This window comes from Arvicanthis niloticus, chromosome 28, assembly GCF_011762505.2.
Source record: "Arvicanthis niloticus isolate mArvNil1 chromosome 28, mArvNil1.pat.X, whole genome shotgun sequence".
NCBI classification, from domain to species: domain Eukaryota; kingdom Metazoa; phylum Chordata; class Mammalia; order Rodentia; family Muridae; genus Arvicanthis; species Arvicanthis niloticus.
In genome coordinates, this window is record NC_133436.1 from 18,141,627 (window position 1) to 18,206,520 (window position 64,894).

At 42.5% G+C, this 64,894-nt stretch overlaps 1 long non-coding RNA gene across 1 annotated transcript; it reads left to right on the forward strand.

The window, feature by feature from the left end:
* Nucleotides 1-20,308: 20,308 nt before the first annotated feature.
* On the forward strand, nt 20,309-52,142 carry LOC143439968 (uncharacterized). Its single transcript, XR_013107922.1, has 4 exons — nt 20,309-20,464; nt 21,041-21,183; nt 45,773-45,914; nt 50,987-52,142. It is a non-coding gene; the product is annotated as an uncharacterized LOC143439968 (long non-coding RNA).
* The last annotated feature ends 12,752 nt before the right edge of the window (nt 52,143-64,894 follow it).

The following is a 64,894-nucleotide window of genomic DNA, read 5'->3' on the forward strand; positions in this document are numbered from 1 at the left end:
CACGCATGTTTAAAAATACCAAGATCGGGTCATCTGACCCATGTCTGGTTGAACACATTGTACAAAGCAAGTCTCTAGGGAGGCTAAGCCCCGTGGTTGGGATGCTCTGCTCACAGTCCTTGGGTACTGATGTTTTCAAAAACGTGGGGAGCTGATTACTCTGGTGCTATCGAGTGAACCCAGTACGATCGTTCTTTTTGTACAATGAAGCCGAAATGATCGCGAAGGAGCCCGGCAGATGGGATACGAAGCCTCCTTCCTGTGGTAATGTTCATTCTTCAGGTACTGTAAAGACCCCAGATAGAGCACACTCCTGGGCTTGCCCTTAGGTTCTTGCGCAGTGTTTTTCAGACTTTGACCCCATCACAATGCCCTGGGGAGGATTCCAGAGTGACTGATCCGGGCAGGTAAAGTGGTCCAAGTCTGAAGATGACTAGTTCTAGAAAGTTCTTAGGAGACTGCTGCTGGCTTAGGAACTATGCGCACTGGAACAGCTGCTGTTCAGATCTTTTTTTTTTTTTTTCTACTTTTGTTTCTTTAAACGTAACACATCACCGGATTTCAGAATGTAATGATCACTGGATGGCTCCATTGTATAAGGAAACAACTTAAGTGAAGGCAAGAACTTTTGTGGAGGTTGGATTCTTGGCAACCTGGACTAGTTTATACACACTCAGAATTAAGATGAAAAGTTAGGATGCAAGTTAGGATGAAGCTACTAAAAATGTAATATTCATCAGGGCCAGCATCAGAGAGCCCACTTTGGTCTGTCTATAAAGTGATCACATACACAGGGAACAGCTTACAGGCATCGACTACAACACAGTTTCTACTTGGGGCTCCAGCAAAAGTCTGACCACTCAGTCAGTCAGGATGCTACAGAGGGAGCAAGCATGTACCCAGGAAGGTCGGAGTCAATGACCTTGGGTTTACTGCTGCAGACAATAGGAGCCATGAAAATGTACATTAGCATAAAACTACCTCTCGAAACTGATCAGACTAATGACAACCTATCAATTGAGGTCTTCATTGAGGTCTTCATCCTTGATAGTCATGTTACTAAGTCATATGTGACAGCGAGTGTGGTGATGTAGACACAGCGAAGAGCTAATTCGTCTCCACCTCATGCCATTTATTGCCTTTCAGATAGGAGTCACCCTTGGGCTGCACTGGCCTAGACAGATAGGGACTTTCGGTTTTGTTTCCTTCCCAACATCTCTGCAACATTTTCTGTTTCTAAATGTATGCATGGAAATGTGGGGAGAAGAACTGACTATTTTATTTGGCAAATATGTTTGGATCAGAGTTGAGACTTGTGACAAGTTTTCTTGTACCCTCCTAACTTAAATTTTACTTTTCATCCTAAAGTCTTATTTTATTTTTATTTCTTGAAGATAGTCTTTTTTTTCCCACTTCTCCCTCTCTCTCTCCGGTCCTGTTTGCTCTGGCCCCATTCGCTCTGGCCCAAAGTTTTTAAAAATTTATTTATTATATGTAAGTACACTGTATCTGTCTTCAGACACCCCATAAGAGGGCATCAGATCGCATTACAGATAGTTGTGAGTCACCATGTGGTTGCTGGGATTGGACTCTGGAAGAGCAGTCAGTACTCTTAACTGCTCGGCCATCTCACCAGCCCGAAGACAGTCTTATGTAGCCCAGGCTAGCCTCAAACTCAGTCCCTGATGACTTTGAACTTCCGATATCCTGTTTGCATCTCCACAGTGCTGGGATTACAGGCCTGGGACACAATGCCTGGTTGTTAATGCCCTGCAGGGGACAGAACCCAGAGCCTCCTACAAGTTAGGAAAGCAATCTGCAACTGGGTTACATCCTCAGCCCCACCCAAAGACTTCCTACGTTTCTATAATTTTTCCGGGCATAAAACTTCAGAGACCTCTGCAAAGAAATTCAATGATCAGGATATATAATTCTATCAGGACCAGTAAATAAAAATAAATGCCAGCCCTAAAACCATTCTGAATAAAAATCCTTATTATGTGGGATTTCTTCACACAATATCATGACTCTGTTGTTCATGGTTTTGCTTAAAGATCTACTCATCCTCAAGAAACTTGTCTTAGAGTGTGTCTCAGGAAGGGGGAGGCGATCACTTTGTTCTCTCCCGTTTTCCACATTTCATCAACAGTGTTGGGCATCCAGCAAAGGCTCAACAGGAATTTACTTCTTAAAGCTTAAAGGGGTTCAAAAGCACACTATGCTTTCTGTATCCTTTTATTTATGGAGCACTTAATGATACTTCAACTCAAGAGAAAAACCTCACCTAATTGCTTCCTCGACAGCAAACTCACAGATTTGTTTAAAGTGGAAAATTACCACCTGAGATACTGTCTAAAGGCTGTGGATGTTAGCAGCCTGTGTAAGGTCCTCCGTGTGGTCCCCAGAACCTTCCTCAGAAAGAAAGATAAATTATGGCAAGTTTGAAATTACAATTTATTATAATGACCATCTTCCTTAAAACTAGCAATTTATAGTCACATAATTTTTAATCAAAGGTATTTTATTAAAATGGCTGCTTTATGGAGTGAACAGAAAAAAATAAATTTTTGGCATAATTCTATTCTAAATATTGTACTCTTTCTTTTCATACATATACCCATAATTATATATGTGTGTACATATACATAATACACACTTACATAAATCTGTACACACACACATCCCTGAAATTCATGTTTTAATTGAGCATCTCATAGTTTCCTGGACAACACACACACACACACACACACACACACACACACACACACGTATAAATTTTGACAGCTGCAACTCTAAAGAAAGCCTGGAATTTGTCTCTAACACAGTGTCCTCAGTTTAAGCTATTTTATCTTCATAAATAAACAGAGGAGGGAAAACAAAGGCTTTCTCACTCAGGCCCTGGTGTGATGTTCCATGAGGTTTCTCCTTTGTGCTTGCTGAGGTTAGAGGTTCCCTGAAGCACTGCACACTATCACCTAGAGTTTTCCTCTCCATGCTGACTAACCAAATGCCTATGTCTCGCGTTACAGATTTTCACTAGGGTGTTCTTCCAGAACTTTCTCCTACTTCTCAAGGTACTGCTTGCCCTTGTGGAGATACTAAAACTGTAATTAATGAAGCAAAAGACACCTTTCTTGTGCCAGGTTAACTATAAGGGCTAAAGTTATGTTCTAAGCTTTAATTACTGTGCTTAATGGATCTATAAATCAAAAAACCTTCTAACCTGTAAGCTTCACTTGCCGGAGGACAGATAACTTCCTAGAGTGCTGGAGGCTGTTCGTGTAAGATAACAAGCCCCGTGTTTTCACTTCTATAAACAATGTTGGTTGCCTCAGCTGCACAAGATGTGCTTGATCCTATGCAGGCTGGAGATATATAGGCAGGAAGTATGTCAGGATGTATGCTTGCCCTGATTGGACAATGGTGGGAGGTATGTAGCCTTGTGAGGTTTGCCTTTGTAAGCATCTGAATATTGTAAGTCATGACCATTCTCTGGGAATCCCTGGTATGGACTCGGCCAGTATCCATTGTCTTGGCCAGTTTTTAATAAAGTTTCCTTCAGGGCTGTTGAGATGGCTCAGTGGTTAAGAGCACTGATTGCTCTTCCAGAGGTCCTCAGTTCAATTTCCAGCAACTACATGGTGGCTCACAACTATCTGTAATGAGATATGGTGCTCTCTTCTGGTGTGTTTGTTTACTCATATAAATAAAAATTAAGAAATTTTAAAAAAAAGAGAAAAAAGTTAATTACAAAAAAAAAGTTTCTTTTACATTTGGCTCCAAAATTATAGTAGTGGTCTTACTCTTGCCTGGTGGAATCAACATAACCTCATGCAGTTGTTTTTTTGTTTTGGTTTTTGGTTTTGGTTTTTGTTTTTTTTTTTTTTTTTGTTTTTTGTTTTTCGAGACAGGGTTTCTCTGTGTAGCCCTGGCTGTCCTGGAACTCACTCTGTAGACCAGGCTGGCCTCGAACTCAGAAATCCACCTGCCTCTGCCTCCCAAGTGCTGGGATTAAAGGCGTGCAGTTGTTAAGAGTATCCACAAATGTAGCCCTTTGGCTCTTGGCCTTTGCCTTACAGCCATGGGGATTTGCGTATCGTACATGTTGTGGAAGGCTTCGGACCCTTTAAGCAACACTCCAGTGTTGGTGCTGGGTGGTATAGCTCTGTGCCATATCGTGCAAAGCTTTTCTCTATGTACTTTGTGGTGAGAAAACTCTCTTTCTTCCACCCGTTCTTAACTCCTTCCTCATGTTGCTTCAGTTCAACTCAACAGATGCCAGATATGACTCAGGGAGGAGGTGACACTCAGAACAGAAACACTCAGGACGGCCTTCAGATCCGGGTTTGCTGTCTCGAGAGTCTGACAGATAATCATTTAAAGCCGTTTGCTGAGCCTGCTGTTGAGTTTCTATAGAGGCTTAATTTTCTCTTCTCTAAAATGGAGTTCAGAAGTAGAATGTGGCCTGACCACTTACAGGAGGTAGTGATGGAAGGATTCAGATGAAGTTGGGCACATTTGAAATGCTTTGGCTACAACAGGTAGACTGCTATAAAAACAGCAGGACCATCACACATACTAATCAAATGTTACTGATATATATATATATATATATATATATATATATATATATAAAACATATTTGGGTATACAAAGCTATTACATGGAAATTGGTATTCTAGCAAGTATTTTTCTCTTTTAAAATTATAAGAATTTCCAGCAGGTCTTTAAAAACAATGTATTTATTTTAATTTTATGTGTATATTTGTCTGCATGTATGTCTTTGTACCGTGTGCATCACATGGAGACCAGAAGAGAGCATTAGATTCCCTGGAACCAGAATTACAGATAGTTGTGAGCTATGTGGAACTGAACCAAGGTCCTATGCAAGAACAGAAAGCATTGTTAACCACTGAGCCATCTCACCGGCAGCTCCAGCAGCTCTTAATGGCAACCAGCAAAAGGCTTAATACACATTATGTAATATATATAATATATATATATTATATATATATATAAATAATATATATATTATATATATTACATAATGTGTAATTATATATTATATATATTACATAATGTGTATTAAATGAATATATATTATGTTACATATATATATATTACATAATATATATATTCACACACACATACACACATATCGTTTCATTGCATCATAGTGTATACACACATATACGAATATTACAGAATTTCACATTTCCTGTCCTGGGAAAACTCTGAGCAATTAGACTTCAACACTTGCAGAAGGGGTAAAAAAAAAAAAAAAACTCAAATGATAGAACACAGTCCATACTCCTGGAATGCTGGCAGTGGGTGGTTTCACTAAGGGAGGAGGTATGGTCAGTGGAGTAGCTGTTGCCACTCACCAGGTGAAGCGCAGGCTGTCACCCTGTGCAATGCCCTGGTAGAGAGAGACATGCTGGGAACCATTTCTCATTTGGTGGACTAGACTTTTTCATGCGGGGACAGGGCTTTTCTTTAGCACTTTGTCGGCACCAAAGTCGTCTGAACGTGCCATAGGCCACCAAGAAGATGGCACTGTGCTCTATGGCACGGGTACCCAGTTACCAGGGCACAGAGGGGAATAAAGAAAGAATTTCTTTGAGTGTTATTGCATGTTTCTTCTCCTACCCCCACCCCATTTCCTCCGTCAAGGGAAAAGCTAAGCAGAAGTCAGAAGGTAGATTCCGGTCATCTAAAGAACAATGTCTCTATCCTGCTCCTGAAAGGACCTTATTGCTGATTTGTTTATTTCGGTTTCTTCTCTGCAGAAAAGGGCAAATTCAGGGGAACAAGAGAGGGTGGAGAGCAAGCTGGAGAAGGAGAGAGATTGACAGTAGAAAGGACTTAGCATGCATATATGTATTTTTGTGCTGCCTGCATTAGAAGTGGGAACCGGATTTGATGCATTTTAGTAAATGACTGTGCTAAGATTTTTCAACTCCCGCTCTTTGGAAAAGGCAAATGTCAGTGCGTAGCACAGAGAGCTGAGGTTAGCAAACCCTGCCGAGCTGTTGAGGTACTTTAGGGAGAAAATTGGTGCTTTATTCAGGTGCTTCCTCCCACCCCAATTCAGCATGATGCAAACACAATTCAAACGCTGCAGGCAATTATTTCGTTCCACCTTCTTTCCCTAAGACAAATTAGAGCCTTGGACTGAGTCACATGGGCTGAGGTCCACAGATCAGAACTGCTGGTTACAAAGTATTATTTGAAAATGTGGGCCGTTAGCACTGATGCATTAGCAATACGGGCAGTCCTTTGATTGATAGAAGTAATACCAAAAAGAGCGGCAGCAACTATGTATCAAGGACCTTCAGGGTCTAGGCAGGTGCTGGGCAAATGTAAAACTAGTTGTTGATTCTCTGCATCCTGATGAAGAAGAACCTACTACTATCATTCCGGTTTGGACCTCATTGTAGTGAAGAGGACCTTCTCATTGCCCTCTCCATGAAGGTGCAGTCGTTTGGTCAGTGTCTTTGAGTCACTAAGGTAAGGGGGTGGAATTTGTGAACTGACTCCCAAGTCTGTTTCCAGACATTTTTTTTTTTTTAAATCTGCCACTGGTCTTTACTTTAAACTAGTTTTTTGATCTCTAGCCCTGGTTAGGGCCCCCTGACCCTGTGACAGTTTCCTGACTGTGTGGCATTGTTTACTTTCTTGCCTGCTTTCTCTTGTGGCCAACCTTACATCTGCAAACACAATGATGACCACGGAACCGACTGTGTCTTCGAAGTTAAAAGTGCATCGCTCCAGAAACACATGGATGATCAGTGTCACCCATATTCTGACGTGGAACCAGCCTGAGTAGGGCAGATATTGACATACTTTTTCAGAACCTAGAGCCCCACTTGGCTTTTGTGAACCATACCAAGGCTCTATTGTAGTGGCTCTTAACCTATGGGTCACAACTATCAGAAAGCACATTTCTAATGGTCTTAGGAACTGAGACACCGCTCAATAGTACAATTATTGTTATGAAATAACAACAAAAATAAATTTGTGGTTGGGGGTTCCTAAGACCATTGGATATATGTATTTTCTAGTGGTCATGACCCATAAGTTGAGAATCACTGTTCTATTGTAACTCATAGGGTTTTCTGTGAAACAACGTGGCCCACCCATATTAGGCAAGGGGACATTTCTTCAGGTTTCTTTAGCTGCCCAGTGAGAGGCAATGTCCACAAAATGTATAAACATAACCAATATCTCCCAAGTCTAATGAGTGCATAGAACCTTTACTGCTTTTTTTTCTTACAGGGACAGCTGGCATGACTCTCCTACAGCAACCTACAGGGTAGTTGGCAGAAAACCGGGTAGCACGTTTAGTGACATGGGGGATCCTAACTCAGTATACCCCGTGGACAAACTACAGGATGCTAGTATGCAGATTTTAGAAAATATAGATCTGGCACCAGTAATGTGAGTTCAATTTCTAATTCTCCTCCCTTTCTGGGATGAGCTGGGTCTCCAGCTCCAGAAGGAGCAAAAAAACGTGCCTCTTACAATGCAGCCTGTGTTGGGAATCGGCAGAGTAGACATTAATCTGCAGACTCCTGTGAATCCCTGGGGACGGTTCACTTCACTTACACTCTAAAAAGGAGAAGAGCAAGCTGTCAAGACCATCTCAAATCCATTGCTCAGGAAGTGCAAATGGATCGAGGGTGTTTCATTGGCTGTTGATTTGGGGGGGAGGGGAGGAGGGGAATACGTAGGAAAAGAGCCAAGAAAAGTGCAATGTCTGCTAAGCTCTGCTCCAGGAGAGCTTTGGTTCTGAGAACGTCTTTAGGGCCGGTCCCACCACTGCTGGTCTCCTGGAGGGTTTGGATCATCTGCATCAGCAGGTCCCTCCATGGCCAGTTTATTCTGGACGGTCTGGGTGGACTGAGGTGCTTTGTAGATTATGGTGGATCTGATTTAGTTCTCATTGCTTTTAAAGACTTGGTAAAGAACCTATAAGCAATGCAATTGGCATATCATTTGTTCATGTTGCTGGCCTCCAATGCTCATTTGCTGGGACAGCAGAGCTGTCAGGGCTCAGCTTTGTTTTCGTGACTGAGTTCCCTTGGGACTTGGTATTTGAGCAATGTGTCCTTCACACCACTCCCAGGGGGCAGAGCCTCTCCCAGTGGCGATTTTTATAGGTGAAGAGCTCCGCAGGCCAGTACAGAACACCTGCAAGTGCCTCAAGACCCAGTGCTGCTAATACCTGAATTAATATTTCTATCCCCACATTTCTGTGGTAAGGCTCCATTAGCCCATATCCTGGGAAGAAGTGACAAGAGGGAGCCCCCAGGTAGCTCTGTCAGTCTCTGCTTGTTCTGGATACAGATGAGCCCAGAATTTGGAGGAATCAGTGGTTTAAAAATCTTTTTAAAAATTGAACTGGCTAGGAATTCAAAGTGGATGGATTAGTTACATGGTTCCCCGAGGCACGTGATAAGATTCCAGATTCAACTGTCTCTTCCGGCTGTGTGAGTCTGTGAAAAGACGATTCCAGAAGGCAGCTCTGTCCACCTTCTAATCGTGAGTCACCCAGGGAGGCGCTCCATTAAGTACATCCCCACAGCTAGTTCTCTCCTGTCCCAGTCCAGTGTTTTTTTTTTTATGACCCCTGCCTGATTTGTGTGACCCGTGTTTAAAATCCTAGCTGCCCTTTTTTCAGAACGAAGTTAAGAGAACCAAACGCTCTTAGACACCAGTGTCAGTTTTTCTTGGCTCTAAACATCCCTTCTTCAAGTCTGAACTTTTCAATTTTTGTTTTTGTTTTGTTTTTTTGTTTTACCTTAGCCCCCAGAGTCCCCGGGGAAACTAGCAACAACCCTAATCACAATGTCAAAGAGCACCTGGTGGTGCACCAAGCAGCACGAGATAAATTCTATCTCGTTCCTTCTTTCCCAGCTCATCCTTGTTTCCTCTTTATTTAGGATTCTTGGGGACTAGACTGAGAGCTTGGTTCCCAAAATGTGAATACATCAAGGCTGGGAGACTCTAGGCAGCATTTCTGGTACTTAGGTGAATTTGAGCCACCATAGTCCTTGTGGAAACAGTTATTCAGGCCGGCAGGAGAGCAGGGCTGACCGCTCTTCTCCTAAAGACCAACTGCAGGCAGATACTACATGTTTCTATACATGACAATCTTGAATACTTAATTAAACGGTATTTTCATCACTCCATTTAGTCTCTTACCAATCCCATGAGGCAGGAACCAAATCACAGATCTGAATACTGAGGCCAGAGAGGCTGAAAGAAGGCAGTTCTGATGTCTGCTCTCTACCCTTTACCCCTGCCCCACCCTCACCACCACCATTCTGCTTCCTCTTTGCATTAATTTTTCAGCCCTTTAAAAGCTACTTTCAACTGATTTTGCTTGAAGCGAGGACAGGCAAGTTATCAATTCCTGTTTTTCAACCGTGTCCTAATTAGTCAATGATGATACATCCCTATGGAAAAGAGGATGATCATTCTGTTTACCAGTTTTTGGTCCCTCATTTCCTTGTGTATAAATCCACCAACATTGTGGACCTTGAAAAAAAAATCTTCTCTGTAGATGACCAGTTTTATGCAGCAAGAAGTGAAAAGCCAGAGTGTGCATGTGTACGGTGTTTATAAATGTCATCAAATAAAACCCACGAAGTTAAATTAATCTGACAGAGACTTAATGGTGTACAAAATGATTATGTTGCATGGCACTTAAGCATCAGTGAGAAGCATCCTAAGCATCAGTGAGAAGCATCCTACAGAAATGAGTGTCACTGGTGGGAATGTGAATTTAGATACGTCTTATTTGATAATGTTTTCCGACATTATTCATATTGGTTTAAACCAAAGGGAGCTTATTGGCCCTCACAATGGGAAGATCAGGGGTGGATTCAGTTAATGATGCTCCGTTTCTCTCCTACAACAATGAAGGGCCTCAGATAGCCCAGACTGGCCCCAACTCCTTATATAGCCAAGAATGACCTTGAACTCTTTTTTTTTTTTTTTTTGGTTTTTCGAGACAGGGTTTCTCTGTGTAGCCCTGGCTGTCCTGGAACTCACTCTGTAGACCAGGCTGGCCTCGAACTCAGAAATCCGCCTGCCTCTGCCTCCCAAGTGCTGGGATTAAAGGCGTGCGCCACCCTTGAAGTCTTGATCTTCCTGCTTCTACCTGCTGAAACTTGGCTCACTGGTGCGCACCACAGTTCACAGACTGTTCAAAATGTCTTTAATCAAAGCCGCTCACTTTTAGATGCAGAAAGGGGCACTTGGGTGCAAGTGTTATAGGAAAGAGGCGAAGGCAAGATGAAGTGTAGCCATATTTGAATTCTGATTTCGATAAGGAAGGGGAAAGGAGGCAAGGTTAAGTGGGACGACGTTAGATGATCCGGAGCACAGTAGATGGTTACGGTTCACGACAACTGCTGAGTATTTTAGAGAACGTCACAGAGAGGATCTTGCATGTTTTCAATACAAGAAAAGGATATATAGTTGAGGTTATGAGTATTCTAATTACCCTGAGCTGGTTATTATACATTGCAGCCACATATTAAAATGTTACACTCTAATCCACTGATACCTACAACTATGATGTGTCTAATAAAAATACAGATTTTTTTTTTTTTAAAGAAAACATCAGAAAGTAACAGAGAGAAGAATTCTGAAGACAGAAACAAACTCCCCTGGCTTCCCAAATCAGCTCAGTTTCCTGAACACAGAGAATGGCCCCTAGACTCACCTTAGCAGACATTCTCCTGTACTGGCCACAATTACTATTGGTCTCTGTTCTCTCAAGGCTTCTTCGTTTATTGAATGGAAACTCAATCTTATAAACTCAGTGATAGCTCTTCTTTGAGGCTTCTCAGGAGCCTGAACAACCATTGCTGAGTTGTGTCATTATTCGAACTAATGAGAATTACAGGTAAAAGGCCACAGGAGAAACCCGGCTCTCAGCTATACAAGGCCCCTCCTGACATTTCTTAAGAAAATCCGACTTTAATTTCTTTTCTTGTCTGCAATTTTGCTAAGCAGACTTCAGAGTACCTTGAATTTGAATCAAGAAGAGAAAGAGGAAAACAGTTCAAGTAAAAGTGTTTGCTGTGGCCAGTAAGCCACAGCAATAAGGATATTCCCATACTGGAGACCTTGCTCCCCTCAGAGTGACATCATCGGAACTGATTATTAGTGTTTGAAAATGACTTTGAGAGGCTGGTCCTCAGGGCTACCTGCTCTGAGAAGTGACCCCTTAAGGTATTCTAAAGACTTCCCACTGAGTCTGCAATACAAGGACCAAAAAAAAAAAAAAAAAAAAGACAATATAATTTCAAGTATTTTAAATTAATTAATTCACTGACTGATTAATTAATTGCAGTACTAGGAATCAAACCCAGGCCTCTCATATGCTGGTAAGTGTTTACTGAGTCACAGGCTGAATCCTTGTTTTTTTTTTTTTTTCATGATATTCACCCCTTAGTAGGAGAAAGAGTTGAAGACCCACGTCAAACAGTGTTCTAAATATAGCAATAAAGAGAAGCACCAGGAAACTGTCCTAATCACCCTGTTTGCTGTAGAAAAATGACCGTGTTATGGCCATTTCTGCACAGCGTAGCTGAGCAGTTATGAACAGTGATGACAGGAAGTGCTAGGAATGGCATGACCCAGATTAGCCAAAGATAAAGCAGAGCTGGGTGAGCACAAAGAATGAAGTCCCCCTTACATCTTTCATTTTTTTAAACTATAAAAAGTTACATTTATTTGTGTGTGCATGTGTGTACGGGCCCTTCACGTGTCACAGTGTGGATGGAGAAGCCTGTTCTCTCTTAGTATCTCAGGTCTGACGATCATATTCCAGGTTTCAGGCCATGGGTCTTAATGCCTTTGGCAGCTGGACCATCTTCATTACTTTTTGAGACGAGATCTAGGAGAACTTTTTAAACAAACTTTTAAAAAGAACCACCAGTTCTTCCCCCCCCCCCCTTTGAGACAGGGTCCCCTGTAATTCTGAGGATGACCTTAAACTTCTAACCCTCCTGCCTTTGTGTAGGGTAACAGGATTACGGATGTGTCTATCTTGATTAGTGTTTAGGGTCTATGGGTTGGAGCAAGGGCTTCATGTATGTTAGTCAATTACTCTACCAGCTTAACCTTATCCTCACCACTGATTCCTAGTTCTTTTTATTTTTAATGACTTATGCATTTATTTTATGTACGTGTCTCTTAGACACACCAGAAGAGGGCATCGAATCCCATTACAGATGGTCGGGAACCACCATGTGGTTTCTGGGAATTGAACTCAGGACCTCTGGAAGAGCAGTTAGTTGAGCCATCTCTCTAGCCCTTCCAGTTCTTCTTCTTTTTTAACCTTTTAATTTATATTTTGAGAAATTTCCACAATATATTTTGGTTAGATTCATCCTTCTCCCCCAGTTCATCCCAAATCACTCCCCACCTCCCAGCACTCAGCTTCACATTCCCTTTCTTTAAAAACAAAGAAAAATAAACAATGTTCCCCCTTCCCTCAAAAACCAAAACAACTATGGAGTCCAGTTGTTAGTCAACAACTTGTAGGCCTGGAGCCTGCCCTGGAGTGAGGTAGATAAACCAGGTGTAGCTCCATTGAAGAAAACAAACTTTTCTGCTCACTGCAGCAATCTAATGACAATAGCTCCTTTGCTAGGGACGAGACTCCGTGCTCACTTCTTGCCCTGCTATGCTGAGGTTTTGCCTGGCTTTTGCTTGTACAGGTCGGATCGTGGTCTCTGTGCATTTATCTGTCTTATTGTGTCTGGAAAACACTGTTTCCTTGAGGCCATCCCCCACCCCCTCTGGCATTTACAGTCTTCCCACTCCCTCTTCTACACAGCCTTCGGGGCACAGACGTTCCATTTAGGGCTCCAAAGGTTCTCAGTCTCTGCACATTGTCCATTTGTGGGTGGGTGGTAATTATCATCTATACGAAGAAGCTGCTCTAACATGGGCTGAGCGTTGATCTATGGGTATTAGCAATTTATCTCTAGGAGTGATTTTATTTCTATTTACATTTGACAGAGTCATGGTAATGGGTCTTCCCCTAGGGCCCGTGACCTATATGGCTCAGGTTCTTGGCCTTAACAGTGTTAGGGATGGCTTCTGTCTCATGGAGTAAGATTTGCATTCAATAGAACGTGGCTGTTCACTCTCATACCATTCGTGCCATGATAGTACCCCAATTCCTAGTTCTTAACCTCCTGGTAGAAGAGAGCTTCTTTATCGTGTACAATGGAACCAAAGATTAGCATCTAAAAGGTATTAGCTATGCTCTCATAAAAAAAGAGTCATGTTTTCATGGACTCGTACACTCTTCACTGCAGTCATGGCTCTTGCTGCCAGGACAGATCTGAAATCACCGTCTGGCAATGTATTAAACAAGCAGCATCCCAGGATCTGAACCATGATGTCCTCGTATAAATCTCATTGCCCTTGGGCCAGTGAGCTAGCTCAGTAAATGAGGATGCTCATCAAGGCTAAAGATCTAAGGTTGGTGTCCGGGATCCAGATGAGGGGAACAAAGGAACTGACCCCCCAGCAGATGTCTTCTCACCTTGACACGTGTAACCTACACGTGTGTGTACACGTACAATGGAATGTCAAGCTCACTGTTCCTGGCCTTAGTTTCTATTTTTCACATGTTTTCTAAATCCAACAGCCTTACTAGTCTCAGCAATCTAGATCTAGATATCTGAAGCGGACTGGTCTCATCAAGAAACGCATTTACCCATGGCAACGGCCACCACTGGTGACCATGAAGAGCCGAGACTCCCCTTAGGACCTCCTTCAGACAGATGCACTCCAGGCCTGGAGACAGACAAGGGATGAGTCTGCCTTCTTACTGCTCTACTGCCCTTTATTCCAAAGCCACGACTGAAAATGAAGTGAGAGGTGGCTCTGAGGACAGTGACATAATTTAGAATCAGGGAGGTTTGAGTCAATCACATCTTCAGCAAGGAACGGCCAACCCACGTTGTTTGCACAGGTTGAGTCACCCTTGATCCACCTTGAGCCAACAATGGCATCTCGTCTGTCCCTTCCATTTCCCATCATGCACTCACAATGTGCTAGGTGACTTGGGCTAGGAACGCTCCCTAGAACTTGACACTGCATATTGTTTTCTTTCTCCTCATCCTTCTTTGGCATAGTAAAAAGCAAAGGAGGAATAGGATGGGTGTTGGCAGGGATGCCCTTAAATTGTGCCTGCATGAGACTTAGCAGTCTCTCTTGACTACTACCTAGCAGTCTAAAGGTCAGAAGATAAACTTTATGTGCCCTGTCTTGTTTGGTAACCAGACCTGGCTACAGATGATTTTACCATTGCACTGTGTTCACTGTTAATCGAACTGCTACCAAGACCCATTTTTCTGGCCTTAAAGTAGACTGAAAGTTGAGTGGTGTGTGTGTGTGTGTGTGTGTGTGTGTGTGTGTGTGTGTGTGTGTTTGCAGGCACACTTGTTCAGGAATGTGTGTCCTATGCATGTCTGTATATTGGCTTGAAGACTGACATTGCATTTACTAAGAAGTAGAAACCTGCAGAATTAAAACATTCTTGAACTCAGAAAAAGATGACCAAGGAGCACAAATCTAGCAGACAAGTATGAATACAGTGGCTCTGGGGGTAGGAGGTCAGGGAGATGGCTTCGTGGGTCGAATGACTTGCCACATAAGCCTGATGATGTGAGTTCAATCCCTGGACCCTACCTAAAAAACTGAATGCGGTGGCTCACATGCCACTATGCCAAGATGAAAGGGCAAAGCCAGGAGTTTTGGGCAAAAGCTCATGAACCAGCTAGCCTGGAGAAGGATGCATAGCTGTAGAGACTCAGGCTCAAACAAGGTATAAATTGAGAAGTAATTTCAAAATGTTATCCTTTGTCCTCCACGTGTCTGCCCCTGTATGTGCATACCCACAAATTTATGAAGTGAGAAGATGTTTTAAAGCCAAGAGATGGCTTCCTGTTTTGTATAAAGATGAATATTTGGCCAGAGCTTTTCCTTCTACTTCCTTGTAGATTTTCAATTACATTCAGTTTTAAGTACTTGGTTTTTAAAGCCCCTGTATGCTGCTTCTGGTTAAATCTTCATTTTGGAACAGCCTATATTTCCCGGATGTGCTGGTGGTAAGGGGTTGGGGGGGCTCATCTTATGGGCAAATCCCAGGGCCACTCTTCTGCCTACTCTGCCTTTTCTAAGTGATTGAAAAGCACACTTGACACACATTCCCTTTCTAGAGATCAAGCCATAATTAAATCCAGGAAACTTTGCTGATGGTGGAGCCCGCAGGTGTTAGATTTGCTATTTGTTCTTGCAAAAGCCCACAGTTCTGGATTGTATGTGGTTGCCACTGGCAGGGCCAGTTAAGGTGACTCTGAAATGTTTGTTCTGTCTGCCGTTCGTTTTGTTTGGTGAAAATGAAAACCTGCCAGCAGAGTAGTCCTGCTTGGAATACAGATGTAGGCATTTTCTTACAAAACTCAAGCACCGATTTTTTTTTTTTCCAGAGAAGACTAAAGGTTAGTTCCCTATTGGGCCAACAAATAAGAAACCATCACTAAGCAGTTAAGAATAGGTAAATACAAACAGCTCTTGCAAGGGGGAGATGTCTGGTGGGATGCCTGTGTGGAGCTCAGATTATAACAGCTTCATCAAACAGGATGTGTTAAATGCTCATTAACTAAATGTACAAATGATTCCCAACTGGGAGGTGTTGCAAACAACAGAGGAAACGCACACACACACACACACACACACACACACACACACACACACACACACTAATTACATGCATGTGTGCACACAAAGCAGAAAATGCAGTAAAGTTCTGCTTGGAAGACAAACCCGAGATTAAATCATCATAAATAAAGACATCAAAGACAGCAGCTACGTCTGCTCCCTCCAGAATTAAGGTGAGAGTTCTTGAATGGTAAGATTGACTCAGGCTTGGCAGGATGGCTCAGTGGTACCTGTTGAGGTGTGTTCTTTTGCTGTGTATTGTAATATTAAATACCGCCCCCCACAAGGCATGGTTGCCCCCAGGGACAAGAGAATCTGCACTAGACCCCAGCGATACTATCTTACTTTGGTCTCTGACTGGTGAATAAAGATGCCTGCAGCATATAGTTGGGCAGAAGAGAGATAGGCAGGGTTTGGGTTCCTGGGCTTGGGGTCTGAAGAGGACCACGAGGAAGAAAGAGAGTGGAGAGAGGAAGATGCCATGGGGTAGGTGAGTCATGAAAACATGGCCATGAGGGCTGGCCAATTGGAGCTAAGAACAGCCTAGATGGAACGACAAGTTGTAATGGGGTTATTAGTGGGGAAGTAGATACAATAGTTTAAAGGGTAGATATCTGCCCAGCTCTAATGCTGATGAAGGCTTATTATAAATATAAAGGTTTGTGTCTTTTATCTGGGAACTGAATGATCAAAGGCAGGGTAGAATCCATGACTAATACTAAATATCTACTACAAAAGGTACTTGTTGCTAAGTCTTCAACTTGATATCTGGAACTCACAGGGTGAAAGGTAAGAACAGACTCTGACCTCCACATGAGAGCTGTAGCTCATGATACTTAAGATTGCCTGTACACACATACACCCATACACATGCGTGCGTACACACACACACACACACACACACACACACACACACACACTCACACACACACACAATGCTGTTCTCCACCTCTGGTGAATGTTTTTGGAGTTCTCCAAGGGAGGCTGTGACTGAGGGGACAGAGACTGTAACATCTTCACACTTCGAGGGGAAAGTCTGAGGTCCTCAACATAGTTACAACGGTCATAGGCGAAGGGCTGATGCTGGTGTGCCTCTGGACTCAAGGTTTATAATCAAAATCTATTTTCCAGGGCTTCAAGGAGACACCCGCCCATTCCATCCTCTGAATCTCAGTAGTAGAGGGAAAGAAAGCCTGGACCTGGATTACACTGGCATGCTGCATTGTCTCCCTGGTCCCCAGAAGCCACTCCGAAGACCACTTAAGGTTACTTGGGGTATTACATAGGTATCCTCAGGGAAGTTGAGCATCACCTGGATCCTGTCTCATCCTGATGCTGTCAGAAAGCCGGGCTAAAGGCAGAACTTTCGTTCTTGTCTCACTTCAAATGTGACTCTTTGGACTTTGTCTGCAAGCTCTTGGGACCACACACACACACACACACACACACACACACACACACACACCCAGCACTCAGGCAATAGGCAGAGGTGTGTGGAGGGCTGTGTGACACAATACCTGAGCTGTGTTTCTCTGTCTGCTGTTCAAGTCTCTGGATCTCACTGGGTTACAGATCCCTAAGTAAATCCCTTGGGGATTTGCTATGGACTGAATTGGGTACCCTTCCAGATTTTTTTGTTGATGTGGAGACGGGGTTTTGGAATGGGTACTTGTATCAAATTGAGGTCATCATAGTGGATTTGTGGGAATGGTGACTTTGTAACATGGCATTAGGACATGGACACACATAGACACACAGAGGGAGTAACCCATGAGCATAGAGGAAGAAGATGGCCATCTCCAAGCCAAAAAGAAAGGTTCCAAAAATAACCAATCCTGCTGACCTGTCATCTTAGACTTGCAGACTCTAGAATGGGAAAAATAAATTCCTGTGACATAAGTCATTCAGACCATGGATTTTCCACAGCAGCTGTATGTACTAATATAGGATTCTTAAAGATGGGCGCATGAAGCAGAGACAAGGAAGTCTTTAATCCCAGAATGATGGGAAATATTTTGTGTAGGTATATAGTTTTTAGAGGAACAATATATTTACCACCACCACTTCCACCAACACCACTACCACCAACACCATCACCTCGGCCACCACCATTGCCACTGGTGCCCAAACAGGGTCTCATGTATCCCACCCTGGCTTCAAATTTGCTACATCGAGAGAAGTTCACATTGACCTTCTGATCCTCTTGCCTACACCTCTAGAGTGCTGGCATTGCAGGTATATAATACCATGTGCTACTCAGGACCTTTATTGTTTGCCAAGCAAGTGCACTTACCACCTTGGCACACCCCCAGACCAGGGATCTATCCTTTATGAAGAATTCAGTCGATTTATGATATAAGAAAGTTAACCAGCACTGACTCTACCTAGATTGTGCTAAAGTTCCTCTCTGAGCCAAATTTCAACTTTAACAAACAGGACCCATTCAATCTCTAACACATGTAGGCAACTTGAGGTTCTGGTCATTCAGGGAGCATCTGGGAAACCTGCATGTTATGGGGTCACCAAATCTCAAGTCTAGGTGTCTGGCTACCTTCATTTTTGTGAAGGCTGTGCTGAGAATTGGTGGAGCTGTTTTGATCATGTGGTTGAACACAGTACAAGCCAGGCTGGGACTGCAAGCCAGACACATTTAGAACATTTTATTTTCACCTAAAAGTCAAGTCAGGGGGTTTTACTTTTTTGAGCAGATGGCTCAACTGGTAAAGTGTCTGTCCTGCAAGGGTGAGCACCAAACTTTGGATCCCCAGCATCCACATAAAAGTCTGGTGGTGTGGTGGCCTAGTTGTAGTTCCAGTTTCAGGATGTGGAGAGCAAGCTGGCTACCCAGACTAACCAAATCACTGAGCTCTGGCCTCTATGTTAAGGTAGAGACAAGAGAAGACACCCAGTGGTAACCCCTACTATCTGAACTTGCGTCCCTGCCCATGTGCCCACATACACATGCACATACATGTGAATCTACACAGGCATGTATGCACATGTGAAAATGCACTTTATGAATACTACTTGCACATACATACATGCTTTAAAAATGAAAATAAAGCTAGGGTCAAACTCTTTTATTGGAAGTATCAGTGAAACTCTAAGCATGTATCATTCACATGGAGCCATCATCGATGAAACCCCACATGGACATTGTATATAGATTTCCTTGGAATGCATGGGAATTTATGAAAAGGATAAAAAGATATAACCTTTCATAGCTTTTGGATAAATAACATGGGTGATATAAATGTGTTTCTATGGCTGGAGACATGGCTCAGCAGTTAAGAGCACTGACTGCTCTTCCAGAGGTCCTGAGCTCAATTCTCAGCAACCACATGGTGGCTCACAACCATCTGTAATGGGATCTGATGCCCTCTTCTGGTGTGTCTGAAGACAGCTACAGTGTACGCACATATATAAAAAAATAAATAATTCTTTAAAAAAATAAATAGATGTGTTTCATGCAAAGCTTTATAGAGTGCTCTCGATAAGACTCTGGAGAATGAGTGGCTTGTGTGTGTGTGTGTGTGTGTGTGTGTGTGTGTATGTGTGTGTGTGTGTACGTGTGTGTATGTGTACGTGTGTGTGTGTGTATGTGTGTGTGTATGTATGTGTGTGTGTGTGTGTATGTGTATGTGTGTGTACGTGTGTGTGTGTATGTGTGTGTGTGTATGTATGTATGTGTGTGTGTGTACCTACAATACCCAGAAGTCACACTCAGTGTTGGGTGAGAAGATCTTGCTTTTGCAGGTCTGAGGAAAGAACTCAGGGCTTACAAGTGGTAGGTAAGAACACTCCCGATGGTCTACACCCCAGAACCCTTATCATCTAAGAACAAGGATGTATGTTCAAATTCTCCTCCTTAAAACAACAAGAATAAAACCCCTTTGAGAACAGAAATTTAGATTAATAGCTTCCTTTGGAGCTGAGGGAGGTGGCTGTGATTAGCCCAGAGCAGCGTTCCCTGTGCATGTGATATTTTTTCTAAGTTGTATTCTGGCCATGAACTTCTTCGTTTACTCATCTGATCTAAACAGTCTAGTATTAAATATTAAATAAACTTTACAACAACCCATCTTGGAAAAAATAAGGTTTACTGAGCCTTAAAAAAAATGTTCATGTCAATTGACTGAGTAGCTCCACTTCAGGGGCTGCACGGGAAGAAAATAATCTTAATTGAGGACAGAGACGTTCATACCGGAAGTTCATCATAGCATTATTTCCCATTTGAGGAATTGGAAATAACTTTTAAAGAAGAAAGACTGGGGGAATTATGTTACTTCTATTACACAGACTTCAAAAACGATGCTTACAAAGAGGTTTTTAGTAGTACAAGGAACATTTGATAAAATTTTAAATAGAAAGTCGGAATATTAAATTATGCATAAAACAAGACTTCAAAGCGCTGGAAAAGACTGAAGGAAAAAAAAGGAGAAAGAGAAAATACAGCAAGTAGGAAGTATCCCTGGGTTTGTAATTACAGCTTCTTCTTGTTGTCCAAGTTTGTGTTTGTTTTGCAAGGCTGGGGATCAAAGAGCAAAGCCAGGGCCTTGGTCACGCTGCGTGGGCTCTGGCGAGCTAAGCACCCAGCCTCTGGAAGTTTCCATTTTTATACATGTGAGCATGTATCTCTTTTATAAAATGGAAAGGTGATTAAAGAACAGCCTGACTATTGGTTCTTGTCATTAAAACCCTCCAGGTAGGTTCCTCTTTTATTGCCAGCAGGGTGGCTTCTGCCTCTCAGCCTGAAGCAGCTGGTGTGCTTTGCTGCTAAGCTGTAGTGTTACGGGGTGGGCATCTGGAGGTTTTCGGTCTCTTGTATGTATTTTTTTCTGTAATTTTCTTGATACAGATGACATTGCTCTAACTATTTAGTATGTTTCCTATACTTCCCCACCAATGGGGAAGCACCTCATCGGCTCAGTGTGGAATCTGGATACACACACACATGCTCTAAGTAGGCAGTGCTCTTGTTCATCTGTGGCCATGGTGTAATGTGATGACCACAGGTTTCTCCTGTGACCATGAGTGGGAGCGTTCATGCAGACACATGCACACACATGCAGACACATGCATACCAACACACACATGCACACTTACCACCCTGCTACTCTGCCCACATTCCACCCAACTAGAGATCTATGGAAGGAAAGCATGGGTGTCACAGCTGCTGAGGGGGATGGAGATGGGAGTGTGGGGGGAGGAGTGGAGGGTGAGGGGGATGGGCTTGACCTCCAGTTACCTCTGTTTTATTTATGTTCCCCCTTTTCTCCAGTCCGCTCAGCTATTCAAAAGGAAAGTAACTACTCTAAGGACCCATGATGTCTCAGGACAAGCTAGGTGGCAAGCCAGTGACAATCCCGCTGGAGAGGACTGGGAGGCATTGGGGGAATCTCTTCAGGCATCTTTAGAATACAGGTATTTGAATAGCCCCACCTTTAGTCTTCTTTAGCAGAGAAAGAGGTTTAGAACTTGAAGCCAGTAAAAAGGACAAGCATACCTAGGACAAAGGGCCAGATTCAAGCTGGTGTTTGGAGAAGGGACACCTCATCGGGCTATTTATTTATTTATTTATTTATTTAGACTGGGTCTCACTATTTTGTCCTGGCTGTCCTTGAACTCTTTATGTATGTCCATAGAGCATCATAAGCGTCTTCCCACATCAGGCCAGACAACACTCGTTTCATGCCCCTCCTTTCTCCACACACATCATCCCTTTCTACTCCTCTCCTGACAATCATTCTTAACTTTTTCAGTTGCTTTTGTTTAATTTTCCTGGCATTTCTTTCTCATTTTTAAAGCTTCTTTTTTGCTATTTCTTTGTCTTCCTATTGGGAACACCCAGGTTCTAGTGCCATCATATAGTACCTCACAACAGTCTGTAACTCCAGTTATAGGGGATCTGATGCCCTCTTCTGGACTCTGTGCTTGTTAGGCATGCAAATGTTGCATGGACATGCATGTAGGCAAAACACAAATACATACACGCACACATTAAGATTTAAGAGGGGCTGGAGAGATGGCTCAACGGTTAAGAGCACTGACTGCTCTTCCAGAGGTCCTGAGTTCAATTCCCAGCAACCACATGGTGGCTCACAACCATCTGTAATGGGATTTGATGCCCTCTTCTGGTGTGTCTGAAGACAGTTACAGTGTACTCATATACATAAAATAAATAAATAATTCTTTAAAAAATCGAAAAGAATAATAGAATTATTTTAGAACACGAGAGTGTCAAAAACTAATCTAGGAAACCATTAGTGATCTCTTTTGTTTCTTTAAAAAAAGTCTAAGTAAGAAATGGTTTTTGAATAGTCTTGTACGGAACTTAAGGGCAGAATGCTTGTCTGATATGCAAGAGACTCTGGGCTTGAATTCTAATACTGTTGAAACTAGGTCCTCTGTTTTGTTGGTTTGTTTGTTTTGAGACAGGTATACCAGGCTGGCCTTGAACTCATAAAGTTCCTGAGTGCTGGGACAATAGGCTGGCATTGTCACCCCTGGTACAACTATCTTCATGTTCATATTTGGAAAACAATGGGGTACTAATATAATAGTGTCTCTAAAGCTTCAGAAAGAATGTTGAGACATGTCTAGACACTGTTTGGGATAGAGGCAGTCTTCTTCTGCCTGGATATGATGCATGGAAAATTGATCTCACCTCACCTCTCCCTTGGGTGATTTTTTTCCCCTTATTTTTAAAAACCTCTTGAACTTCCCCCCTCACTCGGTTTTCATTTCACTTTCTTCAGAGTGACAGGACAGGTACTGATGAAAGGCAGAGTCAGACTATTGCCATGTTACATCAGCATGAAGGTGATACAATAGCACAGGAGAAGCATCTAAAGCCAGAGAAAGACGGGTGTTCCTCTTGGCTTCAAAGTCCGTGTCTGCGAGCTTAGATTTAGATACATTGTTTACTTACTCCCATCTTCCAGCCTACAGGCCTCAAAGGGTTGGCCAATTCTTCTTGGCGGATTATCACTTAATCCTTACAACAACACTTTTAAGACAGGTGTCACTTCTGTCTTGCAGAATAAAAAAAAAAAAAAAAAAAAAAAAAAGAAGGAAAGGCAAGTAACCCCCAAGGTCACTCCAATGCAGAGCTGAAGACCAGGACTGGAACCTATTTGTTGCATTTCTGCTGTCCACGGTTCAGTCTTTCCCACATATAGCAGTACAGTGAAGATGGACAAATTCTGTTGATCGCGCACTCAATGAGACTGCCTAAAATGCTTGTTTGGAATTTTGTACAACTGCCTACCTAGCGTTCCATCAGTCTCTAAAGAAGCAACCTTATTAATAGTATCCAATCCGTGCTTCCACCTGCGAGTCTGCTATCCTTCCGATTACGCATACATGGACTCTTGTGTCAAGCATTTTCTTCACATCAGGCATTGTAATACATTCTGGAGAAAGCTCCATCTCTAAGTAGTTTTGAGTACAGGGAAACAACAATAAATATCACAATCATGTGGGAATCTTAGTAGAAATGGGGCTTATGAGATGCTAGGAGAATGCAGATGTAGAAAGAAGATTTTATAACTTTTCTTGGGATACATTTTTTTTTCTAAAATTCTCCCTATGCAGCCCAGTTTGGTCTTGAACTTTTGCTTCAGCTTCCTGAATGCTGGGGTTAAAAGCATGCACTATTAAAACTGGTGGAATGATTTTAAAATAGTCTATTATATGTATATAATATATGTATGTAATTTATGGCATTATTACATTTATGTGTATATATATATTTTATTATCTATAATGTATGGATTTTATTACATTTATGTGTATGTATGCTCATGTTCATGTATGAAGATCAGAGGATAACTTGTGGGAATTTGTTCTCTCCTTTTAACACATGGTCTCAGGGATCTTAAGCTTGGCAGCAGACACCCATATCTGCTGAGCCATCAATCCTTGGCACTGAGGACTGATTTTAATTCAAGCCCTCAGACCTTTAGATCAGTAGAGAAAACACCTGAAACTGTGTACCAAGTTTTCTCAGAGAGATTTGTAGCTCAGAGGGTAACGGCATCTTGGGACATCACATGGGTGTTTTAATGATTTTGATGTGTGAGTGGAGCAAGAGTTGTCAGGACTTAGAAAGGGAAGAACATGGTCCAGGCAAAAAGAAACCACAGGAGGAAAAGTGCACACAAATAATTTGATTGGACTCCAACCCAGGGGACTCTTTGAGGCAGTAGAGGGTGACAAAATGTGTAAGGCCAAGAGTTAGGGTCCAAATCAAGAAAGCAATAGTGTTCAAGACCAAGCAAGAATAGCAAGAATACTAGAAATATTCACACCAGTATTACTAGAAGTTTCTAGAAGATTCTATTTTAGGATAAATTTGCATTCTGGAGTTGAGCTCGGAGCTTGTTTCTGGGTGATAATGTGCTCAGAATTCCAAGTGTGGCTTTCAGAACTTCCAAGGAGCAAGGAGCCTTTGAACCTGCATGGTGGCAGGGCTGGTGGGTGCCCTAATTGTAGATCACTGAACACTTGGTGTTTCAAAAGGGGGCTGTGAGCAAAAAAGAGAGTTGAGGGAAGAGGGCACAGGCCACAGTGAAAACCTGCTCATTCTGTTGGTGAGAAAGAGGCAGGAGGTTGTGGATTACATTTGAGTAAACAGCAGTTGAAGAAGTCATTTTCTATGTATCACTGTGTAAGGCATATTGCCTCAATGTTCTTCCCATGCCTCTGTGGTTGCAGAATTAAACAGGAGGATTAACTAGGTTAGTTAGGTCAAGGCATAGGGCTGGTATTGTAGTTTAGTTGGTAGAATGTGTGTACCTTATATGAAAATTCCTAGGTTCAATTTTCAGCACTGCATAATCTGACTGGGGGGTGATGGGACATGCATACGATCCCATCACTTTGAAAATGGTGATGGGTATCAGAAGTTCAAGCTCATTCACAATTACATAGTTAATTTGAGGCTAGCCTGGGCTACAAGAGACCCTGCTTCAAAACACAAAACAAACCAGATTAAGTTGTGCATATAATCATTTCTCCATAGGGAGCTGATATGCATTCACTGGTCCTCTAGATTTTAAAGTATCTTTGTTAGTAGCCTTAGGTAGGTCAAGGATGGTTGGTCCATGCCTGATAGTCCTCTTTTCAGTCTGCATTGAGCAATACATCTTTTACACCCTTCAGTACCAACCCAAATGTGCTTGCTTCCTTCTCTAAAATAAAGCTTCTGTCTCTGGGGCATTAAGAGGGCATAGTCCCATGACACAGATTCCAGGCAAATTCTGGCATTCAAATAAACCTTCTCTTTTTCAAGAGCCAAGGCAACTAGTCAAGAGCAAGCAGCCTTTGGGCACTGAGATGAGAACGGTACCTGCCAACTGGACTGCTCTGAGCCTATTATTTCTGAGACCAGGGGAAGCATAAGGAACAGAGGGGGTTTGTGTCGTTGGGATGCCTTTGATGAACACATCTGCACCAAGTTGAAAAGGAAATGGGCCAGGCCGCTTTCCCCCCTCAGCTTTCCTTGGGGTTCCTGAATATTCTCCCAGGGCAGGACTCATACAACAGAATTGTTATTTGGTCCAAATCATAACCATGGTACCACGTACCTCCCCTACCATTTCTCTGACTGGTCCCTTTTAATTATCCATCACCCCCTATTCCTGACTTCCAGGGTTCCCGCTGTACCAAGGAAGGTGGAAACCCTTTCAAGCAGAGGCTTGTTAACTTCATGTATCTCCAGTGACTTGTCTTCCAGAGTCCCAGTCCACCACTCTATTTTCAATCAAAAAGTTTTCATTGAGTAGCTACCATACCAAACACTGCCTGCTCCTCCACAGAGGCAGCAAATGGAGAATAGTTTTAGAGTCAGAAGGACACATAAGGAGTCTCAACAACTGTGCATCCTGTAACCTGACTTCCACAGCTGCTTTGTGCCTTTCTATTTTTTTAAAATTTTATTCTATGTCCCTCCCCACATAGAACATACGTAATATACCATGATCATATATATGGAACATTTACACACACACACACACACACACACACACACACACACACACACACACTTCACACTCTTCAAAATATTGTTCTCGCAGAGAATACACAGTTAACCAGAAAGCCGAGAAAGACACTATTTCAGTGAACTATCAGACTGTAAATGGTTACTCTGCAGGCCCCACGTCCCCAGAGGCTTGTAATATGAAGTTCAGAGGCCCAGCCTTCATTCTTAGCATGTGTGGAAATCTTTTAAAATGATTTTGTAGATAAACTGAGGGTGGAAAAAGCTTTGGAGTTTTACAGTAAAAACTTTTCTTGGCTTACAAAACCCTTTTCTTAGAGCCCTAGAGAAAACGAAATATCTGCATAATTAGATCAATGTATCTTATATAATGAACATCACGTCGCAAAAGAACTTAAAGACCTGGCGACACAGTTCTGAGTCGGAGGCTGCCTGGCTCCGTGGAAGTTTGCTCCGTTCCTTACTCACAAAAAAGGTCCCCTCCCCATTGTCATCTCATGCCTAACAGTGAGAAGGGCACCAAACAAAACACTAGAAAACAAAAATCTTAGAACTTGAAAATTCGCAGCCTACATACCCCAAAATCTTGGTCCTCCATGAAGGGAGTCGCTCGCGGGTCTAGCGAGCCATACGTTCAAATGATCCTGGACTTCCTCTCTGACTCACGAATCCACAGCTCTGATGTAAGGCTCTTAGTGGGAAGCTGTTTTCAATTCAGGGCAGATGTGGGACACTCAAGTAGCCCTTGAGATTATGAACTTTAAAACAAATCGCCCGGAGGATGATAAGTCCAGAGGCGGCATCTGCTTCCTGAGGCCTCGCCGGGGTTCCTTCCAAACACTTAACGTATGACATTGTGGCAGGAAAACAAGCCTGGCTTATTAGGTTCTCAGCCTGTAAAGCGACGGCTGCAAACACGCCTTAGAAACTAGCTTGCACATACATTTCAGAGTGCTTAACCAGACCTTCAGATGCATCGGGAGCGAACATCAGGGATTGAAATGCTCCTCCCTCCTGGGCCCCCAGCACTCTTTATACCGTTCGCCTCATTTCTGTTTAGTTTTCCCAAAAACTGAAATTGAATTGTTCTGGTTGTCTTTTCTTGGCTCATGAAAGGGAAGGGGAGGGCTAGTCCAAGACTTCCACAGAGAAACATCTAGAAATCCATTTAACGTGGCAATTTTAATGTTCTAGAATTAACACTCACAGGGCACAAACTGTCTCTATCTAAGCACACCCCTTACACCCCACAACCTCATCCAGAGACTGCCTTTTAGGGTTGACCCATCCTCCAGGTTTAACTTCACCCACACAAACTCTATCTGGGGTTTAATATAACTTCATTCAGTTTAATATTCCTGAAAAGAGAGGTTATAAAAACACTAATTTTTGAAGGCATCCCAAGGGGGTAATTTCTAATACTTTAAAACAAAACAAAACAAAATACAAGTTTCATAGAGTGCTTAAAAGTTGGTCTGTATTGTGTTTCTTTCACCTCAGTGAAGAAAGAGAAGACTGTCATATTAAAATGTGTATTAGGACTATCCTGTACCTCACTGGTACAAATTGGCATAATTATGCTCTAATTGTATTTTGAGAGAAAAGTTTCATTTTAACAGGAAGGGTGATGTGTAGGAGGAGATAAGGTAGGAGGAGTACTGAGAGGAAGAAAAGGAGTAAGAAGAGGAGAAGAAGAAGGAGAGGAGAAGCTAGGTGATGAAAGAGAGAAAGAGGGGGGAGACAGGGAGGCAGATATTCATGTATCTCCACCAGTCAAAGATAGTTGTTATATCTAAGTCGGTCAGTGGGTTACACCTCTGATTGAACAATTCCAAACTTATAAAACCTATGATTAACATTCTTTAAAAAAAATGTATAAATGCCAAAAGGAAAAGGGGGCATGGGATATGGGTTTCCTAAGGGGGTGATGGGGGGGAATGGGGATAGGGGATGCCATCTGAAGTGTAAATAAAATATCTAATAATAAAATAAAAAAAAAGGATAAACAAAACAAAAAAAAATGTGTATATTTTAAAAAAATGTACTTTAGAGTGTACTCGGCGTAACAGATATCCTGAGTTTAATTCCCAGGACACAGGGTAGAGTGTCAGCATCCCCCTCTGAAAGCTGCCGTTTAACTGCTACATGAACACTGGCATGTACACATATATGTACAGCATGCACTAGTGCTAATATATAAACAGAAAATAATGTTGTTCCTTTGTATGGCAAATGTGACATGACATGATGGAACTAGGGACCACAAGTCACCAAAGACCCTTGGAGCTGTGAGTTCTGTCTTCAAGGGGAAAGACCTGAACTCTCAATTAAACTTTCTCTTAGGAGTCATCCCCAGGCAGTATTACTTGCTTCTTATTTCATTCTTGTTTATTTGTTCAATTATTATTATTACTTACTTTTTTTTATATTAAAGGCAGGTTTATTGGGAAGGTGCTCTTGGGTGTGTTCAGTGACCCCAAGGATTGAGGCCAGGGGAGTCACCATGGGAAGAGGTGGGGGGAGGGGGAAGAAAAACAGAGAAAGGCTGCATCAGTAGAGAGAAGAGAAGAGAGAAGAAAGATAGCTTATTTATTCTTTTGACAAGGTCTCATATAGCCCAAGCTAGCCTTGAACTTGCTATGTAGCTGAAGATGGTTTTGAACTCCTGATATTCCTGTCTCTACCTCCCTAGTGCTGGGCATGTGCCTCTATTTCTAGGTTATAAAGTACCACCAGTATCAGGGGTATCAAGACTTCTGAATAGGACAGAAAGGGATGTCTCCCTACATCTCTCTTTAAAGGAATGGACCTAGATAAACCATCACCAGAGTCGGTTTGCCTATTTGTCTAGAGAGTGAATTCAATAAATGATTTCTAAAGCAAAGTTCACATACAGCGACGGCATATTAGCTAAGCCCTGGCAGGCCGGAGAGTGGGGCCTTCTCTCCTGTTTTTTGAAAGCGTAACTAACTACCACGCCCCTAACATTTCAAGGGCTGCTCCCACCTTGGAGCTTGAAGTTATAACAAAAGCCGAGAGGCAACACTTAGCTAAAAAGTGGGACCTGATGTAGAAAGAAACTTAGGACTTCCCAAGCTCTAGGAACCTAGATCTTTGTTGGTTGAATAGGATATTAGAGAAACTATTCCCAAAGGTGTAATTTCTAAATTCTGTCCTTGTTCACAGGCATCAACAATGTGTTTACTAAGCGATTAGGACTGGTTTAACAAAAAAAAAATTTTTTTTTTTTTTGCATGAAAGTGGCTGGGAGATTGTGGTAATCAAAGTGGGTGTTGTTAATAAATGCAGGCAACATAGAAGGCAGAGTGTTTGGGGATGACCCCTGGCTTATGAATTAGAAACTCTAACTGCTTGTTAGTTTTAGGGTAGATCTAGATGACCTTATAACCCTGTTCCTGGCACCTCTCTGTTGTTCTGGGTTGTTTGCTCCTGATGTGGTAAAAAACACTGACCAAAAGGGACTTGGGTATGTGTATATGCTATTTCAACTTAAAGGTTACAGTCCATTATTGAGGGCAGCCAGGGCAGGTGCTCAAAGAGGAACCTGGAGGGGGAAACTGAGGCAGGAACCATGGAGGAACATAAAGAAGGGCTGCTTGCCGGTTCACTTTCTCTGCTGCCTGCTCAGCTACATGTCTTAGGCAGCTCAGGCCTCCTTGCCTAGATCTCACAGCCCACAGAGGGCTAGGCACTCCTATATCATTTATCAATTGAGAAAATGCCTCGTAGGCATGCCCACAAGCCAATCTCAAGGAGTCCATTCCTCACTTGAGGTCCCCTCTTCCCAGACGATTCTAGTGAGTGCCAAGTGGGTAGAAATTACCCAGCACAACTGTTTTCCTCTTTCCTGACCTATACAATGGAAATGTCAGTCTGTTAGATCCTTCCCTTACAGCCAGAAGAGGAACTATGCAGCTTGAGATGTCGTGTTTGGTTTTGCATTTGGGGCTTAGGAGCATAGTTAGTTTTGCTCATACAAGTAGTGTCTACCAGTGTACAGTGCTTAGTGGTCCTGAATCTTCACCATGCAAAGATCCACAGCCCTTCCTTGAGATACTCTTGTTTTCACAGTCAAAAGAGACATTTGCTCACCCTTATGAAGGAGCTTACATACATCAGGAGCATCCTTTTAAGATTAGTGTTACAATTAAGATGCTTTCCCATGCATTTTTCATTTCTTGGTTTGATACTTCAAGTATCCGTAGAGTATGAATACTTGAAGTATTCTTCTTCAAAATCACCACGTATAATACCAATGTTGGTGAAGATTGTGTCCCACCCCCATGCCCAAATTCTTATACCAAGTCCTAGTCCCTATAGTTCAGAATGTGACCTCATTTTGGAAAGGATTTTTTACAGAGTGCATAAAATCAGAAGGAGGCAATCAGGTTACGGCTGAAGCCAATTCTGAGGGTGTCCTTATAGAAAAGGAAAAACTTGGCCACAGAGACACATGTGCAGTGAGAACACTATGTAGAAAGAGACATGGCAAGCCAATGCCTAGAACTGATTCTTCTCTCTCAGTCCTCAGAGGGAACCATCCCTACCAATACCTTGGTCATAGACATCCAGACGCTACAACACTAAGGCAATAAACAGTGTAAACCACCACACCAGTGGTTTGTACTGTCAGCCTTAGTTAGCAAGTGCAACTAGCATCTTCCAAAACCCAATTTTCCCATTGCATCTTGTATCCCACGCTGTCCCAGATTCTCACTACACACAAATCAAGGCATTTTTGCGCCCGAGGATGGTGGGATGGAAGAAGTGAACTCCATGAACAGGCTGACCAAGGGGGAATTCTTCAGTAGTCATCGATTTATTTATTTAGTTAGCCTTTCTTTTAAGTTAAAAATTGCATTTACATATGTGTATGTGTGTACATGTGCATGTACTTACATACATGTCTTTGAAGATCAGTGGGCAACTTTGGGGAATTGAGAATTTTTTTCCATTACCATGTAACTTCCAAGGATGGACAATAAGTTATCAGAGTCAGGTACACGCCTTTATTTTCAGCATCCAGGAAGCAGAGGCAGGTAGATCTCTGCGAGTTTGAGGCTAGTCTAGTCTATATATCTAGTTCCAGGCCAGTCAGGACTACACAGTGAGACTTCATCACAGAAAAAACACAGACACACGCAAATAAAGTTACCAGGCGCCTTTAGCCACAGAGTTATCTCACTTGCTCTAGTTACTCAATTTTATGTGATCAAAGCACACGTGCATGTATGAAACTTTCATAATGAAGTCTACGATTTTACATAAATAATGTTAATTAAAAAGTTACTGACATTTCTCTTGTCTTCCACCTCTCATGCAAAGTTAAGACAGCAATAAAGCACAACAACAACAACAACAAAAAATCTCCACAAAGCAAGAGACTAGCCAAGGAGAGGACACACAGCCTGATTCTGTCCATGTTCAAGGTGTGATTTGCTTTGCTTCACAAGAGACAGGGCTTCTCAGCTCTATAATCTATGAAGCATGCAGTACATGGCTCCAGGAATCTATGATAACACGCTCCTTAATACTTTTATCCAAATATAAATGAAGGCAGCAGCATGTACTTTCATATCATAGAGGTAGGCCGTATTGATTTTCCCTTTACAGTATCTTTTCTGAATAAAGGGCCGTTGTAGACACAGCTCAGTGATAGAGCATCTACCTCAAATGGATGCAGCCTTGTATTTGATTCCTAGCACAGAAACAATAAAAAGAAAAGTAACAGATACTAAGGCAAGAGGATGGAAGACCTATAGCACAAGTTGTTGTAGTTTCCAAAGATAAAATGCAAACTGAATCTAACATGGGCATTCCCAAATGCAGAATCTGGCAAAGCTCCAAAGAGAATAACCTGCACAAAGCCATCAGGAAGCACACACACATTCCCCAACTTTTAGATTTATTAGAGCCCATCTCCAGCGTCTTTCTTCTTAAAGAGCACAGAGGAAACCGGTCTGTAAATACTGACAATGTTTATAACTCAGAGCTTGGACCAAGTAAGACAGGCTTCTAACAAGGCAGGAAATGGGAGGGAGGGAAAACTGAAGGTTTAACTACCCAGGCCAGGCAGGTGGATTTGGGCCCATAGGGGACAGGATTCCTGGAAGCAACTTTTCAAAGGCTGCGTCCAAATGTTCAGGACCTCACAGATCAATGGTTCTCATGGAATTTGATTCTCTGGTAATAAGGACATTTGGAGTTGCCTGGTGTAGGGCAGGGTTGCGTCTAGCTCTTGACTTGGAACTCAATAGCTGTTTAACTTTATTTTCTCCATATATTTACCATTTGTCTGTGACCTGGCAGCTTGTCTGTACATAACTCACAACAAACCTCATCCGCCTAAGCTTTTCACTAGCACTAAAAGTAATGTTGAAAGCTTTATAGAGCCCTGCCATGGACCCTTTTTGGAGGAAGAAGAGTAAAATTTAGTTATGTCTACTACGTGTGCAGGTCAGTGTCCCCTGCACACACTCCGAAAAGCCCAGTGTGCTATTTTATTTCAGACACAATTCTTCTCAAATGAAAGAATTCTCCTGGCGAATTTCATGCTGTTCCAACGTGGTTTTCGAAAGAAAGGATTTCACAACGTAGAAAATCCTTGGCATCAATCAAGATGTCCCGACCTTGAAAGCGGCTGGCGACTATCCTTCCACAAAGAGAAACAGCTAACTGTTGTATCACTTGCTGTTCATGCAGTTGCTCAACACACAGGGGCTGCTGTTCTTGGGCTTCATAAGGTTTCATGTGGGACTGGTGTGATTCAGGTGTGAAGACTGCAGGCAGTATTCCCTCCAACTCTCCAGGGATGTTTTAATGCCTTGCTTCCTGCCATTGGCTGCTGATACCCAAATAAGATGCCTTAGAAATCACTGGCTTCTGGCCCTGCTTCCTTGGAATGCTGACTAGAAGGTACAGTGGGACTCAAAGGTTCCTCATCATTGGGCAAGTGTAGGACATCTTATTTCATGGCCTTTAAATTATTTATTTCTTATATATTTATTATACTGTTACTAAAATTTGAAATTATAATCATAAAATAATTCCTTCTTCCAAACACTCCATATACCCCTCCTTGCTCTTTTTCAGTTTCATGACTTCCTTTTTCATTGCAATTGTATGCATATCTGTATTTGTGTGTACACATATATTCCTAAATATAGCCTGCTCAATTATCATGTTAATTGCACATACTTTTTAGGTCTGGCTGTTTGCTAGTGGATAACCAGTTCCCAGTCCCAATGGCCACGCCTATAAGACACTCCCATGCCTAAGGCTCAAGGAACATTGTGCAAGATGGGGTGGAAAGACTGTAAAAGCCAGAAGGTCAGGGAGAAGCTTAACATCACAAGCTACACCCATAAGGTCTTGCCAACATGACTGTTCAAACACAAGTTAAGCAAGAATGACAATAATGGCTGTGCCAAAATGGATGCTGAAAGGCCCACAAGGCCTCAACCCTACTACACAGAGAACTGAAAAAATGCTGAAAGTGGGAGAAATGGACTTACTTTTTATTTTTTATTTTTTGAAGCAATGTCTCACTCTCACTGTCTTATGATATAAACTGGTCTAGAGTTCACAATGTGGTCTCAAATTCCTCCTGTCTCGGCCTCCTGGGATCATAGGTATTGAACTAGCATTCCTGACTAATTCACTAACTCTTACTATTGGCTAGACATGGGGACTTAAAAGATCGTACTGAGGGTTCTGTAGGGTTGGGTCAATGGTTAAGAGCCCTTCTTCTCAAGCATGAGGACCCGAGTTAGAGCCCTAGCACCCGACTGGGTGTATACTCACAAGAAATACTCATACACATGCATAAAATAGATCTTTAATAACAAGTACTGCAAAGACATTAGCTTAGTCTAGGGGATGGTCTTGGACATTTGGAGTTTTTTTTTTTTACTTTCTCAAGTGATTTTTATGTACAATTAGGCTAAGAGCCACTGATTTATTTGAAGCAAAGTCCAATTAACCAGGCACATGGAAGGCCAGTTTATGATAGAACCATAAAGGAGAGATAAAGACTTTTATCTCTTTTGAGTCTTGACAACCTGCCTGATGGTGGTCGTGTAAAGTTTATTTGTTTATTGGAGACAGGGTCTCACTGTGTAGCCCTGGTCTTTGCTTAGAACTAGCTATGTAGACAAGGCTAGTTTGGAACTCACAGAGAGCCACCTGTCTCTGTATTGTTCTTTTATAGATTAGCAAATAAAACTTAGACCAGTGAAGTTACTTGCTTGGATGTCCTGTGCTAAGCAGAACCATACAAGTCAGTCCTCACGCTTCTCTCTGCACTTTTCTCTGCTCATTTGCTCCGTTCTGGCTTTTAACCTGTCCAATCTTCCTTTAAAAGAAAAATAAATAAATAAATAAATAAATAAATAAATAAATAATAAACAAACAAATGCCTTGTGTGGCACATCTTTTAAACACCAAAATCACTATTAGAAACAATACTAGTAGCAGCTAGCAATAGGTGCACTAGGTGTTTAAGTTTAATGATCTTGAGCTGGTGAGATGGCAAGTCAACACAGTACTTGCCTTGGAGACACTAAGGACCTGGGTTCTGTCCTCCTAACCTGATTGAAAAAAAAAATAGCAGCACCCAGGCATGGTTGTGTGAGCCTTTGGCATATCCCCAAGCATCTGATTTTCTAGTAGCTCCTGAACAGTGAATTTACTTTTTGTTATATCACCATTGAGGGCTCAATGTTAATCAAGCAACAATTTTGGAGGTTCTGGAATTTCCAAAAATAGGAAGGCTATGGAATTGGGTATGGCCTTGTAACACCCAAAGAGGGGAAAGGATGTAAAAAAAAAAAACAAAAAACAAAAAACAAAAAACAAAAACAAAAACCCAGAGTCTCTTTCTCCCTCCAATTCCTCACTGTGTATGGGAATCTGTCTTTTTTCTGCAAAATGGAGGCTGTGTTAAGACTGAGGAGGAGGAGTATCGTACTGTTTTAAATATTCAAAGGAAAATAAAATAATGACCGCCAATGGTTAGGATTACATGCCCTTGTATGTGCAAAGCTCAATTCACCCCACAGATATCACTGAGCATTTCACTTGTGCTAGACACTAGGTATACAATGGTGTCATGGGTCCTTGAATCCTCTTGCAGCCTAAGTTTTCAACGTGCATGCAGACCAAGGTCACAAACGAAAGCAGAGCAGTAAACCAGCAATCGCTAAATGCTAAATGGCGTTTTGTTTGTGTTTTGTAGGTAGAGTCACATGGGTCAGGATGACACCAAACTTACTTTGTAGCTGGAGATGGCCTTGAACTTCCAACCCTCTGAACTTTATCCCTTGAGCGCTGGGATTATAGATGTGCACTAGCATTCCTGGTTTCCTGAGGTTCTAGAGATCAAATCCAGGACTTCCTGTATGTTAGACATGCCTTTTACCAACTGAATTATACCCCCAGGCCCAGTTGGTGTTAAATTTGATCCAAAAAGTCCTCACAGGGAGTGGAGAGGGTGGGAGACAACAGTTACTTTGTGCAGGTCAGGTAGGCGGTGGCAACATTTGAACTACAAGTTCTTCCGGCTGTGGATGGAAAGCATTGGGGGCAAACAGATTTTAAAATGCATGGGGAGAGGGGGAGGTTGTTATAGTAAGATGCTGAGGAAAGTTAAGAATCATGGCATACAGAGGGAGGAGGAGGAGACGGTAGGACAGGAGGCCATAGGCTCTTGAGCAGCCAGCTTGGGCAGCCACCACAGGCAATAGCAACCAGGGTGGATTTTACCTGAAACCGAGTAAGAAACCACCGGGGAATTTTAAACAGAGAAGCAGCATGAACTGCGCCTTAATGCACTTCCTGTGGTGTGTGGAGAAAGTACCAGAGAATACTGAAGACAATAATGAGCTTTCTCTACCCAGATGACACTTCCTAGAAAATGCTGAAATTATAAAATCTGCGTGCGTTTTTTTTAAAGCAATCTTCTGTGAACCCACGCCTCTTTCTCCTTCCTATTTTTCAAAGAAGGCACAATGGTTATTCTACGTTTAAAACTGGGACTCAATTTATAGACCGAATATTGCTAACCTGCCAAGCTGAGGTCAGGAATACATTTGCCAACTCTGGTGTGTTTGTGGGTTCAAACAAAAGATAACAACATCCTTTTAGACTTCTGTCAGTGAATACACGCTGCCAGGTTCCCCTTTTATCAGAGACAGGTGCTGTGTTGAAAGCCAGAAACCTCCACTCACATTTTAACTTCACCAGATCCCAGGTGAAACTCTAGAGTGACTGGCTGTAGACAGGTTGATATAAGCAAGCATGAAGATAAGGCAGGATGCAGGATTGACCCTCAGATGAGCATTGTCACCCATCATGGGAGAAGGTTTGGCATTCCCATACGCATAAAGTTAGTTAAGACAGTCCATTTTTCCCTGGGCCGGCCAGAGACAAATCTACCCGCAGATAGTCTGTTGCTGTTACCCAGGCAGAGAAGGAAATAATAAGGCTTCCAACAATCCTGAGAGTGTCATACACGGATGGAACGTAGCATTTTTATAACCCCGAAAGGCAAACTCTCTTTATCCCATGAGAATTTCCTTTTCAGATTTTCATTCAAGATGAAATATATTTCCATGATCAAGTTAGGAACTCCCAACTGGGGGGGAGGGGGAGGAGGTCTGTGGTGGCAACTCGGGCAAACCCTACTGCAGCCACAGCGCTGGGCAACGCTACAGTCATCGATTTTAATGGAAGCTGTTAATGTCATCTCCATCAGAATGGTCGCCTTGGGCTGACATTCTGAGCCCTGCACAGGTGTTCTTGGCCAACACTGTAATGTAGGCTATTATGCTGTCAATGAGGCATAGATGTGCTTTCTGTCTGAACTCAGGGTGGTGAGCCTGCCAAGTGTATAACTCCGCAGGCCCAGGTCTACGGGCCACAAAATGCTGTTCTAGCTCAGTGGTCCTAAGCACTGCCGTCTGTTTCCCTAGGACTGGAGGTTTCAGGGGCTGGGGACACAGCTCAGTTGCTAGAGTGCTTGTCTAGCATGCATGAAACTTTAAGTTTGATCCCCAGCCCCACATAAAGTGGATATGATGGCGTATGTCTGTTATCCTTGCACTTGGCTAGCCAAAAGGATGTAACCAAGGATGCTGGGTTCTCGAAAGCCAGACTTCTTTAGGAACAGGAGGCACAGCTTGTCATTTTCTGCTTTTTTGCTGGAAACACAGTGGTACTGCCTGCATATACAGGGTTTCTCTTGGGCATTTACTAGGTACCAGGTACCCCAGAGGAGCCAACATCAGTCCTGCTAGGAAGTCTGTCTCCAAATGCCTTGTAATGATTTTTGCTGCTTTTCTTTTTGTCTTCCATCTACTTCTGAAATGTCTCTCAAAGCTCACTTCCGGCACCTCTCCCAAAGGCCTTGTCTCAACAACACAGAACTTCCAGATGTTGAATGTCACCCCAAATTTACTACACTGCCAACTTCTATTCTGCTAAATGCAAAACATCCATTTATTGAACATTTTGTTATTGGACTTGGCCTCTGGGTTCTAGCTGATGGTAAGCTCTGTTTTTCTTCTAGATAGTATAGCTGTAGGCACTGTTGTTGGCCTCCTGGCCTTCCCTGGCACTGCCATCTGGCTGTGGATCCCTGCTGCTGGGAAGGGCCACTAATGATATAGCATTTTCTTTGTCCCATGGCCTTAATGACCCTACAGGGGTGACTCAGGAGGTAGATGGGGCTCTTCTCTGCCGGAGAGAATGATTTAGAGCTGACCTTGATCTTGAGACTGACCTTGTCTGGTTGTCTGGGAAAATCTTGGTCTAACACAGGAAGGAGCTCAGTTGTAAGAAGGTCAGTTCCCAGCCATAGTACTGTTTTCTCATTGACAAGACTGACACTGGAAAGTGAGTCTCTCTCTCTCTCTCTCTCTCTCTCTCTCTCTCTCTCTCTCTCTCTCCCTTCCTACCTCTCTCTCTCTCTCTCTCTCTCTCTCTCTCTCTCTCTCTGTGTGTGTGTGTGTAAGTCTGTGTATGTGTGTGAGAGAGACAGAGAGACAGAGACAGAGAGATAGATACAGACATAGGCACAGACACGCACACACTGAGAGACAGAGATATATACATATATAGAAACACACAGAGAGACAGGGATACAGAGACAGAGACACACAGAGAGAAACAGAGACACAGAGACACACACAGAGACAGGGACACACATGGAAGCAGATACAGGGAGACATAGATACACAGAGAAACAGAAAAACACAGAGAGACAGAGACCTACAGAAAGACAGAGACATACATACATACATACATACATACATACACACACACACACACACACACACACACACACACACACACACACACACGGGAGGGGGGAAGGTTTTGCTGAGGATCTGACCCCTAACAAGTCAGGACACAATGCTTCTCATCTACCCATCACCTGTTAGCCAATGGAGAACGATCTTGAAGACAAACGGATGTTTTCTTCCATTTCCTTCTTCTCCCTGCCCCCACCATGCATGACTTCAGTTTTTTTTTTCCTCCTGCCCCTTGTTTGACTGATGGTTTCAGTGGCAGCGTGAAGGGGTGGCACTAACCTTGCTGTCTGCCTCCAGCCTTCCCCAGAGGGATGTTGTTGTTTCTGGGTAGCACTGGCTGTCATTCCGGAAGCCTGTTTGTGAGCCCTGAAGATTTGGGCGAGCGGCTCTGGGCCCTGGTGGCACAGTGGCTGCTCTACATGACTGGGCTCTCTCTGCAATAAATCTCTTGACAAGCAATTTGCTTCCACCACCTGGACCTAGAAATCCTTTGCTCCATCTGTGAAATGCAACTGGTTCCCTCTGCTGCTGGGATCTTCCCAACCCAAAGCCCAGTTTTCCTTTAAGCTGCCAGTTGCAGGTGCTGCAACTGGCCTCCTAGCCTGTCCTGAAGCCGCCTTCCATTATCATCATGGAAGCCTGTGTTCCGGGGAACTCCATGTGTGTGTCCACTTGGTTGGGTGTGGTGGCTTCTATTTATAATCCCAGCGCTTGGGATTTTGAGACAAAAGAATCATTACTATCAGGCATAGAAGACATAGTAGGTCCCAGACCAGCCCAAACCACACACTAAGACACTTCGTCAAAAGCTAAAAATATCAAGCTGATACTTTGAGATGGTGTAAGAATCACAACAAATGTCACAGTCCAAGGCCAGAATTATTCTTTGCACATTGTTTGTGGGGGCCCAGGGCTGTTCTATGAGGGGAGCCAGGTCCTAGCCTTTCTGGGCACCTTTTCACTTTTAACTATATAATTCATCTATGCAGTGCATTAAATATATTAAGTTAGGTGTGTGTTGGGTTAAGGTGATACAGTGATTTGAAAACCAGCCCTAGCTCCACCATCTTGGAATACACAACAGCAGCAGCACAAATAGCACCGATGGAAAGGGCCAGGGAGGGCCAAAGTCATGTTTTTTGAGATCTTTAATGGGCAGCTAGTGTGTGTGTTTGGCCAGGATGACAAGGGTGGGTGGTATTCTATTCTTGCTTTGAAATAACAAGAAAGAGAAAAGAATGGACTTCCATTGTCTGAACCTCTGAAGCTCATGGGAGTTCAGGGAGGATTTTGGCAGAGTCAGATCTATATACATTTTTCTAGTTGTAGGTGCTGTTTTGAATGTTCTTCTTCAACAGAATTGCCTCAGCATGAACATCCCCTTAATTTCTAACCTCAGGGTTTTATAATGGAGTCTGGGCACTGTCTAGTCATAACGTACACATGACAAAAGTAATGGAGATGAACAGAAAGTGGGCGAAACGTCAGGTGGTTTGCTTGGGGCCATGAGAGCCATGAAACGAGCAAACATTTAATTTGAGGTTGAGGTCAACAGGAAGGGTGCTAATCTCCCGTAATAACTTCCAGGACATGTGATACAAGCTTTCTTGAGGTACCTTGAGCCGAGCTTGTGGTTTAGAAATGCCAGAATGACATCCATTACGGTAGGTGTTTAACTCACATTGACTTATCCCCTGGAGTAGAACACTGTGAGGTACAGCTAAAAGCTTTCTGTGTTTGGTTGATGACCACGTTTGCAGCCAAATGGAAGAAGCTAGCCTGTTCTTTGTGTGCGTCCACTTATGCAGTGCCTTTCCCTTTGGTTAGTAGTTTACGTGACTGGGTAAGATGAGCTCTGGATGCCTCAGCCTGATTTGAAGAGGTTGTCTGAGTCTGAAGTCAAGAAGGGACGGGCTAAACTGTGAAGCCAAGAGAAGACAGACAAGGCCCAAAGGCTCAAGCCATGCGATTACTTCTCTTTCCATTTTCTCCTGACAAGGTCACATGGAGAAATGACTACTCCTATCTCTCTAGCTTTGGGCATATCATTTCATGTCTGTGCATCTCAATTCCACATCTGTGAAATGGGTGTGATGAAAACACCCACTCACGGGCTTATAGTAAAAAACGAAAGGAGACAACTGAATGCAAACTACTTAGGGTGAAGTTTAGTCCTGAGCAGTTCAATATACACTAAGCTACTGTTATTGATACTATGTCAACTCAGGAAAAATCAATGCTTTAGTTAGGGTTCTTTAGTTTGATAATTCTGAAAACGGCTCGCTGCAGTGCAGTGTCATGTGCATTCTAACGAGTTGAAAACAGAGAACCGAGCATTCATTTATTTAACAAGCATTTTCTGTGGACTTGGCAGTGGGTGGGACTGGAAAGGCAGATCCAAAGTAGCTTCTGTCTTGGAGCATCTTGAAGTCTAGTGGGACAGATATATGAATAAACTGTCAAGGATGATGCGACATTTGTGCTCCATGAGACAGCATGGCAGACCTTGGTCTTAAAAACCCAGAACGTCTAAGAGGAAAATGTGACAAGACTTCATGCCTCCTCAAGTCTGATATTAGAGTTCTAAAGGATTGAAAGAGGGACGTCAGGGACCTGAGAGATTGGTTCAGACCCTGCTGACTTCCAGCTTCGAGAACTCTTGCCCCCAGGCTAGGATGTCTCTGCTGGGTGGGGACAGGAGTTTAGGGAATTCTGGGAAAATTTTGTGTAACTCAGGTTCAAGGCAGAGTGGCCAGTTCAGATGCTTTAAGTGACAGCATTTGTGGAGGATACTTAGGATATGAGCTGGGTTCTTTCTTCCTCACAGGTCCATACAACTCTGGTCCTGGCTTTGAACTCTGTTCTTAGGAGAGGACTAGTGCTGCATCTTAAAAGTCTTAGTGATCATGTTCCTTCTCTAAGATTTTTTTTTTTATTTTTTTAAATTTAACAGCTTTATTGAGATGTACTTCACGGAATGTATAATTTCCTCATCGAAAATTCAGTGGCTGGGCTGGGGAGATGGCTAGATAAAATGGAGAGAGTGCCTGACATACAAGCATTTGGACTAACGTTTGGATCCCCAGCACCTACATAAATGTTGGGTGAGAATGGTGGCACACTTGAAGTTCCAGGTTATGCAGGGCAGATACAGGGGTCCCAGGGCAAACTGGCTAGCCAGAAGAATCAGCAAGCCCCACGTTTAGCAAGAGACTTGGCCTCAGTAAATAGAATGGCTTATATGAGGAAGACCTGTGATACCAACCTTAGGCCTTTACATGCCTGTAGGCACATATGTATCCATAAACACTTGAGCATACATGCACATCTCTCTCTCTCTCTCTCTCTCTCTCACACACACACACATAATAAGGCAATTCAGTAGTTCTTAGCATGTTCAGATTTGTGACCCATAATCATAGACAGTTTCAGAGTACACGCATCACAACAAGCCACAAGCCCCTTAGTTTCCAAACATGGCGACTAAAAATCTGCTTTTAGTATCTATGGGTTTGCTTACTCCAAAAGTATCATATAGGTAGATGTTGCATTCTGAGTCATTCGGCTTCCCAGGCATAGTTTATAATCCTGAACTCTAATACAGCTGTGTTTGAAAATTGATGTTTAAAAGAGTAATTAAAATTATGTGAGGCTCTGCGGTTGGGGACGTAGCTCAGTGTTTGCCTAGCATGCAAGAGTATCTTGCTTTGATCCTGATTGCCATGAAAGCTGGACATCTGGTACATCTTTGGAACTTCAGCACTTGGGGGGGGGGTTAGGAATGAAGACCCAGAATTCAAAATCATTGGCTATATAGCAAGTCTGGAGTGAACCTGGTATATATAAAAAACCCTATCTCAAAAAAAAAAAAAAAAAAAAAAAACCCAAACCAAACCGACAACAGCAGCAACAACAAACAACAACAGCAAAACGAGATCCTAAGAATCTAGGAATGGGACACTAGTCTTATTGTCCTTATCAAAAGAGGGTTAGATACCAGGGGTTGGTGTAATCAGAATAAAGGTTACATGAGGACACCGGCAAGAATAGCCATGTACAAGCCAAGGAGAAAAGCATTAGAAGAGATCAAACATGCCAGAGCAACGCCTTCATCTTGGTCTTGTAGACTCCAGACTGAATAGGTTGATGCTACCAAAGCTGCCATGTGATGTTGTATGAGAGGCCGTTATAGATCAAATGTCTGTGTCCTCACCCAAATTCACATGTTGACGCCCTAACCACTGTGGGCGGTATGTTTGAAGGTGGGGTCTTTAGTAAAGCAATGAAGTTTGAAGGGGCGTGGGCTGATAGGGTTGGCATCCTTCCATGGAGAATGATCAGAGGGTGTATAGATTTCTCATAAGATTGCAGAAGAAAGGACAGTAAGAATATAGCTATCTACAAGAAGATTCCACTGTCTTCTAGTTTCCAGAACTGGGAGAAAATGTTCATGGGTTAAGTCGTGCAGATTGTCATTTTTGGTGTGGTTCTAGCAGACCCAGTGTGGACTGACACATTATGGAGTCTGGTTTCTTTCATTGAGCATGTCTTTTACAAGGTTTAACCCATAATGTGATACTGATCAGTTTTTAGTCCCCTTTTATAACTGACAATCGATAAATTGTGACATAGATATATGCTGTCTTGTTTATCTGTGTATCAGGAAAACATTTCAGTCATTGCTACTTTTGGTTCTTCAATTAGTCAGGCTACAAATAAATATTCATGTGCAAGGTTTTGTGTAGACACACGCTTCCTTTTGTCCTGGGTATGTGTTTAGGAATGGGATGTTCTTCAAAATGACACTGCTATTCATTTAATGTTGGGGACTCTATGGGAACATGTAGCTACTACCTTTGAGAAAGTTCCAGACTCTGAAATGGCTGCCTTATTGTAATTTCTCTACACCCTTTTCAACAGAGCCTGTCTGTTGCATTGGTCCTATTTAGGAGTGTGAAGTGTAATTCCCTGCGGTTCAGATTTGCATTTTCTAAGCAGCATTTAATGACCATTTGTCTGTCTTCACTGGACAGACATCTATCCAGACCTTTGTCTATTTTTGATACTCTCTGATCACTGAAGTTATCTATCATTCTTTACAAACTTTTGATGTAGGCTCCTTATGAAACATATGCTTTACAAGCAATTTATTCCATTGCATGGGCTACCTCCTGATAGTGTTCTTTGAAATGCCAAAGTTTTAATTATTATGTGATTTAACAAATGAAATGTTGTTACTGAGCACGGTGGTGCATGCCTGTAATCCCAGCACTTGGGAGGCTGATATAGGAGGTTCCCAAACACGAGAACAGTCTCAGTTACACAGTAAGAAATTGTCTCTAGGGGCTGGATAGATGGCTCCGCAGTTAGGAGCACAGACTGCTCTTCCAGAGGTCCTGAGTTCAATTCCCAGCAACCACATGGTGGCTCACAACCATCTGTAATGAGATCCGATACCCTCTTCTGGTGTGTCTGAAGACAGCTACGGTGTGCTCACATACATAAAATAAATATATAAATCTTCATTTAAAAGCCTTAAAAAAAAAAAGAAATTGTCTCTGGAAAATAAGTGAAAGTGGTATTTTTGTTGTTATTGCTTAATTTGTGATTTCATTTTTAAAAAAATCGTTTCAAATCTAGGGAAACGTTCACTCATATTCTGCCCCCCCTTTTACATCTAGATCTTTGATTAATTTTATAGATCAAGGAGAGTTGATGTCCATCCTTTAGGACAGATATACAGTTGTCCTGGTTGCTCACTTCCCAAAGGTGTCATCTCAGAACTCTAGTTTTATGATCACAAGAATCAGATCCAGGGTGGAATGCATGCTCGGCAAGCATTCTGTCACTGAGTCACCTGACCAGCCCTGCTGGGGTATGCTTGGTGCAAATCAATTGATCATAAATATAAGAATTTATTTTTGAACGACCTCATTGATCTGCACATTTGTTTTGATAACTAGAGCTGTGCAGCAGTTTTTGAGACGGAGACATGAGTCCTCTCTGGCCTGAGCCCTTTTTTATTTCATTTTTAATAGACATAGTCTTATGTATGCAGTTCTGCCTTGAATTCACTATGTAGGAAAGCGTGACCTTGAACTCTTGATTCTTCGGCATCTACTTTCCTCATGTGCTGGGATTATAGGTGTGTGCCAGTGTCCCTGGTTTATGTGGTACTGAGATCAAATCCAGCTCTCTCTCTCCCTCTCCTCCCTCTCCCTCTCCCTCTCCCTCTCCCTCTCCCTCTCCCTCTCCCTCTCCCCCTCTCTCCCTCCTCCCTCTCCCTCTCTCCCTCTCTCCCTCTCCTCCCTCTCCCTCTCCCTCTCCCTCTCCCTCTCCCTCTCCCTCTCCCTCTCCCTCTCCCTCTCCCTCTCCCTCTCCCTCTCCCTCTCCCTCTCCCTCTCCCTCTCCCTCTCCCTCTCCCTCTCCCTCTCCCTCCCCCTCCCTCTCCCCCTCCCTCTCCCCCTCCCCCTCCCTCTCCCTCCTCCTCCCCCTCCCTCTCCCCTCCCCCTCCTCCTCCCCCTCCCCCTCCCTCTCCTCCTCTCCCTCTTTCCACTATGTGTGTGTGCTCATGTGTTTGTATATGGGGAACAGCCATTGCCCACGTGTAGAGGTCAGAGTAACTTTGTGTCAGTTCTTTTCTTTCTTGCTCCAGAGTCTCTTATTATTTACCACTGTGTGTATTAGGATCACTGGCCCCAGAAATTGTGGTAATTCTTCTGTCTCTGCCGCTCATCTAGTGCCAGGATGATATACACATGCTACTATGCCTGGGTTTACACGACTTCTGTGCATCTAAACCCTAGTTCTCATGGTTGTGAGGCAAACACTTTCCCTACTGAGCCATCTCTCCAGATCCAGCTTTGTTGTTTTTATGGACTGTCTTGGCTATTCTGGTTCCTTGATGCTGTCTAGGATTTTGAATCCCCAGACTTTCTTTGTCTGTAGCTTGGAGCATCAGGTTGGACGCATGTGTTCTAGTACAGCCACACAGGCTGGTGTCCACACAACACTCTTAGTATGCCAGAGCACACATTTTTAGTCCCTAGAGCTGGATCTCATGAACTCAAGTAACTAATGAGTTCCTTATGGAGAAAGAGCTAGAATTCCAAGCCCGAGGCCCCACTGAGATGGTATTCCAAATAGGATAGACACACTTAATCTGATAATTCTCCTTGATTCCTAAAACTTAATCAGCTTTGATGGACAGCTTACCACCAAACCTTGTTGTAGTTATTGTTTAAAATTAATCATACTCTAAAATAAAATTATAAGCAGAAGAAATCACTATAATTGGAATTCACTTGTCATAAGTTATAAAATAATTAGCAGTCATTTAATGCATCATTTGGAGAGACACTTTATTTCTCTGTAGAAAGACATTTTTGGATGTTTTAGGGGGCCTTGAGAATTCAATTATAGATTTTTTTGAGGGGGGACATCTAGTTGCCTTATGGTTAGAGAGGCCAGAGATATTTGTGGGGGGGCACAATTAAACAAAATGATTATTTTTATATAGAAAGGAAAATGCCTTTATGTGAATTTATTTTGAAACCAGCTTAGACCCAACACTCAGTTTTTCTTTGTGAGTTTTTAGGCGCCCCTTCTCATCCTTCTAAGGATGCTTGAGACTTGCTGCAGATGTTTGGCTTTAATCTATTTGTCTTCTTTCCCACAGCGATGGAACGTGCCACTTCGGCTATGGAAACCTGGGTTCTGGTAATCATCTGCCCAGATTTTCTTCAGGTTGACCAGCAAGGGGCACTAAAACAGCGTCTCACTGCCATCCTTTCCAGCAATTGCAGAAGAGGTTTCTGCAGGCAAGTAATTGGGCCAGAACCTGGAAACTGTGAACTCTCAGAGTCAGATCAAAAAACCTGGCTGCAGTCTCTGTGATATTTTTCAAGGGTATTGATATTTTTAAGAGGAGAAAAAAAATTCTGATTGGCAGCAAAACAATTCCAAATTCAGAGCTACTCTTTGCTTGGAAGCTATAATTCTCCTGTCTAGTCAATACTATTAGGAAACCCGGCAGGATCCTGTCATTACTTTTCTGTGAATGACTACATTTTCTTTCCATCCCTGGAACATAATGGGTAAGCCACATAACGAGTCCTTAAAAGGATGAACTACTTGATGTTATGGTGACACGCAATTATTACAGAGCCCTGCTGGTTGGTCTTTTTTATTTTTTCCTCTCTTTTCCCTTTAAAATTTGCCTGCCTATTTATTTCCATCAGCTACTAAAGATGACTCTTTTATTGTTTTAAATAAAGGATTCCATCTATATGCTAGGCACTCGTTATGAATAACTTCTTGTCATAACGAGGCATAGTGTCCTTCAGAAATTGGTGTGAAATTACTGATGCCGTACAGGGATTTTTCTTCCTTTCTTTTTTAATTTTAGTTTTTTTAAAAGTGATTAATCACATCAAAACACTGAAAGATTAAAGTTGATAGAATCTACCCAACATGGTTGATGTAGGTCTGTAGCTTTGTCACTCAGGAGACTTCAAACTCAAGGCCAGCATGGGATACATACAGAGACACTGTCTGAAAAAAGCCAAAAAAGAAAAGAAGGAACACACACAGACACAGACACACACACACAGAGACACATACACACACACAGACATACACATTCAGACACATACAGACACACACACACACACACACACACAGTAAGACACATACAGACACACAGACACATACCCACAGACACACAGACAGACACACAGACACACACACACAACATACACACATACACACACAAAAAGAGGGGGAGGGGATTTAATAGTCCATCAATATAGATAAAAACACCTACTATGCTTGCTTGTTTGTTTTTTTCCAGACAGGGTTTCTCAGTGTAGCCCTGTCTATCCTGAAACTGTAGGCCAGGATAGCATTAAGCTCAGAGATTTGCCACCCTCTGTCTTCCAAAAGGCACCATCATGTCCAGTCCACATTTTAAAAATTCTAAATCAAAGAAATACCTTCTGGAAGTGTGGTCCACATAGCACTATTGACAAAAGCATATAAAGCAAATTAATCGATTTCCATGTTCAAGTATAGGCCAGTGTGCAACACTTGAGACCCATTCCACTGATTTTAAAACATGTGTATGTCATATACATATGTGCATATGTATGTGTGCATGTGGGGTTATGCATGTGTTTTTCGGTGTTTTACATGTGTACATATCAAAGCCCATGATCAATGTCAGGTGTCTTCTTGGATCACACTCTATCTCGTTCACTGAAATAAGGTCTATTGATTGAAGTCAGAGCTTATTGATGTGCTAGTTTGACTAACCTGAATGCTTTGAGGATCCCTGTTTCCACATTCCAATGGCTGGGAGTATAGGCAGGCTGCCATGCCCACCTAACATTGTGGGTCTGGGCATCCAAACTCTGAATCTTGTGCTTGCATAGCTGGTATTTTTCAGCCAAACCATCTCTCTAGCCCCATTACACTGTTTGTAAAAGATGGTTTAAAAAGTAGATTATTTTGGACCTCGTTTTTTGTAGCCTATGAGAAGGGTCTATTACAGCCAGGAGAATTTTGCAGCCTCCGAGAATAACAGAGTTCTTTATTCTTCTCATTATAGCCCCTCCCCCCAAATGCAATCCCAAGTTGCAAGAGACTGATTACTGAAGAACCCTTGAGGATTTATCAGTCAAATGATGGATAGCTCAAGTAGAATTTCTAATATTTTCCTCCTTGCTAGCCAAAAGTAGGAATTGGCAGAGGGACAATTTTTAGGGGTTCAATCATGAAAAGACAGAATGAGTGCGAGGATGCATGACACCCCAGCTTTTGAAAAACCCTCTAGGTGTTCCACTTCAGCTACTTAAAATGACCTTTGCGCTTGCGTATGCCGAGACCTTGGGGACCCACCTCTGCATCAGCCTGAACATTTTTTTTTTCCTCTCCGACCCAGGAGATGGATTCAGAGACCCCTAGTGACAGGCATGGTTAAAGAGCATCTGTTGCTCTGTGAGTGGGCAAGTTGCTCATACGTTGTGGATATTTTCTCTGAATGGGAAAGATTGAATTATTTCCCCTGGCAAGTGTTTATGAAATGCTGACACCTACGAAGCACTGTTCTAGACACACGTATTTGTCCTCGGGATGAACGACATTTAGACTGCAATAATAATAGTAATGGCTATTATCATTGGTGGAGGGCCTTACGTGTGCAGACACTAGAGCTATATTACTGGGCAATTACTGAGTCTTTGCTTGCCTTAGTTTTACTTATTTGCAAAGAGTTTTACCTCATATAATTCCTGTGAGGTTTAATGATGTCATGCATGGAACAGGTCCGGACACACGTGAGTGTCAGTGCTCGTGACAAATATCTCTGTGATAACCGAGAGCTCAACACTAACATGACTGCTTTGAGGATGAGTTAACTGAGGTTCAGGGAGGCAAGAGAACTCAGTCAAGGTCAAATGGAGGGTAAGCTGTGTATTAGCATCTTATCTGTATGGTTCTAAAGTCTACGCTTTCCTATGGTACCGCGCTGTACCTAGAAGCATTCAATGGCCAGCTTGAAGTGACACAGAAAGTTTGCACATCAGTAATCTGTGGCATGGCAATGCTATTTGCAAGCCTCCTCTCCCCCCCAGTTCTCTCTGTTAAGTCACATACATGCTTAGGCACACAAACACACATACACACATATGTACATGCACATACACACACATGCACACAAGCATACAAACATTCTTTCTCTCTCACTCACCCCTGTCTATAATTTTTTTTATTTACTGTTCATTCTAGTAAGGTTTTGTCTGCTTGCAGAATCTATACCACTAGACATATATTTACCAAAATTCTCTAAACACTGCCCTAGGCCCTATATGCTTTTTGGTAGACAATCAATAAAAAAAATATAAATTCATGTCTTTATATTTGATTCTGCATCAGAAGAAAACCTTTTGCCAACTTGCATATTTAACCATTTATATATTCATCATTCACCCGATATTTATTGAGCAGCAATCCTGTACTAGGTAAATTGCTGAGGTTTAAGAACCAAACCCTATACTTTATTAATATGCAAAGCACTGACTCCTAATACCACAGCTTATATATGTTAGTTTAAAAGGACAAAATACAGCAGAACTGTCACTTGTCTTTTTCGACTATCTCTTGTGGTTGCCACGGACGACCAGGAGACAGGCAATTCTATCACTACTTCACAGCTTCAACGAGACACACACTTTCTCCCAGCATCCTTTGTGCATCTTCCCCTTTGGGAACGCACAGCTACACACTCCATGGGGTTTTCCACTGCCAAATGAATCTCCTTCTGAAACCCACAGGGAAAGCAAGTGCTTTCCAAACCGTTCCTTTTTTATTTGAAATGCAAAATGTTGTAGAGAGTCTGAAAAGTGACACTTTTTTTCTGAGCAATGATGAGGATGATTTTGTTGGAAAAAATAGTCCATAATCAAATGTAATAATTGCTGGGGCTGGAGCGATGGCTCAGCCACTAAGAGCACTGGCGGCTCTCCCAGAGGATCCAAATTCAGTTGCCAGCATCCATACCAGCATTCATACCAATCATAAGGTGGCTCGTACCATTTCTAACTCCGGGTCCAGGGGTTCTAATTCCCTCTTTGGGCCTCTGTGAGCAGCTCATGCCTATGATATGCAAATATAAATGCAGGCAAAACACTCATACCCAGAAAATGAAAATAAATAAAATTTTATAAAGATATAGCAATTCCTTCTTGAAACAAACAAACAAACAAACAAACAAAACTCATGTCATGAGTAGCTTCCTGCTCTGTATGTACCTACACACATGCACGGAGAGTCTGAAGATTTGGACGTTGGTGATATGAACCATACATTTATGCCTCCCAAGGACTGTAATTCTTTTTTTCTTTTCTTTCTTGAGAGAGAGAGAGAGAGAGAGAGAGAGAGAGAGAGAGAGAGAGAGAGAGAGAAAGAGAGTCAGAGTCTTATTTATCACAGGCTTCCCAGGAAGTTGCTATAGAGCTGTGGGGGACTGTGAACTTCTGAACCCCCTGACTCTGACTCTGACTTCCTAGCACTGGGATTATAGGCCTGAGCCATCATGCCTCGTAGCTTTACATGCAACTGTAGATTGAAGTTTGGGCATGCTCCATGAACACTCTGTCAACTGAACTACAGAGGTCTCACAAACCCGTGCAGGCTGTATCATCCCTCAGACTTGAGTTTTTCACCCTTGATGTGGCCAACCCCAGACATAGCAGCTGGTATCCAAGCAGTCGATGTGGCTTGGTGGTAACTGTCATATGTATCTGCATTGGGCTTTGGGGTAGAGCAACCTTGACCGTGCCCATGTTCACTGGAGAGGGTGTTCTTACATAACGCTTTGGCTGGTCCTGTCATGGTATCAGGTGTGACCGCTGCAGGAGAAGGATGTGTGTACCTGAGCCCGATATAATTAAATCCCCGAGGTCTTTCATTAAACAGCATTTATTTTTTCTATTTTGTGCTCATCAAGTAGTCTCGTGATGACAGCAGTGCCTTGCTGAGGCTTGGTACTTAAGAGTCATATCTCTGGATGAATCTATTTCTGATGATGAATTAATAATTTAGCTTTGTGTGAGTTACTGTGATTGCTTGGCCACTGGGAGACCGCTTGCTTCCGAGAGACCATTCATGCCGCGCCTCCAACTCTGTGAGACTACACCAAAGTCCACAGCAAGCTGACCAAAGTAAACCTTATATCTTCAGGGACAAATACTCCTTGGCTATCTTCTTCATATTCTGCAGGACTTTTCACCATAAATATGATTTATTTTTATCATTAAAATATTTATTTTGATATAGAAAGTTTTGCTATGTAGCTCAGGCTGGCTTCCTCTTTTTTTTTTTTTTTCCTCCCTAGATCTGGAATTACTGGCCTGCCTCACTATACCCAGAAGATTAAAGACCGTAAGCTCCCCTCCAACAGGAGCCACGTGCATTGTACATGATACTTAGCATAAACACACCTCAAAGGAAGTGTTTATGGAATAAACACTATCAGTAAATGCTCACGGAATATATAACTGGAACAATAAAAACTGTGTGTCTCCTTTGGGGACTAGCAAGCATGTAGCAAGGCAAGCTTAAATTTACAAATAGATTTTAAAAAGATTTTCATTTCTTTTATGTATACGAATGCTTGCCTGCATGTATATATATGCAAGGCATGCATGCCTGGTGTCCCTGAAGGCCAGAAGAGGGTGCAGGAGGCTTTGAAATTAGAAGGAAGGGCAGTTGTAAGTCTGCTCTTAATTGGTCAAGGTTGGTCTACTCCAAGTTGTAAGCACATGGGTGCTGGGAACTACACCGAGGTCTTCTGCAAGAGCATCACGTCCTCTTAACCATGGAGCCACTCCCTAGCTCAACTCATTTATTTATTTATTTATTTATTTATTTATTTATTTATTTATTTATCGGCATGGAGGTGTGTGTAGTATTGGGAGGCCAAAGATCTTTCCTCTGTTTGCTGTCATCAGATACATTTCACACCTGACTGTGGTTGAAGCAAAGCATTTCCCTCCCTACACTTCTGCCCTTCACTCTAGCATTGCTTGCTTTTCGTCAGGCAGATGGTTGGTAGCATGGGAAATCCTTTTGTATCCGCCAGCAGTGATGAGAAACTCCAAGTCGAGGAAAAGCTATTCCTAGGTGAAGACCTTTATTGAGGAATGTGAGAAACAACAGACGGGACCAGATTGGATGTCACCGAAGATCACTTTCAGCAGCAACAGGCATCTCCTTTGTGTCTTAGAGAAGTCTCTCTAGAGGAGAAGTCACACACTGAATGACAATGACAGCAATCACAATGAAGAAGCTTCTCTTTAGGGAGCTGGGGACCCCCACGCTGTTGGCAGAATGTCTGCTTAGCATGGGTACCCTGCATTTCATCTCCTGCATCACACAAAACTGGGTGTGTGGGGGGGTGCATGTCTGTAATCCCAGCACTCAAAGCAGAGGCAGGAGGATCAAAACTGTAAGGTTATCCTAGGCTGCATAGTGAGCTTGAGGCCTGTCTGGGCTGCATGAGATCCTATTTCAAAAATAAAACTAAAAGGACATTTGTTTGGGTAAATCAATCAGTCTGTCTGTCTGTCTGTCTGTCTGTCTATCTTGTTAGTATTATTTTGATTTAACTCCACTATTCCATGGTGTGTGTGTGTGTGTATGTGTGTGTGAGAGAGAGAGAGACAGAGACAGAGACAGAGACAGACAGACAGAAATGAGAACACACACACACACACACACACACACACACACACACACACACACAGATGCTCCAAAGCTCAATTCTTATTTTTTTTTTCAAACTCAAAACCAAATCAACACTCCATCCCATTGTCTTTGATAGTTTACTATTTTCTGAAAGAAAATTACCTCTAGTACTAAACTGTGCTGGCAGTTCTGTACCTTGCCATACTACAAACGACACAGTAGAGACTGCCAAGGATATTAGCTCTGGGATAACTGATTGTGGTAAATTAGTAACACATCGAAATCAGCCCTGGCTTCTGTCAGAGCAACACTGGGCCAAGGTAAGAGCTCAGGGGCCCTAAGCAGAGATCATCTGCGCCCCATCTTCTAACCATGTTTTGACTTGATGATAAGCGGTGTGTGTACACTCTAATGTCAAGACCTGATTTTATTAGAGGCATCTGTAGTTTAGTTGTTATCTTCTCTACCTCCGCATAAAGCCAAGTTTGGGAGAGGATGAGCCAGGATCTGTGCTGGGAAAGAGAAGATTTACCGTTGTTTGCTTTCTTAAGCGGACAGGAAGTTATCAGGCCAGCAGATTCTAAAAGTCTAACCCTCCAGAGCCGTGCATATTTTCTCTTTACAAGCAGCTGTTTCTCTTGGGAGGGCTTCTGGCAACCAACTGAGCTGAACATGGGGTACTGGAATCTGGGTTTAAAAGAGGAATGCTGAGAGACACAGCTTGTAACACACACACACACACACACACACACACACACACACACACACACACACACACACGCTGTGAGGAGCTAACTGATAGTCTTTTGCCTTCTGGTCAGGCAAAACCAGAATCCATCCTGTCAAATGGTGTGACCTCTCTCTTAGTTTGTTTCCCACCTCCCCACAGACATATGCTTAGACGAACCTTGTGGATAGGAATTCAGCTGTGATCCAGCTGTCTTGGGACAGCAGCCACCAGACACAGAACTCCAGAAGCATCATCAGCACCCACAACAACCCCAGCTTCATCTGCAATGTTCCTTTGAGCATCGACATGCTCTCTTAAAGCCATTTCAGGTTGACAGTGGGTCTTGAACATCATCTTGCTCATTCCATACCATAGTAAAGACCTCAAATGGTCCCTTCACACCTAAGCACACCTGCCCACCCAATATTATTATCCTAATAACCAGTGAAATAATTTTCTGACACCGTGTTTACCCATCCAGATATAAACAGTATTCTGATAGGGTTATTGTTCCCTACATGGTAGAAAGTTATTCTCTAGTGTCAAACAGGCAGGGAATATGTGCTTTTAGAGCATGAGAACCAGAGAGAAGTGGGTGGGTAGGTACAGGCTTGCAGGCAGTTGGAGATGCTGGAACAGAAGGGAGGAAGAGACCAGCTCTGAGCAGAGGGTGGAGTCCTAGTCATATGCCACCCTCTGTCCTTTACCTGGACTATCTGAAAGTGTTCCAGCCTTGTCTCGGAGGACTTTCAGGAATTCTGAGAATAGTTTTGGGTTAGCAAATGAGGAGTTGGCTAGAGGGAGGCTGGGTCCTCTGAGACTTGTGGTTGTCACAGGAGAGGCTTCACATCTTAGGTAAGTAGTGAGTCCACTGGTGTCTCATGTGACCTTGAGGCAAGTCTCCCTGCACAGCCCACTTTGGAAAACTGCATTTGATCTAACTCCGACAATCTGGCTTTCTTCTCTCATTTTCTTTTTTTAAACTAAGACTGTTAGTCACCTCCACATGCTCTGAAGAGACTAGTGGGTGACAAAGCTCAACCATCGCCATCATGATTGCAGAGCTGAAGTTCAGAGCCAGCTCTCAAGCAGGATTCCAACTTTCTCAATCACATCCAATTCCAAATCTCCTATACGATCTGCCAACTGCAATATCCTGTTTCAACAGGGTGGCCAACATATGGGGGGTCATACCATTAGTAAGGCTAAAAATAACACTTACCATTGCACACTGGGTGCCAACAGACTAGAGCACTTAGATTTTTTACAGTGTATAGCCCCAGCCCATTGCCATTATTTTTCCATTTTTGGTTTGAGCTAGTCAGTGGGGGGGGGGGGGGAGCAATAAAAAAAAAACCAGTGTAAAGCTGTAGATGAATTAATAGCATATTACGGTATCCATTAAAATTTCTACCAAAAGATAGGATAGACAGAAAAATCGATAATACATAAATAGATAAAGAGATGATAGATTGACAGATATGTATAGATAGATAAATGATACATAGATTAGATAGACAGACAGACAGATAGATAGATCTAGATCAGAGTAAAATGCAGTATATGTTTTTCAGTGGTAAGCTGATAAACCAGAGGGAATATTAATCAACTCTTGAGGCTATCCTTGAACTTGTAAATCACTTTGCCAATAATAAGAACAGTCTCTGTGAAAATCATAACAAACAATGGGGCAGGAGGGAAGAGTGACAGTGACTTGGGGCAGATGGACCCTCACATTTTATTTGACCCCGAGAAAGACTGAGAACTAGAAATCAGAGTTCTTGTTGTTAGCAGATTGCTTTTAAAATGGCTTGGGCATGAACGTGTTCCCAGGCCAATTCCGTGCTCCCAAAACAGGGGGTCCAAAGACAGTCAGACTCTCCGAGACTGTGCTGCCAAGAAAAATAAAAGGAAACTCTGCCTTTTTGGCTTCTCCAAAGAGCGCCCCCCTCTAGCTTCCCACCGCACTGGAGAAGTCATTCACATACTTTCCCACCCTTTCTGGCCCCTCTGAATCACAAGGACTTGATTTTTAGCTAGTTATTTGCAAAAGAAAAATGGCCTCTTAAAAATGGGCCAAAGACTAGATTTTAGGTAAAACAAAGAAGACTAACAAAAACATCAGGATGTAAGATCATATGAGTACAAACATGAAACACAACTGAAAAGACTGACAGTTAATAAACCCCAAATGCTGGGAGTGAAATAAGATAAGCATGTTTTCTATAATGAGGATGCTTTGGAACATAAACCAAACTTGGTCCTGAGGAAATAGCTCAGTTGATCAAGTGCTCGCCTCTCAGACTTGAAGACTTGAGCTTCACCCCCAGAATCCATGCAAAAAAAGCAGCATCGGCAAGCTCCAGTCTGAGTTACAGACTCTGTCTCGAAGATTGAGGTGGGCAGTATAACAAGGAACACTGCTTGAGATTGACTTCTGGACCACAGACACACACACGTGCACACACACTCAAACACACACACATGCACATGTGCACACACACACCTGTGCATGCACACACATGTACACACCTGCACATAAATTATATAAATAAAACAGTTCCTAATTCATAAAAAAGAAAATGAAAGAAAATTATTAGAAGGTATAATGAAGTAGTCAGTCCATACAGAGGGAACTAATGTTCTTTATCCTTAACCAAATTCTCAGCTCATAAAAATCATAGCTAAATGCATATTTGAATACTTAGGTGCTGATAATGGAGAGAGAGCTGCTACCAATGTATTATTATCTAGTGCACTGGTTCTCAACCTTTCCACTACTGTGACCATCTGATACAGTTCCTCATTTGGTGGTGATCACCCTCAACCACAAAATTATTTTTGTTGCTATGTCATAACTGTAACTTTGTTACTGTTATGAATCAAAATGTAAATATTTTTGGAGACAGAGATTTAACAGAGGGGTCGTGATTCACAGCTTGAGAACCCCTGATTTAGAGAAATCCTCACACCACTTGTAAATGGTAACTACTGGACTTAGCCCATGTACAGATGAGATTGAAGTACAGGGAGGCCAAGTCAATATCTCAAGGCCAGAGACTTAAATCCCAGCTGTGTGGTTCCCAGAATCCCACTCTCTGAACCACAAAGCTTGCCTCCTGTATGTAAGCTATAGCTTACTCCCTCTCTGATGACTGAGAGGCATCTAAACTTTCCGTTTAAATATTTATGCAGAATATAAATATGTACCTTGAGACTTTACAATGGGCATAGTCCTATAGCTCCCTCAGACATAATTCAAAGGGTCTATAAATTTCAAGTCTTAGAAAGTAGGGGGAGATGCTATTTGTCTGCTCATTTTCATCTCAAAGCATGTACTTTTAGGAAAGTTATAGAAGTACACCCTCAAGGATTTGTGATTGCAGTACTTGTCCATGTCTGCTTGCGCAGAGGTGCTCCGATCGTGAAAGGTCTCCCTGTGGACACGATCCAGCACTTCATCTAGGTTAAATGATTTGTTCAGTGTCTGACAAGTGGTTAAAGGAATGGGTGGGATGACAGGCAGGCCTCAGTTCTCATTTCTGGGCTCTTCTGATTATTTTTCTGTCTTAAGGCCAGAGAAAGAGATAGCAATAATCTTTAACAGAGCGACGGAATTTCAAAGAACCCAGAATCTGACGGCTGTAATTCCAGGGGATATTTGTCTCCCTGAGATAGGCTTTAAATATTTTACAGACTTTTTTTTTTTTTTTTTTTGAGCTTCCCCCAAATAGGTCTCTGGATGCTTTGAAATGTTTCATTTGTAAGAGAGAAAAAGAGATTAAAAAAAAAAAAAAAAACCGTAACTAAAGACCTAGTGACAAGGAAGGCAAAACGAGTCACATGGGAGACAAAATTCACCTAGGACTTTGCAGCAGATAACTTCTGACCTCAGCTGGAGGATACCTCCCCCAGCACAAAATTATTAGCTTTTCTTCCTTTTTAAAGAATATCTCTTCTATTTATTACTAGCTCAGCACAGATCAGGTGATAATAAAAGCAAGTGGAGATTTTAAATAAAATCCCTCCCCCACTCCGCTTCTCTTGGGTTGCGAAGCCTCCAGTTCTGAGCTGGCCAATGCTGTAAGCTTGGCCCACAGAGGCCCCACGCAGTACTTGTAGCGCAAGGAGCCTGTCAGCCACCACAGCCTGGGTGTGGGAAAGTATTCCGAAAACTCGGGGAAGGCAGCCCAGATGCTGAACACTTGATCTTCTTTGGCTGGAGAGCCAGCTACAAGATCCTGGGATCCATCACTGAAATTTATTAATGTAAGGGGAAAATAATGACTTAATTGTAAGCCGATGACCTCATCCCAATACCATGTTTTAATCGTTTCTAAAGAAAGCTGCCTTTTTTCTGTCCCTGCCAACTTGCAAATGAAACAGATGACATTGGAACATGATTATATTCATTAGTAATTATTCCATGAAAACAAGGAGGGGTTGACATTACCCTTCACAAAACCCAGATTATTAAAGCTGCAGTGCACTCTTGGGCCAAATGTCAACTTATGCTACACTGTGTGGGGAGCACGGCCAGTCCCAGCTATGCGCATCGAAATGCTCCCCACCTTCAGTGAAACCCTGGTTCAGCCTCAGAAATGGAAAAGACACACGCAATAGAGGCACCACCTGGACTTTGAGTCACAGGAACTTCATTAAAACGTTTGAAGGATAGTTCTCTGGCTCAACTCTGAAGTTTTCAGAGTTGAAACCTGAAACTGAACTGATGTGAGTCACGCAGAGGCAGTGTGAGGGCCAGTGCGTGAGGACTGGTTAGGAGCTGACCTCTGTTGTCTCCCATCTGGAGTATGCATGGGCACTCATGTATGACTCAAGGCAGGGAGGGATGTACTGGATATCAAGGTGCCCCCTAGGTATACTGTCTGGGAAGAAGTATTAATAAAGGTTGGTTTTTGAAAGCAGGATGAAGTATAAAAAAGCACTCTTATAGAATAACAACATTACTTAGCATTATTTGTGTGTGTGTATATGGGCTATGTTTGTGTATGTGTGTATGTATGTATATATGTATGTATGCATGTATGCATGTATATATGTATGTATTTGTGTATGTATATGTGCATGCATTGTGTGTGTGTGTGTGTGTGTGCGCGTGAGGCTATTTGTGAATACATGTTGAATTAGTCACTTCTCTGTTTCTGTAATATCATGTCCAAGGCTACACATATAGAAAGAAGGGTTATGGGCTTATTCCAAAAGATCACTGTCCATCACTGTCCTGGGCGAGAAGTATGGCAGGCAGATATTGAAACTGGAGGAGCAAGCCGAGAGCTCACATCTTGAGTAGCAAGCATCAGAAGCAGAGAGCTCAGTGGGAGTAGTGCATGGCTCTTGAAATCTCAAAGCCTAACCACAATGACGTATGTTCCTCAGCAAGGCTGTATCTCCTAAACCCACTCCAATAGCACCACCAACTGGAGACTGAGTATTCAAATGCCCAAGACTTTAGTGGGGGGCATGTCATTTAAACCTCTGTGTGTTTGTGTGTATGTGTGTATGTGTGTGGTATGTGGTGTGTGTGTGTGTGTGTGTGTGTGTGTGTGTGTGCGTGTGTCCATTTCATGCCAGAATGTGAAGGCCAGAGGACAACTTGGGGAATTGTTACTATACAAATACTATCTACCTGGTTGTCTTTTTGAGACAGGGTTTTCACTAGCTAGAACCTGCCAAGTCATGGCAGAACGCTGGACTGGGTCCATATGAGAGAGCCAGTCTTCACTGCTACTCTCTCTGACAAGACCAAGACCAAGGCACAGGGAAAGTGCCTTGGTATAATATATTCCTAACAGGACCACACTGGGGATGCCACCATTTGCTTTAGAAAATGCCAACACACCCAATTATTTAACTCTCATGTCCTACAGAGGAAACCTTCTACACTTTTTGCTTAGGATTGTCAAGTCCAAGGCTTGATGCAAAGATCACTTAAACATGTCCTAGTGATAAGAGCTGCCATGAGTGGAAATTATATTTATTTATTTATTTAATTTATCATATACATATTTCTCTCTCTCTCTCTCTCTCTCTCTCTCTCTCTCTCTCTCTCTCACACACACACACACACACACACACACACACACTGTTGCTCTTTTCAGACACACCAGCAGAGAGCATCAGATCCCATTACAGATGATTGTGAGCCACCATGTGGTTGCTGGGAATTGAACTCAGGACCTCTGGAAGAGCAGTCAGTGCTCTTAACCACTGAGCCATCTCTCCAGCCCATGAGTGGAAATTATTATCCTCATTCCAACTCAACTTGGAATGTAATTGCCATTAATGAACATTTATTAAATGGTGGGAACTTTAACAAGGGGCAAGGGGATTTCACGGATATTATCAAAGCGTGCTGATAGAATGATGTTATGATACTGTTAAAGAAAGGTGAGTTCAGTTCAATTTGCTTCTCTCTTCTGTCCTTTCTGCCTTCTGAAGGGTAAGGATTCAGGCTTTGTTACTGCTGGAGAATGTGAAAGGCACCATGTTGGAGGAAGAGAACAGATTCATTAGACACAAAACCTCCTGGCACCTTGACCTTAGGCTCCACAGTGCCAAGATCTATGAGCCAATCAGCTCATATTCTTTAAAAGTTATCAGATCTGTGATTCTGCCTTTTAGCAGCACAAAATAGACTGAGATACATGCATACATAAGTCTTATTATATTACCCTGGTTGAAGCAGCCACATGACATAGCCAATTCATAGGACAGTGAAGTACTTGGTGACTGTAGATCTATAGTTTTTGTCTCTGTTTCCATCTGACCTTGATCTTCTCCAACTTTCTGCAATTCGACTACTGATTTGATTATAGAATGACAACATTTCCCAGAGTGAATTTAAAAGTGTTTTTGAACAGGCTTATTGAATTTTCTCCAACTATCCTGGAATGCAGGTAGAGTTCATAGGAGAGGTGTGCCTTGAGATACATGATATGGAAGAAATATTTGATTTGGCTCATGATCTCAGAGGTTTCAGTCCATGATGGGCTGGCTCCATTGTGGTGGGCCTTTGGTGAGGCAGAACGTCACAGCACGAATGTAAGAATAACCTCCCATGCACTGTGTAAAATCATCACCTGTCAATACAAAGCTGATGGCAGGAAGTAAAGGGCGAGACTTTCAGTTATATATATAGGGGGGTTCTCAGGTGGGGACCAGGAAAGTCATCACGGGACACAGATGAAGAAGGAGGCCTAGGGAGAGACTGAAATGGCAGGTAACGGGCCATGTGTCTGGGAAGCAGGCCAGGCCAGCATTACTGGGTTAGAATAGCTAAATATTTGCCCAGCTGTAGTCCTTGAAGCTCTTAGTAACTATAAAGGTCTCTGGGTCATTATTCAGAGCAAGGGTAGGCATAGAAAAGCCCCCAATTTACACAAAAAAGGAATGTAGACTAAAGCTGCTCATCTTGTGGCAGCCAGGAAGCAGGGAGACACAGAGTGATGGGGCAGGGTAAGAGAAGCAGGAAAGAAGGGAGAGAGGGAGGAGGATGAGACATAGAGACAGAGGCAGGAAAGGAGAAAGAAACATCAAACTTCAGACAACATATACCCTTCAAAGGTTTGCTTCTGCTAATCAGACCATACCTCCAAATAATCTGTTCATCAAAGACGTTCTCAGGGACAATTTATTGGTTGGATAGTGTTCACATGATCAATACACCAGTTGAGAGATCATACCTTCAACACATAATTCTTTGGAAGACATTTTATAGACAAACTATTACAAGAAAATGTGTATAGTTGTGATAAGGGGGTGGTGTGGAAGTATGAAACAAATGATTTATTGAGAATCCACTGTATGCCTGGGGTACTTTTCTAGGTTTGGAAATACACCAAGCAAAACTCACAAGCATCCCCTCCCTCACAGACTTTTTCCTGTATTAGGAGTGGGTTGGGTAAGATGCCATGACCCAAATAACTGGAAACATCTGTATGATCTTTTAGAGGCAACAAGTTCGGTACGGTGAAGGTAGAAACGAGGGATGGGGAGTTTTGAGGTGGGAAGTTGATGAGCCATATTACAACTATACACATTTTCTTGTAATAGCTCAACGAAACAAGAAATATTTGAACAAAACCTGAAGAAAATGGAGTAAGCAGAAGCCACCTAAGGTAGAGCATTCTCGGCATGGAGTCAAGCACAGATCTGAGTTCTAGTCACCTTGACGCCCAGTTTTAACACGTACCAGTCTCATACTAGTTTATTAATGGCACCTGCTGGAATTGTGCTGCGAGCCCTGTATAGAGGGAGACGTGACCAACCTGTCATGAGTCAGGAACATTCTAGGAGCCACAAGGAGGCCGTAGAGAGTAGGGAGAAGTCGGAAGAAGAGGGCCGGGCATTAGAGGTTCTTTCCACTAGCTACATATGAGGGATAAACAACTGACACCACTGCCATCTCTACTCATAAAATATGCTCTACAATGGCTGTTCTGAGTCTGCCCCACTCCGATACAATTCTTAATGACTGAGCTCCATGAAGAATGGCAACAAGCCATATGTCTTTGCACAGCAAGTTTTCAGCTCTCTCCCTCCCGTCGGAATAAAAATGTCTATCCTTACCAAGGCCTGTTAGAGCGCGAATTGGCCTTATGATCAGCAAATGTTGAATTTCGCTTTAGAGGATAAGAACAGAAATGGATTATTGAAATTTCTAATAAATCATGGATATACATGCTAAGGCCCCAGTCAGTATTTCGGCAGTCTAAGCGGAACTCACAAACTGCATTTGGTATATGATAACAAGTAATTTCGTGTGTGTTGAGATGTATCAAAACCAGATAGAACGATTGAGATGTACGACAGAAAAGCAATAATGTTACCTGAAAATTGCATTGAAATATCAAGTTATAAGTGTTGATTTTTGCTCTTGCTAGCTCAGAGCTGGCTCATGTTCAGACCAGCTATCCACTGGTAACCCTTGACATGACCTTATGTTGTCCTCACTTGAACTGTGTAAAAATGTAGACAAGACCTTTGCTCAGCAAGCTAATTGGCCAGAGACCCCTGTTCTTGAATTGTTCTTTTAGAGTAAACATGTATCATTGGCTCATGAGCTTTCTGTGTGTGGATTCCATTGCATGCATCCTGTTCCAATAGCTGGACCACCAGTGCAGAAGATGAGGGCATAGGGCACACCTGCTCCAGAACTCAGGAGTGAAGAAGTCAGGAATGGAGCCTGCTGGCACCCTTTCCTCATGATCTGACCCTGGAAGGAGGTTGGTCGGGTGCTGCTTGTATTCAAATGTTAAATTCTGTACCCAAGAGCTGGTTGCTCCAAGATGAGGAGATTCCCCAAGCAAACCATCTTTTGTTGTGTAACCCTTGTCCCCCAAGTTATGCCTCATTGGTTAATAAAGATGTCTATAGCCTGGGCTCGGCAGAATATGGGGGAAGAACAAAGTTCTTAGGCTTGGGGTCTGAGGCAGGCAGGGACCAGAAGAAGGGAAGAGAGGACACTGAAGAAAGAAGCCACCATGGATTGTGAGCACATGGCCATGAGGGCCAGTCTGTTGGAATAGGAGCTGCCCATATGGAACATGGCAAATTGATATTTCTGGGTTATTTACAAGGAAGTAGATATTGGCCCAGATCTACTGCTTTTAAGGCTTATTATAAATATAAAGGGCCATATCTTTTATTTGGGAACTAGACAATCTAAGGTGAGGTAGAACCTCCCAAATAATATTTACTGCAATAGACCCTACCATTTCAAATTGGCTTTTCTCTGTGTTTTAAAAGAACTAAATAAAAAGTATAAATCCAGCATCTTGGTCTTGTCTGTGTGCCTCAGTTTGGTTTAGTTCCCTGTTCCCTGGATAGCCTGGGATACTTTCCTGCTTTCTGGTATTTTCTTGTCCATACCCTTTCTGTGTGAATACAAAGCCCAAGGTGCTGTGAAGTTTCCAATAATCCTCATGCTTGCTTATTTTATGAATACTGTGGTCATCATGAGTGGATGTGGTCACTCGCAGTCCGAACAGAAAGAAGTTACCTTAAAACATGAAGAGAGCTTTAACTTACAAGTATTTTCTGGTCTCTGCAAGCATCTTTTGACATTCCCATTTATTGAGTGACATTTCAAAGCTTGACTGACTTTATCACCTATAAACATAACAAAGAGGTTCTAGGGACAACAAACGACTAGCCAAGTAGGGAGAAAGTGAAGAACATTTGAGTTTGGTAGGAGAGCCTGGTGTGGACCCACAAGTATCCCATGTCTCCCTCTACTATTATTTTCTGCACACAATTACTAGAAACATGTTTATACTGGTCCCTTTGACTAAGTGGGATGAAATATAAGGAGGTGTGGGTCTGACTCATCATAATATGAGAGTCAACCATACAGCCCGAGATATGTTATTTCAGCTTGGAAATTGCTGAGTTTATGTACAATTTAGACCAAGCACAGATAACATGTTTTCAAAATTACACACTTTATAATTGGTTTTACCATGTTCTATGGAAAGTAATCATGATTACAAAAACAAGAGTATTAGCTGTTCTTCCATAATTGAGTAGATCAAAAAAAGTTAATAGGGTATAGTACCCAGAAATAAATACCTTTTTGACTAGAGATATTTATTCTTCTGATTCATTCTCTCTCTCTCTCTCTCTCTCTCTCTCTCTCTCTCTCTCTCTCTCTCTCTCTCTCTCTCTCCCTCCTCCCCCTCTCTTCTACACCTGACCCAATTAAGGACCATGGTTATATAAAGTCAGTAATCAGGATTGATCAATTTTCATATGACTCAACCCCTTGCCTCTAACTCTGCCACAATGCACCAAGTGCTTTGAAATTTATTGTTCTTCACAGAATTTGATTTAGTTACATGATTAAAATAGACACTTGTCATTTTGACACATGTAACCCTGAGGTGTCAATCTGTTTGTTTTTTTTTTTTTTCACGAGACATCTCAGTCAAAGTCATATGGGGAAGGAAGACTGGGATGCATGCACAGTCAGGTGTGGGCTAGCAGAGTCTCCCCAAGTAGATTCTATTCTACTTCACCTGGGCCTGTGGATCCATTCAGTGAATATTGAGAGTATTCCAGATGTCAGAAAATAAGGTATCAAAGCATTTCATTTGTCTTTGGTCTAGCTCCAGACCTTTTTCCCTAGTCTTATCTTTTTTTTTCCTATAGCTAGTGCATGAAATGGAGGTAAGCCTGTGGTCAGGGACAGAACCCTGATCAACTTAGGTGTCCTGTGGAGACCTCAGCAGGAGAAGCCAAATGTGAACATTCAGCATAAAGGCCCTCCCCACATTGCACACGTCCTTATTATGAACTACTTGAAGCAATTAAAACAATCAATTGCTAGCTTTTCAGCTAAGGTAGTTTTAAACGGACAGAAACCCAAAAGACACATTTTGGTAGAAGTAAGAATCGCTCACCTTGATTTTGCCTTAAAACTAAAGTTTAAACCTTGTGGCTACCTAAGTGGTTCTTGTTTGTGATAGCTGACTGTTTCATCTCTCTTTTTTTGAATTCTATTTGTTTTCTAGAAGACTAGATATGTGGAGGGGCATTGAGAGACTTTTGATACTTATGCAATCCTTTGATTAATGAATGTCTTCTTTCTTCCATGTAAGTAGCCAGCAGCATGAAGGCGGGTGTAGTTTTCTCTCTCATTTTTTTTTCTTTTACTTGCAGCACTGGGAATGGCTCTCAGAGTATAAGTGTGTCCTAGGTAAGTGTTCTCCTATTGAGCTACATCTCCAGCTACCTTTTTTACACTTTCCCCCGAGGCATGATCTTACTGAGTTGCCCAGACTGGCATTGAATGGAGTTGATTTCTAT